Source organism: Corvus hawaiiensis, chromosome Z (assembly GCF_020740725.1).
Source record: "Corvus hawaiiensis isolate bCorHaw1 chromosome Z, bCorHaw1.pri.cur, whole genome shotgun sequence".
Lineage (NCBI taxonomy): Eukaryota > Metazoa > Chordata > Aves > Passeriformes > Corvidae > Corvus > Corvus hawaiiensis.
The window spans coordinates 5,220,895-5,281,020 of NC_063255.1; the positions used below are offsets into that span (position 1 = coordinate 5,220,895).

The window sequence follows — 60,126 nt, forward strand, 5'->3', positions numbered from 1 at the left end:
TGTGCTGGTTCCTAAGGTTTGTTTGTGGTTTTTCTTGCCCAATATTTTAGAACAAAAAAGGGTTTGAACCAAGAAATAAAAGAAAAGGTTTTAACTTCTAAATGCTGAAGGGAAAAGGAGATGATTTAATTTTGTTTTGTGATTTTCCCCTCCTAGGTAAGACATACAGTATTGCTCAATGGTTTATCATATTTTGACATATCCCTTTTGGCCAAACCCAATGATCTTATTAAAATGCTCTTTCAAAAGCCCAGAGATTTCTTCACCTGTCATAATCCTAACAATTCCAAAAGAAGCATGAAGCAAATCCTAAAGGACAAAATCCTCCTCCTAATCCCCATCCTAATCAATTGCTCAGTGGTATGGAGCTTCTGCAGGATCTCTGTTACAAGCACATTGTTTTCCACATCCCACCATCTATCTGTCAGCCTCTCATAATGTTTCCACACTTTTAACAAGCTTTCTATGCAGGTTCTGCCTCTTGTTATCACAAACTTCAGGTCTGAGCTTTGAGCTTCTTGCTGTCCTCCAACTCGGAGATTCTGTTCTCCAACTCAGAGATGTGCATCTCTGCATTGACATTGACGATGTATTCATTTCACAGCATCAGCTCACAGACCCTTCATCTTGTGTATTTCTGTCCATCATCAAATGAATTTGCTTCTTTTCTTCAATTTGTCTTCATATCCTCTCCCTACTCCTTGTTTTTGCCAAATCTTTTGACTCAAGCAATCATCCATGCTAACCATCTCAAAAGGCCGTAATTTCTAGCCTTTTGTGGACTAAAGTGATAGACCAACTAAAATGGAGCACCTGTTTACACACTAGAAGGTCCCCATGACCTTTCTTTGTGCCCCATACTTCTCCAGATGGGAGTCATTGGGGACTGTTACCATCATCCTAAACATCTTCTAAGAGAGGAGTACTGCATTTTTTGGGGTAGAAGTGTTCCCTAAAGCAGTGAGCCAAAGCTGACCAGTTGTGCTTTGTTTATAAAAAAAGGAATTTTTACATTTTCCTGGTGTTGCCTTGAGCAACACTCAGTTGCCACGGATCCCAAAGCAGCATCAAGAAGCCATGTTGCAGTTTTCCCCCTCCATGCTGACAGAAAGTGCTAGTGAGATTGAGATCTAGGGGCATCTGGAGAACCCCTCAACACCACAGCAGTGGACCACAGAACAGTTTAGCCTGGAAGGGACCTTGAAGTGCAACTAGTTCCAACGACTATGGGCACCTTTCACTAGATCAGGTTGCTCAGAAGCCCTCTCCAACCTGGCCTTGAACACTGCCAGGGATGAGACATCCACAACTTCTCTGGGCAACCCGTGCCAGTGTCTCAGCACCCTCATCATGGAGAACTGATTCCTAAAATCCAATCTAAACCTACCCCCTTTCAGTTTAAAGCCATCCCCCCTTGTCATATCTATACTCCCCATCTTTCCTACAGACCCCTTCAGGCACTAAAAGGTACTATAAGGTCTCCCTGAAGACTTCTCTTCAGGCTGAACAGCCCCACTTCCCTCTGCTTTAGCTCACAGGGCAGGTGCTCCAACCCTCGGATCGCCCTTGTGGCCTCCTCTGGCCTCGCTCACGAACGTTCGTAACTCTTAGCCCTGAGCCCCGGTCGCGAGAGAAGACGTGCGGGGCCCTGCCGGGGGCGGAGCGGGGCGGAGCGGGGCGGTGCGGAGCGGGGCGGAGCGGGGCGGTGCGGGGCGGTGCGGTGCGGGGCGGGGCAGTGCGGAGCGGTGCGGAGCGGGGCAGTGCGGAGCGGGGCGGGGCGGGGCGGTGCGGGGCGGTGCGGGGCGGAGCGGGGCGGAGCGGGGCGGGGCGGAGCGGTGCGGGGCGGAGCGGTGCGGAGCGGGGCGGTGCGGGGCGGTGCGGGGCGGAGCGGGGCGGAGCGGGGCGGTGCGGGGCGGTGCGGGGAGGGGCGGAGCGGGGCGGGGCGGGGCGGTGCGGGGCGGGGCGGGGCGGTGCGGTGCGGGGCGGGGCGGGGCGGGGCGGGGCGGGGCGGGGCGGTGCGGGGCGGAGCGGGGCGGTGCGGGGCGGGGCGGGGCGGGGCGGTGCGGGGCGGGGCGGTGCGGGGCGGTGCGGAGCGGGGCGGGGCGGAGCGGGGCGGGGCGGGGCGGGGCGGGGCGGGGCGGTGCGGGGCGGGGCGGTGCGGGGCGGGGCGGGGCGGTGCGGGGCGGGGCGGTGCGGGGCGGGGCGGGGCGGTGCGGTGCGGTGCGGTGCGGGGCGGAGCGGGGCGGGGCGGGGCGGGGCGGTGCGGGGCGGGGCGGAGCGGGGCGGAGCGGTGCGGGGCGGGGCGGGGCGGGGCGGGGCGGGGCGGGGCGGTGCGGTGCGGGGCGGGGCGGGGCGGGGCGGAGCGGTGCGGTGCGGGGCGGGGCGGGGCGGGGCGGGGCGGGGCGGGGCGGGGCGGTGCGGGGCGGGGCGGGGCGGGGCGGGGCGGGGCGGTGCGGGGCGGGGCGGGGCGGAGCGGAGCGGGGCGGGGCGGGGCGGGGCGGCCCGCCCCCTCCGCGCCCTCCCGCGGGCCGCGCGGTGCCGCCGCGCAGTTGCCGCCCAGCAGTGCGGGGACAGGTGCGGCTGCGTTGCTGCCGCGCGAGTGGAGCCGGCGGGAGCGGGAAACCGGAGCGCGGGCACCGCGGTGATCTGGGGAAGAGGAGCCTTCGGCGTCCTTCCGCAGGGTCTGTCCCGCGCTGGGGCGTGCAGGGCTGGGCGGGATGGGATGGGGCTCGGGCTACCTCCTGCTCACCTTCCTTTCAGACTCCCTGGCTGCCCCCGCGTACCCCTTTGTCTGTTCCGCAAACCCCCGGCTGTGCCGCGCTTTCTTCCTCCCCACCTTCGTCCTCTGGCTGCACCTGCAACCCTGGTCCTTCTCCCTATCTGCACCCTTCTGTGCCATACTTCCAGACTCTCAGGCAGTGTCCTGTGGTGCTTCCTCCTCCAATCCCACTGAGTGTACTTCACCCTGCAGTACCCGACCTCCAAGCTTTCCGTCTGTGCCCTACACCGCACTTTGAATGTTCCCCTGAACCCTTTGACTGTGTCTGGAGCTAAGCAGTACTTGTTCCTCCAAACCCTCTGGGCTGTGCCCCACACCTCTCGGTGCCTGTCTCTCAAAGCCCTCTGGCTATGCATCACATGAACTGAGCTCACCTTCTTGTCGTGAAGAACAAGGTACATCGTGGCATGTGCATGGCCCCACTGCATCAGGGACCTTACTATTTAAAAACGCTTTTTTTCCTCACACACCTTTCGCTCCTGAAGAGTGGTCCCAGGCATCAAGAAACTGAGGTTTCTTTCTCTTCAAGGGTGAAGGTTGGAGACAGTCAGGGAAGAGGTGTGGCCCATGTGCTTAAGATGGTAATATTAAAATGTAGGGCTGGAGGGGTGATGTCTAGCCAGGGGTTATCTGGCAAGTTGGAAGGGTGGCTGGCTGGCTTGCTGCCTTCCTCCTCTTTGGAGACAGGTCACCTTTGCTGCCATGTGCGGCAGGTCCGTCCTTGAGGACTGGCCACATCGGCAGTGAGGCCATGAGCAGGTCAGTGAAAGCTTGGGGAGTTGAGGAGGCCACATTGGAGCAGTCTTCTAGACTTGTCCTTTGCAACTGTAGGTACATTGTTAAAGAATTGTAAGTTTGTGGATACTTAATTTGTAAATATGTTTTGAGTTGAAACTTTGGCTTGGGTCTTGGAGTGTTGTAACCAAGACAGAATAGTGTGATGCTTGAAAAGTCATAGTGAGGCTATAAACTAGGTCTTACTGATTTTTTTTTTTTTTTGGCTGGCATAGGAAATCAAGGTATGTTAATTAAAACTGTTCAGACAAACCAGAAAACTTAGAGTCATGTGTGGATACTCTCTTCCTTACTTCATTGTAATTCAGTTCTTCCCAGACTCATGTGTAGGTCTGTACTGAACATTGCCATGTGGGAGAAGTTTGAACAAGTTTTTCTGGTTGTTGGGAGCAGCCTGGGAACAGCATGCTGTCTGATTTATGCTGCTGCTCAACACTTGGGGTGCTGCCCGGGAAGCATTCAGGCTGCCTTGGAGCTGCCTCACGTAGAGGTAGAATCATGGTGTATTGACATGGCATTAGGCAGTGTGGATGTACCCTGAAAATACTTCCATGAAGAATGGGAGCACTTGTACTCACATGTTTGCCTGAAGAAAATGTACAAAGACCTAGGATTTGAAAACCTAGAGAGAGATAGGCTTAAATTGAGGCATTGGAACAGGTTGCCCAGAGAAGCTATGGATGCCCGATCACTGGATGAAGGTCTGAGCAACCTGGTCTAGTGAAGGATGTCCCTGCCCATGACAGGGGGTTGGAACTTGAGGATCTTTAAGGTCCTTTCCAAACCAGGCCATTCTATGACTCTATGAAATTCTTCCTAGGCAGCACTGCTGTTGAAAATGAGGGGAATAATGCAACTTTATGGTATTTCAATATAACGTGTGATCTTTCTATTAAGTATTTATTGGTAGAGCAAGACAGGTTCTGGTACAGGAAGCAATATTCATGGAATGTGCTGGGAAAGATGCCATAGCATTAGTCAAGTAATATATGCCAAATAGGATTTAACTAGTTATGAAGCTCCCCTAATACTGTGAAATACCTATCAACTAGTTGCATACCAGTCAGGGACATTCTGTATCCTGACATGACGGCTTTTGCCTCACTGTGCCCTTCCCAGCTTTGTTTCTCTCTGCTGCAGTGAACAGAGAGTCTTTTTTTCCCCCTACTGTGGACTTCTGCTCTTCCTCTGGTTTAATGCTTGTCTTATCTCTCCCTCTGGCCTTCCCCTATCTGGTTGCCTAACACACAGATTTATGGAAGTGTGGGCAGATGCAGAGCAAGGCAGAGGCACAAGCAGTGGGATGGGCATGGGAGGTATGTGTGGGGTGAGGGAAGTGGGAGGACATCACCTCTGTGCCATGTTCAAGGGCAGGGGGTGGAAGGGAGCCAGGATCCCCTTCTGGATCTTCATTAGCTGCTTATGAAATCATGTTTGTCATATTCTGGATCTAACTTGGCAGATGTGGCATCCCTCCCTGCCTGATGACTCTGCCTCAGCATGGCTGTCAGAGGCTGGTGCCCCATAATTTTCCTGGTGAAGGCTGGTGTGAGCTCCCTCGTCTGCCCCAGCTGAAATAAGATGGTTTAGCTGTCAATTATGGGTTAAGACCAACTGCTTTGTTTTGTCTGAAGTGGATCAAGGATGACTTGTAAAATACAGATAGTAGAACTGTAGTATACAGGCAAATATGGATAGATGGGATGTTGTCATCTTCAGTGGCACAGCATACTTCATACAAGTAATGTTACAGCCCAACATTCGTATTCACTTCAGGGTAATGGATGTCTGAAACTTTAAGATGCTTCTCAAAGCCTGGGTAGCTGAAAAGGAAGAAATACTTGTTCCCCTCACTATTCCTCTGTCCCTCTTCACTGTTCTGCTTGTCTTTCCTGAAGTTTCAGCATGTGGCACACACAGAGGGAATGTTTTTATCAGTTTCTCGTTGCTGTATTAAATTAAAGAAATGGCAGACTTGATTATGTTTTTCTCTACTGCAATTTATAGATTGTTAACTTTGAACAGCAGTTTTGGTAGGCCTGAGTACTTAAAAGGAGGTTGGTCTGTGCTTGAAGCTGAGTGGTTACTCTGCGTTGTTGCACAGCGCTAGGGAGCAAGTCCCATGTGCTTGCCCAGGGACCTCACCCAGAACAAAGGCTCAGTGCTGCATGTAAAGGGAAAATGTGGCGTAAATGGTGAAAACTAAACCTTCTACTCCTCAAAAATATGACATTATTAAAACAAAAGAAAAGAATTAACAAAACAACTAGCTAATTTTGTAAAGCTGATTGTACTTTTTTCTTAAACAGTTCCTTTTAAAGGGTACCTCTAAAACTAGAGGGTCATGCAGTAGTTTTAGTGCCTGTTGTCACATTTCCAATTTGCCAAAAGCTTTGCAAAATTGCCAGTGATGTAACCGTTAAGATTTTTTTTCTATGTGTATGATAGTTGAAATCCAAAAAGTAAAAAATTAAATACGTAAGTTTACACTGATAAGAGACACCAGAATAACTCAGGTGTCTCTTATCTTTACTTGTCTTTGGTTTCAGTGTTTAATGCTGACCATTGACACGGAAATACTGCATAGTTTGGTTTGGGGGGGCACGGGACTGGTTTTTTGTTGGTCTATTTTTACAGAATTCACAAAGTAAAATGCTTTCAATGTGTCTGTCAATATTTGTCTTTTTTTCTTTTTTCTTCTGCATGTACTTTGTTATTTTTGTTCTGTCTGCTTACGATGGCTACACACAGCAATTTATCACTGAAGATGTTGACTAGAAAACACCTGTAAGTAGTATGTGAATGGAGTAATGTGAGATGAATACACAGCTTAGACAAGCAGAGATTTAAGTGTCTTTAAGGGTTATCTTGGTTCGTGATGAGAGTCTGAGGAATTGAATTTCAGTAGCATTTCATTTCAAAATCCTGAGGTAGCACACAAATCTCTTAAAAATTACTTGTAAAGCCTATCCAGCCCAAAGCAAACTCTGGCTTCCACCTGCAGAGAGGCACAGATGTCACAAGGAGGACAAATATAGGTGTCAGTAAACTCTATGAATCATCTTATTTGCTAGGAGCAATGATATTCACATTGGCCCTTTTAACTGTGCTAGGGTAAAACAGCAAACATCAGCCCTTATCTCCACTCCACTTGTGATACCTACTTAGGCTGATGTAGTTTCATCAACATTTCTATTATTCCACATTCTTTCCTTTGCATGTGCTTTCTGTGTTACTTTTCTTTTGTGCTGAAGTATTTCTTGGTGAAAGCTGGTGCTAAGAAGCACTGAGGAACTGGATTTAAAAATGCCCTTTCTTTTCCTGTGAGGCTTGCTCTCCAGCCCTCGGTCTGTTTCCCAATCTATTTTATTATGCAGCCAGAAAAATGGTAGCTCCAGCAGAAGTCAAGGGTGACATAGGAGCAGGTATGAGTAATGGGGAGAGAGGTTGATTAAAATTACACTGCTACTATTAAAAGTGCTCTTATAATTGCAAACTTACCCTGTAAACAGCCAGACTTGCTCTGCTTGAGCAGGCTGTGCTCTAGAGTAGCTGCTTGTAGCAGCTTTATGAATTCATACATGCTGCCTGCCTGTGTTTAATTGTACTGTGAATTCTTTGTAGTTTGGATTATGTTTTATATTGATATGGACCTTGCACATTGGGCTCTGTGCCTGGAGCCTCTATTCAAAGACTTTTTTTTTTTAAAGCAATGCCTCACTGAATGCATATGAATATGAGCATAACTTTGTCTAATGCACTGCAAAACCCTGTGCAAAGAAATAGGATGTACTGTGCAAAAAGCTGCTAAGTTTCAACAGGCATCTCATGGGCTGGAATTCAAGAGAATGCTCCTATCCCAGTGACAGCATTCAGGGTTTATGGCTATGCCTGAGATAAAAATATAGCTTACTCTATTCCTTTTATTCTTTGTTTTCTAACAAAAGAAGGGGACGACTCTTGCTGGAGTCTGACTCACAAAGATCAGTTTGTTGATTTGGAAATAATTTGCATTGTATCATCAGTCCTGAAATGACTTAAAGCAAAGTCACAAAAACTTGATTCAGTGGTCCTCTGTGTGCTTTTAGAGTATGGGAATTGTTCATATTGGTAGTGTGTTCTTTCTTTCAGGAAAGTTAGTTGAGATGGCAAGTAGATATTTTTTTGTTGTTTTTGCCTGATTTGTTAGGAAGTGAAGTGCAAAATTTTTTTGTATTGTTTTTCATGAAAAGATACTGGCTGAAGCCCTAAGATTATCAGGGTTGTTAGTCAGATGTGCTCATTTATTCTGTTAAGTAAATAGTGCAGTATTTGTTTACCATGTGGCATTATGAATAGATGGGGATGGGCACATGGAAATGTATGCAGTCAGTTCAGAGAAGAAGTAGCAGGCAAAGTTTCCTTTTGTATAGGTGAAAATTATTTAGATTCAGGTATATTGCAAGAGAATAGTATATTTTACAGTTTTTGCATGAGCATCCAGAACAATGCCTTTTGTGTTTGTTTAGGGGTACAGTTGGAAAAATCTGGATTAAATGCATTCTTTTTCACTTTTGTAGTCAGAGTTCTAGCTTGTTTGTTCAGTGCTGAAGAAAAAAATTTGCTTTTTAGTCTTTAACTGTATAGAAAGGGTTGAACAACCTCAATGAAATTATTTTAATTCACTTTGGAATTCCCCAGTCCCCCTTTGTCTCTTGTGAATGAGAATTGTAGAATATACAGTCTACCAAAGCCAAGAGGATAATGAAGTAAACTCAAGTGTTTACTGTCAACTTTGAAACTAAACCTTTCGTAAAACTACTTGTAAGCTGCAGTTCTCAAAAGCCTTTTTACAATCACTTGCATTGTTTCTGCTGTATTGACAGCATTGTTTCTATAGCACCTGTTGTTCTGTAACAAGACAGGTTGTTAAGGAGTTTGCGTAAGTTTGTTTTTACATGAAAAAGGAATAAAACTAGACAAGGCTGTAAATAGCCTCATGCCATAGCTGTGATGTTCAGGAAGTTCACTCAGTTTAACTTCTAACTAGGAACATGGTGGATTTTAGAAAGAGAGGAGGGAATGTAGAATACAGGTGCTGTTAGAGTACTCTGCTTCTCTTCAACTAGTCCTTTAATGACTGCTTGAAATCTTATGGGGTGAATTATTGTCCATCTGAATTTCAGATTATCCTGAAACTGCTTTTCATAAACTGAAGTGATCCACTTGATCAATTACGGAAGCTTATCAGAAAGTTGAGGAGAAAATGTTCCTGAATATGGACTGGACCATGCTGAGTTCTGGTTTTCTCTGGAGTTTTTCCCAGTTTTGAAATGAGGTTGCTACTTTATTTTAAAACTAAGCATCTCATATACCCCGTTTGAACTACATTTAAAAGTATGGAACGGAAAATTGCCTCTGGAGGTGTGGAAATTGTGCAATCTGGTATTCTTGCTTTTATCCTGTAGAGACTTTACGTGTATTGTTGCAAAGTGTGATATTTCATCAGTTGCTTTCATCCAGGTGCTGAAGCATCAGACAAAACTTGATTGAATCTAGAAAGACACTTGTGATAAGTGAGGGAGTCACTTTTACAGACTGTGAAATTATATGACCTTGGCTCATTCTCTGAGATGACTGCAGTGGGAAGAGATCCAGTCTTCCTTTCCAGTCAGTGGGATAGCATCATGCTTTTAGGATATGGTCAGCTGGATGAACTTGCACCTGAATAATGTATATATAAGACAAAGAATGGGGTGAAAGCAAAGTCTTTGGTTTAAATGTAAGCCATAGAGTCATCCTGAAGTGAGGCAGAAGAAAAACCACTGTGCTTGGAAACGTTTCCATGATGAGGGCCGGGGTGTTGCTTTAGGTTCAGAAAGGGGCATGTGGCCTGATAGTTTTGCATATTAACTGGAATATTGAACCAGCACACAACACTTTGGTTTTTCTTACAGTTTTGCTGTGTTAACTGGTAGAAGACATGCCCCTTTTTCTCTGGGGACTGAGAACTCCATACAAAGAGTGAACCAAACACACCTCTTCTGCAAGACATTGAAACCTCTATGTCAAAAATGCTAAGATTTTTTTGATAACTTAAATGCATAGCTATACATAATTCTAATTTTCTTTTTTATTGGAGACAGTCCAGTTTTCTTCTTTTTTTACTGTTGTGGCATGCTGAGTAGACTATTAGACACTTGTCTGTTTCTAGTATACTGGTGTTTTACAGGAACATTAGTATTAGGCTGAGTACTCTGCTGCTTGCCAAGCTTCTTCATTGGAAGTATTATTGTCTCCTGTGTTATTCTGATGTTGCACATCCATTGCCTAATGCACTTTGTTGATGGGATCTCTCTTTTTTTTTTTTTTTTTTTTGAGCTATTTATATTTGGCAATCTTTCAGGATCAAAAAGAGGGAAAAGAAAAAGTGCAGTCGACTTGGCCAGACATAGCTGGTTCATCCCTACATGCTGTTTTAAACTGCAGAGATGTCTTGTGGTCCTGGGTGGTCTCCCAAATGCTTGGAAAGATGGTACCAACTACATTCTACTGTGATAGGGGAAAATATTGATAGAAGATGAAAAATCCTTACAACATACCTGTGACTAAACCTGTGCGTGGATGTGTTGTTTGATTCTGCTTCTCTGTGAAGTTACCATTTGGTGTTCTAAGCTGATTTAAAAAAACTCTGCTGTCACAAACTCATGGCCTGCATAATGCTGCTTTTTATGCTGTTCTTGAACTTCCAGAAAGTGCAACATAATGAAGACTTTTAGAAATCCCTATTAGCAAAGGAAGTAAGGTCTAGATAGCTAGATCTGGAGGAGAAGTATGCCTTCACAGCTGTGTATTGTTATTAATGTATCTTTGCCCATAATATCAACCCCTATTTTGCATTTTGTTCTGCAAACTCCTGCCAACTGATTTCTTGGAATTTGAATGAAAAACTGATACATTTTTAAAGTTGGATTTTTATAACAAGATCTGGTTTAAAAAATCTTGTGAGCCGCTTTTGCTGATCAAGACAGTTAATGTTTTTAGGTGATAGATAGTTTTGTTTTCATTCAAGCTGTTGAGGTTAGGCTGTCTTCTGACTACTGTCCATGCAACATTGTGTTGCCCACGCAACCTTTTTCTTTAGTCTCCAAAGGCCTTTGACTGCTCCGGGTCACCATGTCTGGATGTTTCCTCGCCCTAATTCTTGTAGGCAACCATGAATATTCCTATTCCATACTGTTTGTTGAGTTCTGACCTCCAAGTCTGTTGCAAGAACCCTTTGAAAGTCCGACACGTCCACAGTCCTTAGAAGGGTATCTGCATAGCAAGTGGAAAAGAGTATTTTTAGAACTGCCGCTAGCACTGTGTGAAAGCAAAGGTGCTCCCATTCTTGTGTGCTCCCATTCTTGTGTGCTCCCCATGTGCCCAAGCTGTCAGACTGGATCTGCCTCTAGCAGGTGAGTGATCTCAAAAGGAAGAGGTGCTGGGGAAAGTTATCACACAAGTTGTGTAAACAGCATGCAAGATGGCTTGAGTGGTACCCAAAAGCTTACTCAAATTTCGAGCAGACTCAAATGGGGGCTTATAATGTACTAATTTCCATGCATTTGTCTCTGGATTCAACATATAAGCACAATGCAAGTGGCTTTGACTTCAGGATGAGCCTGCGGGGTCATTTCCTCCAGCTGTCCCTAAACTTCAGATGCCTCTTTGCTGTCCATTTCCATTCTCCACCCCTTTGTGATTCCTCCACTGAGCACAGAGTACAATAGAAACATCTGCCTTTTCTACCTCACCTCCATTTCAGAAACTGTATTTCACTTCCACAGTAACTTCGGTCAAGTGTAAACTAATTACTTCTTTTTTTTAAAAAAATTTTTTTCTTTTTTTTTTTAAGTGGAGATCTTTGGGATACAGAAATAAAAAATGGAGTGCCAGGAGAAATTGGTTTTACTGCTCTATTTAGTTGTTCTGGCTGAGAGGCCTGAGTCTCCAGACAATGGTATAATGTGCCTTCATGAGTTGTCTGATGCTAACACTCATGAGTGTGTTTCATAGTGGTTAACCAGACCTTCCATCATGCTGAAGAATGTTAATTTAAACAACAACAACCTAAGTCCTGTATACCTCCCTGAATATCCCTCAGTGATTTGAAACTTCCAGCTGCAGCTGTATAAATTACCAGCTCTGGACTGGAAAGATTTAGGATGTGGCAGTATAGTTGCTTCCTGGAGTGCTCCAGAAAGTACACGTGCCAAGACTGGACTTGGGAGCAGCAGCTTTTGTAATGATACTGTCAGCATGCCTTCTTGGGTAGGAGGAGTGTTCTGAGACTTTAGTTTAAAAAGCACTTAGCACGTCCTTTAAAGTGGCTTTTGTCACCCTAAAGTTCTGTCGTTGCATGTCACTGTGCAGCTGCTGCCCGTGTCACACTTCCCAAAGTTCCCGTTGCGCTGTGTGGGTCACTGCCGAAGGTGCAAGCACAGCTGGTTCCTGCTCTCTGGGAAGAGCCTCCCAGGGAGGGTGCAGTTGCTGATGTTTACAGTGCTCAGCAGCATGTCCACTATGCCGCATGGTAGCCTAAAAAGAGAGGGGGGAGGGAAGGAAGGGTGTCAGTTCTAGGTCAGCTGCCTTTAAAATTTATGCCTGCCTACTGCAATGCAAGCAAAATAGGAGCAGAAGGAATGCATTCTTTTGCTGCCTAGGATATCGGCCCAGGACCCAGAGGGTGGGTAGGTTGAGCAAGTGCAAGGCAGCAGGAAACAATGGTAAAGCAAATTAGCTCACGTCAGCATGGGAGAGTGGTGTGGGAGCAGTTCAACTATTGTCAATTGCTGCATTAAGGGTGAACAAAATAGGATGTTGCAACTCTGCACGGGTGTTATCAGTGTTACTAATATTCTGAACCTAGCAAGGTTAGAGCTGGTGCAATAAAAATTCCATAAAATGGCATTGATTTTGCAATGTTGTTTTGCCATGGCAACTACAGTGACAAGAGCTGAGTGTGTGCTATACACAAGATGTAACCGTGGAAAAACACCTCTTCCTTTGATAATTATGAATATTTTTCACTTTACTTGCTTACCTCTTCTTTCTTAAGGTGAACACCTTTCTAAGGTGTTCTTAAGGTAATTATTTACACTTTTTTCCCACCTCCTCTTCCTATAAAACTCCTTTCTGATGTATTTTCATGTTACAAAGACAGCCCCATCTACCTGTCTTTGTCTACTGCAGGTGAAAATTATGGTCTAATTTATCTTTTTTTTTTGAGTGATGAATAGCAACGGGTACATTGCCATTGATTACTTGGTTACGACGTCTTCAGAAATAAAAAGTCTTGTCTGGTTTTTTTCCATTGTTATTGGCTAGATTAGCAAGATGCTACCTATGTAACAAGTCCTGTTCCCCTTTATTTTAAGGAGTCTCCTCTGGAAGTTGAAGTCTAGCTCTGCATTTCTGTTTCTGTTTAGCTTCCATGGAGTGACCCCCACCATGACTATTTAATGACAATTTATGTTGTTTTTCTACTAAGAGATGGGTAAACACAAACCAAGTCCTTGGTAGCAAACTGCTTTTATTGTGATTAATTCAATGTATGAGATTGTCATATTCAGTTAACTCACATGCATTAACTCTTAACTGCAAATTAGGATAGACGATATGGTGGAGCCAACTCAGTGACTCAGCTTGCTGCTAAAGGCAGGGGACAGTCTCAGACATTAGACATCTTTGATCCCTTTCATTCAAAGTATTTAGTTGGCACTTGCACTCCCTGTCTCTTTTTAGAGCTTACCTATAAACTGAGTATTAAAAATAATGTCCTTCCTAAAAAACCCAGTCTGTGTTATCTTTGCAGTGCAGGTAAATAGCAGTCCTTACCCCTCTAGTTCAGTACAGAGCTCTATATTCTGCTTTGCTTGGTTACTAATGATGTGTATACACTTCACAAACACTACAGCTGTAAATAATTCTTACATATCCTTATCAGAACTGTCTCTACCATAGCTGTTTTTAGAGGAAAAACAAACAGAATGGGTAAAAGCTCTGTGTGTTTTGAAGACGTTGGCTTATAGATGAATGAGCAGGGAGCACAAGGGGGTATAAGTTAGCACGATTGTGCAGCATGGCTGAAAATACAACATTGTGTTACTACTTTCTAGCCCCTAGTTCTTGTTTTGTTTAAAGTGACCCAAAGCTTAGTTGATCTGGTCTTTAAGGAAAATCTGAAATGCTGAAAAAAGTTTTCTAGTTGCATAATAAGGTAAGGAGGAAAAAGGAGTCTAAATCCTTTGGGGAAGGAGGGTATTAACCTGAGTTGGATATGGCCCAATTACTGAATCAATGCTTTACCAAAGGCCTTTGATAAGGGATGATACACCATTATCTAATGGAAGTGAGATTGCATTAACAACCTGATGTTGACTTCTAAGTGAAAGTTGTCATGCTATATGTGTCACAGGTGTCACTGTGTAAGCAGGTCTAGGTGACATTGTGAGTTGGTGTCACTCAGCTGGAATCAAAGGAGCCAAGTGTAAGTTGTGCACTGGGGCACTAAGGAGAAGAGCTTCTGTTCTCAGCTGTGTGATGAGCCACTCACTGCAGCAGAGGAGCAGGTAGGTGAGACTTGTTGGCTGAAGGATGGGTGACATTTAAATGCTCAATAAAGATCTTTTGTTAAAGGCAGGGGAGCACTGAAAACAAGTTAAAAATCTTAGAAACTTTTCCCCTTCTAATGTTTTTGATTTTCTCTAAAACATTGGAAGTATGGGGAGAGAAAATTGGTGAAGATACGCTGATGTCCATAGTGCTCACTTCCTAAGTGAAACTGAGAACTTTTTCAGGGACGTGCCCAGAGTCTCATACTTGATTTAAACTTGCTTCAGACTTGTAAAGAAGCTTCCTTCCAGGCTATGATTGCAGGGACTATTTAGACTTGGTAAGTCTTTCTGTGTGATTGGGAGATTAGTCCCTAGGATCATTTCACATGCATCCCTACAACCTCAGGTGATATATTTAAGATATTTAAGATACTGGTGATGACAGGTCTTTTCCTGCCTTACTGTAGTACAGTGTAATTTTTGTGGCTTCACATCTAATCTTGTTGAGTGTCCCTTGTGGTTTGTGATGGACAGAGTGATGACTTGTTGAGGCGGAGCATGTGAAGTTCTTGACTAGGGATCTAGTACAGGATTGTCTGTGAGTAGGCGGGACTGGATGATGATGTGGCCTCCCTACATGACTTCATTATCAGCTTAAAGGGATCTATGACAGGGCTGTTATTCCCACTTTTCTTATTTCCTGTGGCATGCCAGTTTGTGAGTCTTAATGTTTTCTTTGCACAGGCCAGTTCAGCATTTCAAGTCGCAGTTGACAGAGAAATAATAATTTTTTTCTTTCTCAAAGCGTAAGCTTTCATTTGGGTTGGTGAGGTGCTGTGGCTTATTCTGCAGCTGCCTGGAGCAGACCCATTGGCAGTGATGCTGTGGGACTGGACTGCACACGGGGCCTTCCTCAGTCAGACACTGAGGATTGATCCAGTGTATGTGATCAGTGTATGTGATGTAATTCTGGCTGGGAGCTGGGTACAAAACAGGGCTGTACTCCTGAAATAGTTCCCATAAGGGGGATTTTCCATGCCTGCTGTTGGTGTTCAGCTTTGCTGTGAAGTCTTCAGTACCTGTTCTTTCAGTAATTTATAGAGAGGTGTGGAAGGAAATACAAACTGGTCTTTATTTTACCCAGCAGCAGAGTGGGAAATCCATTAGACAGAAAACCATTGTGAAATGTGGTTGAAATTAAAGCTGTTTTCACTCATTCTGCTACCTAAAGCACTTCAGTCACATATGTGAATAACAGATTTGGTGCTAGTTTAAAAAGCAAAGGATTAAGTAAAGAGGTGCTATATAAAAAATTCAGTAAGGGCGACTGCACAAGATAAGCATTAGATCTCTTATTGAATAGTTCCAGTGAAGAATTTTATAAGTACATGTTCTAATAAAGTTTCTAAGCCTCAGTCATCTGTTTTTAGGATGCCCACTGTCATCTAGCAGAGGCAGTGTTTATAAGCAAAATGGAAAAAGCCATCTAATTCTAAGGAGCATGTAGCAAACTTGCATGTGAGATGAATCTCTCAAAAACTGGGCTGGATGGTTGAGAGAAGGCATAAAGAATGGAAAAGGTGACATGTGGAAGGTATCTTTCAGCTTTTTACCGGCTAGGCTAGTGGTTTATTGCCTTAGAAAGCCTCGAGCAACCCAGAGAGGTAGCACGGGCAATCTGGCACTTTAGTAGCTCTAAAGTCGGTACCCGTATCAGCTGCAAAGCAAATACCATCAGCAGAAGCAAAGAGGGAGAAATATAGCTCCCTGCTTGCTCAATTTCCTCCAGTTAGAAGCTTTCAAAACAAACAGACGACAAGATGTTCGCAGAAAACATAGCAGAGCCAGGAGAGGGCGGGGCCTCCCTCGATCGTCTCTTGTATCCGGAGAAGGGGAAAGGGGAGGACTGGGGGCGGACTCGGGGTGACCGGACAGTGAGACACTGCTGAAGAGTCTGAGTTACATTTGGTTTTGCCCGTGCTTAGAACAAAGGAGGTCAGAGCACATGGCAGAGGCAAGTGTCTTTGGGAGGGGGAAGGGAAGCTCAGAACAGGCAGCAACAGTGACAGAAACTTCTCTCAGCAAAATCCATAACAACAGGTGACACCCAGCTAAAGTTTAAAACTTTGTTGCAGAATATGGGTGAGTAATCCGTGTAATATAATAGGCAGTTTGTAGCTGCTTGCCATGTGACATAATGGAGTACTGTAGTTAAAAGAACTGCAATTATGTAACACACAGCCTTGGGAAATAGGAAGGGCAGAGCCAGTATTTCCCAGGTAAAGCTTAAGATAAAATCAGTGAGATGTCCTAATTTAATTACCTTCTGAACTTCAAGAGCAGAATTAACAACCGTATACAAAGTGATTCTGAAACATGAAAGTTTCATAATTGTGCCTGAATCTGTAAGCCAGTATTACTGCCATTTCTTAAGCTGTAATTTTGAAATCAGACCTGCATGGGTCAATGCTTTCTGTAGGCTCTCCCACTCTTCCAGTGGGGTCTGCAGGGTGGACGATCCTCTAATCACAATTGTCTTACCAGGCCAGGCGTGATACTCCAGAACCTTTGATTTTGGGACCCATCCTGGGTAGAAATTAGACCACTGAAATCTGCACTGGGTTGTCATAATCTCCAGACATTTTCCGAAGCATCCCTGTAAAAGTATCTTGTCTGTCTTTTTAATAATTAGCTTTGTTCTCTAATGTAAATTTTTCATGTTAAGTGTTTTCACATTGAATTGAACATTGTTTTTTGGAGTGACAGAGCTTATATTAGATTGTTTCATTCTTGGGGGTTTTTTGGGTTTTTTGTGAAGGTCTTTTGTGTGTTTATTTTGTTTAGTAGCCATTAACATAAAACAATATAAAATTACTATTTAAAAGCAAATCTTGATATCTGTTTTATTATTTAAAACTATGTAGGGGGAATAAATGAGCATAAAGAATGACAAATATCTTTCATGTGGGTTAAACAAAGGAATGTGAGAAACTTCTTGTTCTCATTTAAAAATCAGGCATGTTTGAGGCATACCAGTAATTCTCATTACAAAAATCACTAATAGTTTTGTGAGCTAAGTGAACTTGAGCACTTCCAATAGCTTGTTTCCTTGCCACTTGTCGTCATCAGACATTCTCATATGGTTTGCTGTAGTATTTGTGGCATTTTTGGTTGGTGTAAACAATCTTATCTGCGCTTGCCTCTCCAGTAAAGGTAATGGTCCAACTTGGAATTGGTTCTGCCAAGCTGTATGCCTTAACTCAGCTGCAAGTTAGTGGGCTCTTCCAGCTGTCTGCTCAGCTGCAGGGAGCCAGAGCACAGATTACTTTGCTCTTTTCCTCCTTTGCCTCACTTAAAGCTCCTTTTTTTATAGTGGTGGAGACACATTTGTTTAAAGATGTCTTCAGAAATTATGCTGCTACACTGACTTGAACTTAGGTGCACAGTATTTCCATTGACAAAAAGAAAAGTAGCACTTATTTCTTTTGAAGAGCTGAATATCTTGCATGTTTTTGAGGTGATTTTGACAGTTGTTTTCCAAATGCATGTGTTTTGAGAGGACTGCCTCTGTTATTTAGAACTTTTCAAGCTGGGCAGACTACTTACATGACTGCATTTTTGAGTTTATTTAAATTGTTTGCGATATGTCATTCAAAATAACCCAATTTTGAAAACGAGTCTGCTAGTGTTACCTAATTTTGAGAGAGTTTGCTACAAACTGGACAATTTATTGTGCATTTTAATGGCATTTTAAAATTTTGATAAGAGCAGAAAGGGGACGATTGGAAATAAAAGTGCTGGTGTACTGGTTCTGTAAGTACATTAGCAGGTAGGTAAACTGAATGTATGTTTTCCTGACTGAACTATGGCTCAACAAATGCTTAATGGGCTGATGAGCTTATAGTATGAAGAACTAAAACTGTGTATTTAACAAATGGCCTTCTGGCCGCAAGTCTTTGACCCTTCAGGTGAACTCTTTCCAATCACACATTTAGAAGATAATTTCTGTAGCCTACAAAACTGCCAAACCTTTTGGAAGATTGCATTATTGTCAAAGCATTGTCAGGTTACTTCTTAACAACACAGTTGTACTGTAAAAAACAGTCTTTCAAAAATAGTTTGTTTTTCTTGATGAAGCACAAGCTAGTTGTTTATCTTGTGTGGAAGTATGTGATTTCCTTTTTTTTTTTTTTTTTTCACTCTTCTATTAAAAAAACCCCAGGCCTCGATCATACTGTGTTCCAGCGTGTATGAATATGTGTGTGAACTAAGTGTAACAAGGTAAGACAAAACAATTTCCATGCTGCCATTAGCCCTCCTTTTTGTAGGTGGTTAACAAAAAAATTATCCTGAAAACCTAACACTAATGTAAAGTATTGTTCACAGAAATGGATTTATGCAGGAAATCTGGGTAGCTAGTTAAGAAAATAGGTAGAATTGTAAAGCACATGAAAAGTGAAATAGTAATGTCATATATAGATGTTGGTTTTAAATAAACCTTTTAACTGTAGGAAAGTTCTGAACAGCGCTTTATCTTGCAGACATTATTTCTTAAAGTAATTGGGTTTAACTTACTGTATTTTGCTTCATACTAATTGATCAGTCACTATTGAATGGTGAGGCTGGGGCTACTTTCTGTGTAAATCCTCTCAAGGATAGTTACTGAACTCCAGAAACTTTCAGAAGACATTTGGTAACTGTGGTGGAGTTGTATCTTGCTTGATTATGAACAGAAAAGAAATCTTGAAGGCTGAGAGCCTCTGCTATCTAAACTTTTGAGGACTATTTTAAAGGAAGGGGAGCTTTGAGTGCTGGGGTCAGGAGAGGTGGGACATATCCCTTGCCATCAGTATGGCAGGATCCAGATTTCACTGTCATCTGCCTTTCTACTAAAGGCAGAAGAAATCTGTTGGAAATAGTCTGATTCCAGATAAAAATCTTGCTTTTGGCCTCAGTGCCTAGCAGGTATAGGCATTACTATTTAAACACTGACAGCATGTTTGTCTGATTTCTGATGCAAAAATTAAAGTGAAGTTGAGAAGTCAAGTGGGTATATGTAAAGAATTGTCTATTTGTGAGTTTGCAGTTGTTGAATAACAACTGTAAGAGGGTGTAACAATCAACACCCCCAAGCCCATTGTAGTGGGTTGACCCAGTCTTGGTGCCAGGTGGCCACCAAAGCCTCTCTCTCATTCCCCTTCACAGCTGGACAGGGGAGAGAAAATACAACAAAGGGTTCATGGTTTTAGATAATAATTGGGGAAGATCACTCACCAGATACCATCATGGGTGGAACAGACTCGAATTAGAGGTATTAACTGAATTTATTGCTAACTAAATTAGAGCACGATAGTGTGAAGTAAAATGAGACCTTAAAACACCTTCCTCCCACCCCTCCCTCCTTCCCAGCTCTGCCTCCTCCACTCCCAGTGGTGCAGGGAGACACAGAATGGGGGTTATGGTCAGTTCATCACATGTCATTCCTGCTGCTGCTCAGGGAGAAGTGTCCTTCCCTGCTCCAGTGTGGTGTCTCCCCCATGGGAGACAGTTTTCCATGAACTTCTCCAATGTGAATCCATCCTATACAACAGTTCTCTATGAACTGCTGCAATGTGGGTCATTCTTCCACAGGGGCAGTCCTTCAGCCACAGCCTGCTATTCTGTGGGCTTCTCTCTCCACGGGTTGACAGCCTCCTCCTCTCAGGCCTCCACCTGCTCCAGCACGGGTCTCTTCCACGGGCTGCAGGTGGATCTCTGCATCCCCAGGGACCTCCATGGGCTGCAGGGCTGCAGCTGCCTCACCATGGTCTGCACCACAGGCTGCAGGGAACCTCAGCTCTGGCACCTGGAGCACCTCCTGTTCCTCCTTTTCCCCTGACCTGGGTGTCTGCAGGGCTCTTCCTCTCACATATTCTCCTTCTGCTTTTCTCTGGTGGCAATTACGACTGCACAAAATTTGGGTGTTTTTTCTTCTTCTTCTTATATCTGTTATCACAGAGCTGTTATCACCATTTCTAATTGGCCTAGCCTTGGCCAGCTGCTACCAAGGGGTAGCTACTGGGGCTACCAAGGATTGGCTCTGCTGGACACTGAGGAAGCTTCTCACAGCCTCTCACAGAAGCCACCCTGTAGCCCCCCAACTACCAAAGCTTGGCTATGCAAACCAAATACACAGATATTAAATGGCAATTAATTTAGTGACAGAATCTACACTGAATTTTCTGGATTTTTAAGAGCTTGTTTTGAAGCAGATTTCTTGTTTAACTTTAGTCTTGGTCAGCATGTTGAGTTAGCCAGTCTGAGTTCCAGTAATGCGAGGGTGGGAAAACTGAGTGGCAGTGAAATCAGTAAACTACTTTTCTTACCAAGTAACCAGTTAAATGTAATGCGATTATTTTTATTCAGTGTTTAGTGAATGAATATAGTGAATATATTTGTTGAAAAACTGAGCCATACACTGCACAAAGGTTTCTGTAGGCTTTAGCAGAATTTTATTATAACCACTGCATGAAGTACTTTCAGTTTGCCATGCTTTTTCTCTTGACAAACTGCTCTCATGTGTCTGGAACTGAAAGAATACTGGATTAAAAGGATAATTTATTGTAATCAGTCTAACAATTTAATACAATGGTTATTTATAAAGTAAACATTTTTCAGTGGTTCCTCCCCAGCACCAGTTATGGCTGAATTGCTTGGCTGTCACAGTTGAGCACTCTGAAGTACCTGGTGTTCAGGACAGGGTTGGATTTATGTGTGTTTGATATCATCCATAGTTGGCTTATGGAGCAAGGTGATAATAACATTTATAACTTGCCTCTAACCATAAAATCCTTTCTCTCATGTGATCACTAGTGTCAAAAGCAAGAGGGCTCCTCATGTTTCCATTGGTAAAGAAAGAGGATGCCCCCTACTTCTTGTTTTGTCACCACCTTTATCACCATAGCGTGCTGAAGCAAACATTGTAACATGAATACAGGATGTGTGAAAATGGTCAGCATGAAGGCAGTGACACTGAATTGGGAAATGCTGATGCTGGAGGATGATATTTCTAGAAAATGTGAACTTAAAAGAGACTTGCAGAGGGAATATTTTCCAAATGTGAAATTGATGGTGGTTTCAGATATTCAGAGACACAGGACAGAAGTTCAACTAGGAAAACAAGTGGGTAGCAAAATGAGAATGGAGACGAGGTAGATCAGATGAACTCTAACAGAGGCAGGCTTGTCTGTGTTGCATCTTGAAATGAAGGGTGAGTGTTGTGGCTAAAAACTCCTGTGAAATAGCAGTGAATAGGATGTACTTGTAGAAGTGGAAATAAGGGTGAAATTGTTTTTCTGGACTGTTCAGGTGAAGATAAATGAGAAGATGATAGTGGGGGGATATGAGGAGAGAGACGCATTACCATCATGAGGGAAGAGCTAGCTCTCTAAGCCTGCTGCTGACTTAGCCTGGAGGAGATGCAGGAGGGCTGCTAGAGAAAGGGAGCTGGTTATCAAGGTGTGCTGCAGTCTGAAATAATAAATAAATACTACTAATAAAGGTGAATACAGTGTGAAGATTGCACGGGGGTATTGGGAGAATTCATATGGTAAAGTGAGACAATGAGTGGGTATGGGAGAGACACTGTCAAATGTGCTGGGATTTTTATAAGGTATTTTTTAGAGGGAATGAGGCAAGGGAAGAGCTGATGAGTGCTTGATTGTGGAGCAAAAATCAGTATTCATATAAGCATACTTCTTTGAAAAGTTTTACATAAGTAGGAGGTACTGCATGCAAAGTGGATGTGCTGGATAATTTTTGTGGGTTAATGATATTACCATTGGTACTATGACATTCCATGATCCTGGTGTGGAAACAGTTGATTCATCGGAGTGGGATTTACATACTAACATTGCTAATTATTGTATTTAAAAGGAGTATGCTGAGATATTGGTACCTTTTCTTCTTCCCACATACCTTAGAAATACTTCTTTGTTAGAATTTTTTTTTTTCCCAATAATACATGTTGCAAAGCTGAACTTCTTCACATATAATTGGTTTGGACTTTAAGTGGAGATGGTGATAAAAATTAATTTAAGCATCTCTTGTTTATTCATATTTACCCCTTAACTGTAATGATTAACCACAGCACAGTTTATTGAGATAATACTTTATGGCATGGAAGTACCTGGTTTGTACATAGAGATTGCAAAATCATATTGTTGTGCATAACAGCCCAGCTATAAATTAGACCCAAGGACAGTGGGATGTGGCCAGCTAATACTCCCTGATCTGTATTTCACATATGGTGTTCTGTTAGCCTTTTCTCTTTTTTTACCACTCTGTTTCCTGAAAATCTTTGCCAAAAAATGTTACAATAGTCTTTATTTTATTGACAAAAATCCATATTTCTGTTTTGGTTTGTTTTCTACAGGCAGAATCATAAAATCTTTATCAAGTGAAAATGGCCTTTAGCAATCTGACATCAAAGGCTGTACTACTGTATGATGAATGGATTAAAGATGCCGGTGAGTCATTTAAATCTAAAATGTACTAACTCCCAATAATTTTGAATAGCAATGTGTAGCTATGCTAGGTGTGCTGTTTATCAACTTTAAAGTAGCTTTGTCGTCTTACGAATATTTTTAAGACTTGTCAGGTTACTTATTAACATGGCAGTCTAGTTTCTGCATTTTAAAAGAGGAAATTAACAAAACTCAGGCAGTTTATGGACCTAAACTCGGAGTAAATAAAGTGCAGACAGTGATTCTCCTGTGAGTGTCTCTGGCTTGCCGGAATATATCCTTTGAGTTTTTCCTATGGTGCTGAATGTATAGTTTTAACTCTTTTTCATTACCGAACAATTGCATTTTATCAGTTAATTAATGCAGGCACATGGTGTCACTGTATTTTCCTTTTGCGAAATGAAAAAAAAAAAAACAAAACCTCAAACTGTTAAGTTTCAGTATTTTGAAATTAGTCCTCACAGTAGTTAACTCTGTCACAGTGGTATTTTGAAAAGGGATGTTAGTCTCTTGTTGCAATTAGTAAGGGATACTAATCACACTTTGCTTTTATGTTGCCACTCTGTTATTCTGTGTGCTTACCAAAAGCTGATAGAGAAGACCTCGATTTTGGGGTTAAGACCCATCAATTGCAGTGTTTCTCACTGTGGTAGACAGATAGTGACAAGGATTAGCTAATTCCTGGAAAAAAATTGAAAAGTGGTTAAGGTTTGATAGATAAGATTACTGATTTATCTTTTCCAGCATAGCTGAGCACCACTTTTCTTGTTCTGTCGAAGCACAGCACGCAACTGAGAAGGGAGTTCAATCAGTATGACTCATGGGGGTGAAGTGGATTGGGGTGGAGCAAGCATTTCTGCTGCAGTGTCCATGACGGCAGAACTTGAGTTCTTTGTCTCCATGCCCAACAGTGCTTGCATTTGGCATTTTGTATCATAGTGTTAGTGGTGGAACATGATTTTCTCAGGATCAGGCAGGGAAGAACATCAGGAAAGGTTTGGTGGGAGCAGGGCAAGGCTGGATGCAGAAAAAACAGTCAGTTGTAAAGAGCTGGTGGTTCTCTTGCAGTACAAAGGAGCAGATTCCTCATGCTGTGGGTCACACAGTCCTCCTTGGTCTGTGGGCAGCAGCACTGGCACATTACAAGCTGTGAGCAGCATTATAATGTGGTCTCCTCCTCAATCTGTTTTTACCCTTCCAGTGGCTGTTAACCACATCAGAGGGTCTCATGGGTGAAAGGTTGCTTGAATGCTGTGGGTTGAAAAGTCGCTGACTCAAAACATTTGGCTATGAATTAAACACTGACAAAAATAACAGTACTATAACTTTACCCTTAAAATACAGCAGCAAACCATGAAGGCAATAGTTTACTGAGTCAGTAGTTAAGTTTGGGATCATTCTGAACCAAATCTTCCAAAAGTCAGTATAAAAAAATATTAAAGAAAATAAAAATTACATGAGGTTTGTATCAGTTCACCTACTTATGGAGAAATATGGCAGTCTTTGGTGAGCCGGGACTCTGTGATGAACCACAGAAGGATGCAGTGGAATCATGGTGATGCTCAGATGAAACACCTGCTAGTCTCATCTGCAGGGAAAAGGAGAGGGGTGTGCTTAGAAGGAGGTGCCTCTGCAATATGGCTCTCTGGGATAACTGTGGAGTAACTTACAACACTTGCTTGTCGTATTACAACTTTTTTGTTGTATGAAAGTGTGTGCTTTGTCATGCTGTAAAGGCAGAAGATCATGTCACTCATGATTCTGTGTCTCCTTTTCATTATATGTGAAAAACTGACGCAGAAAGAAGTTAAACCTTGTTATCTATGGGTTAAGCCTTGTTATATAGTCAGTATGGATTTGAGGTGAATGGACTCTGAAACATGATTGGTGACAGAAAAACCTAGCCCATCAAGAATTAAATACTTTTCTGTAGCTGTTTTAGTAAGTACTGGAGACATCTGATTTCTTTTTTTTCTCCCCCCTATTCCCTCTAGATCCAAGGCTGGAAGGCTGGCCACTCATGTCTTCACCTTTTCCAACAACTTTTATCATTGGAACCTATGTTTATTTTGTCACTTCCTTGGGACCCAAACTCATGGAAAATAAAAAACCTTTTGAACTCAGGCAGATCATGACGTTTTACAATTTTAGTGTGGTAGCCCTCTCTTTATATATGACATATGAAGTAAGTACTGTGTGTGTAAAGTATTTATGTATTTCATGTCTTTAACAACTAACTTTTAATAAATTTATTAATGTAACTCCCACACTGCAATTCTCAAAAAAATATTATTGTCATGGCAGTAATTATATTCTTCCAAGCTGTATGCTAAATTAGTTATTCTTTGAAAAACGGAATAACTCTTACCTAGAAAGAGAGAATGTGAAACATTTTGTGTCATTATATATAATTTAAAAAGTTTGAAGTTTTCATAATTTGAATTCTTTATACTGCAGCAGGTAAAGCAGACAATATGCTTTTCTTAGTATTTTGTAATTGTTTCTGTCCTACTAGGTGATAGTGTGACCACCTGCCCTTAAGGGGAAGGAACAACAACTGATGTTTCAAATGCTGTATAGAGTATGTCTGCTGTGAAATAATCCTCAGTTAGATCTGCCTTTTAAATGACAGAAATCAATGGCAGATGTTAACAAAATCTAGTTCAAGGCATTTTTGTCCTTTAAACATACAAACAAAAACCCTCTAAACAAAAAACCTCCAACATCTGCCCCCTGCTTTCCCCCTGAAGCCCAAATTATGAATATCTTTAACACAGATTTACCCCACAGCCCCAAAATAGCAAATTCTCTTTATTCTGAAAGCAACGTTGAGATTTTACTGCTGTTGGGCTTTACTTGTTTGTTGGGGTTTGGTCAGCTTTGGTGGGGTTTCTTGAAGTGTAGCTATTTGTTGATGGTATTGTGTGGATGACAGCCTTACACATTTGCTTGGTGAAGCATCCATATTCTAGTACTGACCCTCTGTGTGACTCTCAGGCAATGTGGCTATTTCAGGTTTGGCAAACTAGTAATAAAAAGCTGTCAGATTATTGTGCCAAATTGACAGGGCATGTTCCTGTTAGCTTGATTTGCATTAATCCTATCATGAATTACAGTGAGCTACCTGACATTTCTTCTAACCTCTCTAAAGGCACTACAGGAGCAGCTACTTTGTGTCATGACTGTTGTTCAGAAATTGGTGGGCAAGATGAATGCTTTTGCTATTTAGTCAATTTTTTAAAAAATTGCCAAACTTCCTTTTGGAATTTGGTTCCAGGTTTGGTTTTGGTTATAGACCTCAGAAACAAACAAACAAACAAGCCCCACCAAAAAAACCACGAAGAAACAATCAAAGAAAAAAATTAAACTTCTGTTAGTGTCTGACACTACCACAGTATTCAATAAGTCTGCTGTCAAGACTTCCATGTTACAATTTCATGAAAGAGTGGTGCATGGACAGAGTGTAAATGATTGAATTTCTGCTATTATCTGGTGGTAAGCAAGAAGATGATTCTTTCCCTTTTTGGAACCAAGTCACTTGGTGGGTATTTTAGTACTGTACAGTCTTGCTGGTGTTCCAAAAAAACCATGTTTTTTTTAAGCAATCTGTTCTTTTAGGAAGTTAAAAGGACTAAAGCCCTGCTTCTGTTAGGAGAGGTGAAGCTCTTACCATGCATGAGTGGACGGTGATGATGAGAAGCACTTTGTAAACAGATACAAAATACAGATGTCATAGTGGCTGGCAGTAGAATAAGCCAAGTATAATACTAATACTGTTGCTCCTGTCCAAACTTTAATATATTCCAAGAGAAAAGATTAAATTATATTTGGTACATATAATCCTTTGGTCATATGTGTGCTCTCAGTTGTAGCTTCTCATCACTCGTATGCGTGGAAAACTTATCGAACCATGCAGTTTAAGTAAGCAGAATTTTAGAAATTATGGTATTAAATATATATTGTGCATATTGATTTGTACCTTGTCTTTAATGATAATTAGCAATGGCTTTCTGTTGTGCTGGTTTTGTTAGGGTATTAAGATGGTGTGTTGTATTCTTTTTAGTATTAAGATAGCTGTGATAGCAATTTTCAAAAGAATTATATTTGGTTTTGTGGTCTGATTTACACAATAAGTTGTTTTTAACACTGGTTTTAAGATGCATTTTTTTCTTCTCTTCAGTTACTAATGCTGAAATAATGGGTGTAGGAAGAAAACTCTTGTCTATGGGTGGGGTGCTGGAATTACAAATTCATTAATCTGCAACAGCAAAGGATTTTGTGGTAGCTATCCCGCACAGAGGTAGATGATTGACAACGTTGCTGATTTAAGGTGTTTTTAATATTGTTTTTCCCCTCCTGCTTAGTGATTGCAAAAGTAATCCAAAATTAATGAATTTTTCAAAAGATGTAAAGTTAATCTTTGCCCTTTCCTTTTTCTTTCCTCCAGTTTCTTATGTCAGGCTGGGCCACAGGATACTCATTCCGGTGTGATATCGTTGACTACTCGAGGTCACCGACAGCTCTAAGAGTAAGTTGACAAAGACGAATTGTTATCATAGAACCATAGAATGGTTTGGGTTGGAAGTGACCTTGGAGATCACCTAGTTCCAACATCCCTGATATAAGCAAGGACACCTTCCACTAGACCAGGTCGTTTAAAGTAGTGTGTTATACATTTACTTTATTTTTAGGAATGCATTTTGAACAGCCTGCTTTTTGAATGCACTGTTGTAGAGTGGAGTGCACTACATGGAAATGCCCTCTTGCATAATGTAGAGCATGTGAGTTAACTGGAGGGATGGGTTGATTCATTGGTTGGGATAAAGAAAGAGGCAAGGAATTCATTGGCTTGTTCTTGTTGGTTTAAAAATTCCTTCAAGTTTAAAAATTGTTTTGTGTTTTTAAAGAAAAAACAAACTGTACATTTAAATATTTCTGTCAACCTTGGAACATCACTTGCCCCAGTAATTTTCGTTATATAGATACTTATTTGTCCTGCTCAGTTTTGTTTATGACTTTTATGATTTGACAATTTGATTTTTACTCTTGCAGATGGTGCGAACTTGTTGGCTTTACTTCTTTTCCAAGTTCATTGAATTATTAGACACTGTAAGTATTTGTAGCCTAATAAAAGAAGTGGTTCTGTTTCCTTTTCACAGTAGAAGAACTGGTGCTGTTCAGGGCTGAGGATATAAGTTGCTTTTTATTTAGTCCTTCAAGCTTCAATTATTAGAATGCCATCAGGATGTTTACCCCTATTATCTCTTTGTATCTTATTGTCTTGTTACACTGTTCTTCCTTCATTATCAGGAAAAATGTTAATGAGGGAAGACATCTTTAAATATTTAGGAAGTCTGGATAACTTGTCTGTTTAACAGCTGAGTACACTAATCTGTTATGCTATGGCAATGCTTGTCTCAACACTGCAGATAAAAACCAGTTGATTATTCTGAATATTTTTTTCACATCATCTTCAGATTTTATCTTCCCCATTCGTATCAGCAGCAGCTCTGAATGCAAGACAAAATTGCCATAACGACTTGCTCTAAATTCATGAGATTGCCTTAAGTGTCATGACTATAGAGATGTCTGATGTCAGGCTGGCAGTCTAACCTGTTTCAAAGAAAGTCTGAGCAGCAATGCATTGAAGCAGAATGCAGACCTCGCTCACCAGCAGCCGCCATGTACCTTTCTCTCTTCCCAAGACTGGCACAAAATAGGATTGACTGAGATATTTTCAAACCAGCTTCTGGGTGTTGGAATCAGCAGTTCTATTTGCCCTATTGTTTGGGGCACAACAGTGTTGGTTCAGGAGCTGACTCATGAGCACTGAGGATGCTCTACATCCTCTGAGCAAAGCCGGCCATCTGACTTTCATCTGCAAATGTTCATGATTCAACACTGGAAGATCTTACTTACTAAACCAAATTGAATGGTAATGGAAGTGTCAGGAATGCTAAAACTGGAAAATCCTGACGAGTTTATTCCTCTATTTGCCTTTATTCCCTACAGGTTACAGTGCTCCTTTTTAATTAGTCCTGAGCCTGATTTTTTTTTTTTAATTTGTTTTGTTTGAATACAGACAATTAGGTACCTGTTTCTCATCAGCTTTTTTGTTTTATTGCAGAAGTAACTTCTTAGCTGTATTTAAATCAGCTGATTCCAAATGTTTTCTCTGGCACACCAGACTTCTTTTCTTCTGTGTTTGTTTGCTTGCCATCTGATACTACCCTTTCCATGACCTGACTTCTCCTTACAGTTTTCTTGCTGTCTTCCCTTAACACTTCCCTTGATGCCTGTCCTTTAAAATGTGGCCTGTCAATATCAATTAAGAATACCTACCTATATTCTGTACAATTTTGATGTTTTCCAATGGTATCTAAGTCAGAGTTCATAATAAAGTGCTATTTCTCTAACATAGTATTTTCTACTGTTAGTCCCTCAGTTAATTTTCTTAAAGGGCCTTTCCTTAATAGTTCAGGGGACTTAAAATCCGGTGCTTGTAGAGACTTCTCAATCCAAGCAAGTCCATCTTACAGTGTTACACCTACTACTGCACATGTAGGTGATAGCTTAACCTTTGATATTTGGTTTCAGAACTTGCCTTGGCTTTTGAGATTTCACAGGTGGATTTTACATACTGGTTTTAAGTTTTTTTGAAAACTAGTTTGCATAGCCAGACACTCACTCAGTTTTCCTTCTTCTTCCAACACTGTAACTGCGAAGAACTTTTATATGTATAGTAGTGAGCAACCAGCACTGATGCATACAGTTTTCTTTAAGTATGTTGGGCTTGATTATCTTCTGTAACATTCTGTTCATTAAAAATCTGTTTCAGATATTTTTTGTGCTGCGTAAGAAAAACAACCAAGTTACATTCCTGCACGTCTTTCATCATTCCATCATGCCATGGACCTGGTGGTTTGGAGTCAAATTTGCTGCAGGTAGTGGATAGAGAGTGGAGTTTAAGTTGAATGCATCTTCTGGTAGTGAAAGTTTACCCATGGTAGACAAAAAAAGAAGAAGAAACAGAATTAAAAACCTTGGAAACATCAGTGGTTTTAAATTTAGATTTCTGCAGTATTGTATGGAACAACTGAGATCACCATAATTATTTAAATGGGTGGGGATTACTCATTTTTCCTATTTGACAGCAATTTTGTGCAGTGTTGATTTCTTACGGGGGAAAGAGGTGCAGAGAAGAGAGTTGTGTACAAGCAAAAAACATTATTAGATGAAAAAGAGAAGTGATGGCAAAATCATAACTGCTAGGGGAGATAGATGAAGCAAATAACTCTGTTGAAACTACTTCAAAACCATTTATCCCCCTGAAATGTTAGAACTGAGTTGGAGGGGAGGACTGCATTCATTTTTTTTTTCCTGTTTGAGAATTATTCAGCCTTTGTTGCAGTTATTTTTACTGGCTTTAGGTAGCATGTGTGGGATTTATTTACATCTAATACTTCACAAAACTACACAAATATTTTTCTGGACCTTCTTTATTAAAGAAACATATTTGAATTGTTTTGAATTTAAATTATTTGACCACTATCAGCTTACCTTCACTTTCTCCTTTCCTGCTTGGTGTGTCTATGCATGCATTGTCCTATACTATATTATCAGTGTGCACCGCTAAAAAAGACAACTTACCATGAGAATAGTCTGAAAAGCACAGAGTAGAGAAATGCACAGTCATTTATTAATCCATTTTTGGGACAACTTAGGCTTTTTTAGGAGTTTCTACTGAAAAATAGCGGGGTTTTGTACATGTTTATTTACTTTTCCTGGAAACATGTTTTGTGGGGTTTTTTTGCTTGTTTGGTTTTGGTTTTGGTTTTTTTTGGTCCCAGAAAATTGGTGATGAATTGATGAAGCAGTTGTTCCATTGCTTTTCAATCTGATCTGTTAATGTCTGGTTTATGAATACAAAAATAAGACTTGGAAGCACTCCAGAAAATTTGTAGCTCTTTTGAACCTTTCCAGTGTGCAGCTTTTCCTTGTGTATAAATGGATATACTTCTGTTGTATTTGTTGAGCTTCTGTTACTAGGAAAGTGGCGGATTGATTATGTATTTCTCAAATCTTGCTGAGCAACTGGTATTAATAATAAAACTGAATGGTTGTCTTGGCATACACCCCAGTGTGCTTATAGGTCTGCAAAAGGAAACCTGCAGCAAACAGCAGTCCCTTCTCTTCAACCTTGAAAATTTTCCACTTATAGGTGATTAACTTTCTGCTTTTTATCTGGATGTTGGATCAGTATACCAGCTACAGGCTTCTGATTTGGCATCAGATTCAAATTTCCCGTGTGATAATTTGACAAATACTTTCAGCAAAGTGTGCAACGATTGTTTTGTGCTCTGCTAGTAATAGTCCCTCATGTTTATGCAGAGCTGTGTTTATTCCAAAAACTCTATTGCTTATCTTTACACTTATCTTTCCAAATACTGTTGTTTGATAAGTTTAAATTTTTTTCCAAGAATTTTGGTCCTGCTGATGTTTACCTTGTATTCAGTTTCATCAGTCCTTTTCCTTCTAAATAGCAGCATCTGTCAAGTTTTCAACCTGTCTGTAAAAAAAACAACAGGTTTGGATGGAGATGCTGGTTTTTCCCTGCTCTGATACAAATAGAGAATTATAAAATGGTGCTTAGTACAGTGTCGCTTTTTGGAGCATATTTTTGTACTGTTGAGTAGGTTCTTTTTTCCTCTGCTTTACTATTTATTTTTTCTTCTGAATATTCACTGTGCAAGCCAAAAAAAGTATGTATATTTGAACTGTAAGAACATTCAAATTATTTTTAAAAATACAAATAGCTAAGTTTCAAAGAAAGTTTGCAATCACAGCGGGAGGAGTTATGCCCTCTCAAGCTGGAAGATTAGTGTGAATTACTAAAAACACAAAATATGTTTTATTTTTAATTGGAATGATTCTAAATGGGAAAATGGCACTCCTTTCTCTCACTAAATGTCTCCTTTTATGTCATCTTGTTTTCTTTTTGATGATCATTGTTTCCATATTCATGTTTCTTTTAAAAATACTTTGCTATCTGCTGCATCTTGGATCCCTTTTACCTCTTAATTTCTCGCATTCATTAAAATAAAACTCCTCTGAGCAGGATCATGTAGCTCCATGGTTAATCTCATAGAAAAGGAGGTGTTTCCTTACTTTTCTCTGAAATGCTCATGTGTTACCAGTTTCAGTCATAAATTTATGCCAAAGTGGGTCCTATTTAAGTTCGCCTTTCACTGTAAGTATGTTTTGAGACTGACAATGAATTTGTGAGACCTTTGCTTAATTCATGATTACAAAAACTTACTGTTTGAAACTGTATTTCATTCCTTGGGAATCTGGAAATCTCTGTTGAGAAGAGAGTTATTACTTATTCCCTACAACTTTTTGAAGTTCATCATTATGTCCAGAAATGAGGCAAAACCCAGAATGCTTTCTACTAAATTTTCTGTGTCTCCATCAAATATGTGTTTTAATAAAAAATAATAAAAAAAATGAACCTGAAGAACAAAAAAGTTCATGAAAATGTTTTTACAGGTAATTAGATCAGCTGAGTTTTACTGCTGTTTTGGAAATGCTTAGATAAACCTTTTCTGAGACAGGAAACTGCTATGATCTGTCAGAACTGGTATCAACCCAATTCAGGTAAAATACCTTGAGGGTTAGTCAAAGAAAGGTTTTGTGGTATGTGTTTTTCTTACCCTGGCTCCAAACAATCTGCTAGGACCTGAGTGGCTTTTAAAATACCTGCTGTAATACTACTACTGTGTGTCATTTTTCTGCAGGTGGTTTAGGAACATTTCATGCTTTGCTGAACTGTATTGTGCATGTTGTTATGTACACTTATTACGGAATCTGTTCTTTGGGACCAGCCTATCATAAATATTTGTGGTGGAAAAAATACATGACAACTATACAACTTGTGAGTAACTGCTTTTCACATATGCGCCTCTCAAAAATCTGATTGTAGCTAACATAGATTTAATGTCCTTTTAGTTATGCTCATTTTAAGATTTATTCATGATTTAATTGAGGTTAACAAAAGATGTGAGGTCTCCACAGTGATACACTTAAATGTCCTGACTTCAGCATTCACTATAATCACAGATTTAGACACATAAGCTTTTCAGTTATGCAGTACTTAGGAAAATATATTTGCAAAACTCATTGCTTGTATAAAAATTATTAAAATATAAATTTACACTACAAAAATATAATTAACATACAGAATACACATGTAATTAGTAACTACATGTAACATGTAGTAAGGAAAATTATTTCTCCAGAATTTGATGTCTGTTATTTCACAGAAAATGTTTCTGTTTAGAAAATTTACCTCTCTCCAACCCAGAGCATTAAAAACCACTCTTGCAGTATATTAAATGTTTTATCAGCTTTAGGTCACTTTCAAAAGGTTACTCCTCTGGGTGGTTTTTCATGCCCATCTCTTTTAATAGATGGATTTTCAAAATTCACCTTCTGGCTAAACAATTGGCTTATCATGAGCAAGGATGCTGATGGAGGAGGGAAAGGAGCACCCTGTCTGCTTGCACCAGGGCTGGTGTTAGCAGAATAGTTCATGTAACACGTGCAACTCTGAACAATGTAGCTTGAATATTTATAACTCAGTCTTTTTGACATGGAGGCACTACCAGTGGACTATTAACTTGGAGTTCATGTGGAGTGTCTTTTTGTCACATGCTAGTGTGCAGGGAAGGTGGGAATTCTTGTTCCCCAACCCTGTAATGGTTGCTTGCCTTTTTTTTTTCATGGCTAATTTTTCTAAAGGAGCTTCCCATCTGTCACTGGACAAACACTGTCTGCTTCCTTCCTTTTTATCTGAACTGGCCTGGGTAGAATCCCATTCTTCTACTACGAGTTTATTAGTTTGTCCCAGAGCTTCTCTTCCTTTATTATGTAAACCTGTTCTTCAGTGGAATAATATTTTGGGGAGATGGGCTATAAAGGTGCATCTGTGTCATATTAAGAAGTTAAATGTGTCCCTGTTGCTCCCTGCTTTCCTTCCACTCCCCCACTATCTGTTTTTCAGCATATGAGCTATGCTGAATTATTTCAAACTTCTGTAGTAAGTTTGTAATTTATTTTAAAAGTACTTATTTTCTTCACCTTTTTCCTCCAGGTCCAGTTTATTATGATTACAGTCCATATAGGACAAATCTACATCATGGATGATTGTCCGTACCAGTATCCAATTTTCATGTTTATTATTTGGCTTTATGGCTCTATGTTTTTAGTCTTGTTTCTCCACTTCTGGTACCACGCTTACACGAAGGGACAAAGACTGCCAAAAATGGCAAGAAATGGCATCAGCAAAGATCAGTGAAACAAATTCTTGTCTCTAAAACCAAAAAAGTGTATATGTCAAAGGGGAAACTTGCACTACTTGACAATCAAGATGTTTAGGTGCGCACACTACATGGTGTATATTTTGTATGTTTTCTTCCAAATCAGAATTTGTATTTTTACCATAAGTTATTTGGGATTCAGAACATGGGAGTGGGGAAGGACTGTGCATCTCTGGTTACAGAATAAAAAAAAAAAAAGCACAAAAATAAAGATAATTGGAAAAACTAAAATGTGTATGACAAGTACTGAGTACTTTGAACACTAAGGGGGATACAATTACTTCACTTTAAATGTTGTAAGTTGCTAAGACTGTTAGCTGCATTTTATTTTAAGAATGACTCTTCAGTAAGTACTGTTTATAGAATTTAAGGCATATTAATATAGTTAATACATAAACATTGTTACATCTGTTTATAAACTATATTACTTTAAAGGAAGGATTGTATGTTAATCTGTCAAGACATAGCGCTTCATTTGAAGATCACAGATTTTTGGATATACTGCCTTTTACTAAAAGATCTTAATTCATTTCATGTTCTACTCAGTTGAACATTATCATAAATGTTGGAAAGCTACTAATATGGGGATTATCTGAATTTTTTTGTAGCATAGTGATCAAAACATCTTACTGATTTGTTCGCTGTAGTAGCCAAATATACTTATTCAATGTATGGATCTACTTATTCAATCTATGGATATACTTTATATTGGTAGCCTGTGCTGTTTGTGAAGGGGGCAAGGGGGATTATGGAATCTTTCAATTCAATAGCCAAAATCTTAGTACTCAAATAAAATGTAAAAATTTTTTTTTTTTGTGTTAAGCTTAAATGTAACCTACCATGATTGTACTATGCTCTACTTTCTTCCATTTCCATTATCTATTGAAATACATGCCTAGAAAGAGTTTGTGTCATTTTGGTTTTTTTATTGTTATGGCTTGTTTTTATCAGCTCAAGGTTAAAGTTACTCCAGTTACCTTGTCTGGAACCAAGCAAAAAGATATGTGACATTCTCTGAGCTTCTGAAAGTGGGGCAGGCAGTGGTGACTGGGCATGGCTCCAGTCTGTGTAGAATTAACCACTATGTTGTTTTCCAAGGTTAGGCAGATTGTTAGGGTCACGTTTGCATAGAAATCAAAGGAACTAGCTATTTGTAATTTGCATTTGTACTGCATGAGTTTATTAAGGAACTGGTGCATGCAAGAGAACTGGAAATGAGGAATTAAAAGTGTTTAGATTAATGTTACCATTAAAGGTACTGTTTTCTACAACTACAAAGAAAAGAAACTTGCAATATTTGCTTTTTACTTAATCTGACCTGTGGGATTTTCAAGTACCCAAAGCTTTGGCAGATTTTAGTAGCCTCCCTGTTGCACAATTCCAAGAGAGTAAGCTTTGTTACCTGAACACTTTTATTTTACTGACACTTATGGTGCATTGTAAATGCTAAAGGAATGTAAACTTTAGGTTAGATGTGAGTTGCAAATGTTTTCTTTTGAGATTACATCAAGTTTTCTTTATAAATCAAATAAATAATAATTTATATTTTATCTATTCACTATTTAATCCCTGTAGATGTCAGCACTCATGGCAGCTTGAAAGTAGATCTCAGAAAGTATTAGGATGACTTGAGATCTAAATTGCAACCCCTGAACTTAAGATGCTTGATCCTAGCTAGAATCATCAGTGCTGAGTTCACGGCTCCCTGGCAGTGCATGTGGAGAGGTGCTTTATCACAAGATCCTAAACAGCTGTGATGTTGATCAGGGACCACACCTTTTTTCAGTGGGAAATGCAGTCCATCACTGACTCAAATCCTCAAGTCCAGCCAGCCTCTGGCCCATATGTAAGCCCTTAGCTTCCAGTGTTAGGGGGGCTTTCCTTAAGGACAAAGACCCTATTGATGTTTTTTCAAATAGCAGGAAAGGATTTGCCAGTTTTATATTTAAAATGTTGTCTCTTTTTTTATGTATGTATATATATGTGTGTGTATATATATATATGTAGATATATAATTATTTGTTACATAAGTACTGATGAAGGAAGTGGGACAATTTGGTTCTTGTAGGCCTTCTTGAGCCTGCACATTCAAAAATGTGTTTGGGAAATGCCGTAATAGCTAGTCTGTAGTGAAAACTGGGTAATAGTACCCTCTGGTTCTTGTGCAAGGAAGCAGGCACTAATCTGTGCAGATAATTTCTGTGCTGGCAAGGGAAGTCCTAGTTCTGATCTCTGATTTTGCAATCATACCTCCTTCCCAGTCCCATAAATATGGATGGAGAAATGCATCCTGCAGCTGAGTGTGAAGGGACAGGTACTTGTTTGTTGGTTGTTGAGCTTGATCTGCAACTGATTTTTCAAATTCACTTGGGCTTAAGTGGGAGCTGAAACTATGCACAGTCAAAACTAAGGAGTGCTGCATGTGGGCAGGTGCTGAACAGAAAGGAGCCTGGAAAACTTCCAATTCCAGCAGTTGTACACTAGCCAACAGCTTCCAGAGTCAGTTGTTTGAGATTAAGAACTAATAAACAGGAGCAGAAACTAGAGATGCTAATCATTCTGTGGGCTGTCAGCAAGTGCCGTGTCAGATTCCCGCTGCATAATTTCTTGCACAGTGGTTTAGTTTTCTGTGAGTTATGAAGCATTTGGAGAAAGAGAAGGCAGCGTTTCCCTGGGTTGTATAGATGCAGCCTAAGAGGATGCATATAGTTTAAGTGTGCCAATGACATCAGCTCAAAACAAATCCTGTCCTCCTACACACAATGTGAGAATCACACAATGTTTATCTGAACCTAAAAACTCTGCATCTCACATACTTATGTGTATACTTTTGAGTTAGGCTAGAAAGAAGAGTGCAACACTCAGCTAAGTCATCCATGCTATGGTGAATGTTGTCTGACAAATGAGGTTGACATTTTGTTTTCCTTATACCTGGTGGAGAAGAAACACTGATGTTACCAGCCGCTCCTCTCCTATGAGAGGCCTAAAAATTGACAGAGATAGTTCATCTGTAATGGGTATCAAAGGAGTTTCAGTTACATCCCTGCCAGTGCAGGATAGTTAACCTTGTATCAAAATCTCCTACCTTAAAATGGAGGTTTCCTATTTACTTTCCAAATCACCTTTTCTTTAAAATGCTCATAAAAAGCTAATATACAACAACTCAATGAGTTCTATGGCACCAGCATCAACCCCTGTCTTCTGTAGGGATAAGATCAAATGTAATTGCAAGTAATTATCATCCCACACGCTGCCTGAATTCAGAATAAAATTCTTGAACAAAAAATTTGCTTGGAAACAATTTTAAAAGATTGAAAACTGAGGGTTTGGAGGGTTTTTTTAGTCTGTTTTTTTGTTCTATTTGTTTAATTAATGCCAAGGCTGTGTTCTCTTTATTGGGGCAGCAGTTCACTGGCCAATGTTTTCCTGACATGGTTTAACCTGTTGTCACACACAGAATCACCGAATGGGTCAGGCTGGAAGGGACTACAGTGGGTCATTTGGTCCAGCCTCCCTTCTCAAGCAGGCATCCCAGTGCACGTGGCACAGAATTGAGTCCGCATGGTTCTGGAGTATATCCATGAGGGAGACTACACAACCTCTCTGGGCAATCTGTTCCAGTGCACAGTACCCACACAGTAAAGAAGTTCTTCCCCATGTTGAGGGGGAACTCCTGTGCATCAGTTTTCTGCCCGTTGTCTCTTGTCCTACTGCTCCGCACCACGGAGTAGAGCCTGGCTGCTAGCACGGTCTCGTCGCTATTTGCCCGCACGGACACTGCGGCCCGCAGGCTGCGGCGGATCCGCCCGCCCACGCAGCGCCACCAGCGCCGCCCTCACGCCCGGCCCCCGGTGCGCGCCCCACAGCGGCTGCCCTCGGCCCAAGCCCCGCCCCGCTCCGGGCCCCGCCCTCGCCCCACCAATCAAGGGCGGTGTGGGCCGGTCACGTGCCACGTCCGCCACCCAATGGGTGAAGGCGGCGGCGCCCAGCGTGGATTCAAACGCAGCGCGGAGCCGGCGGGGCCGTGCCCGATGGAGCCGCGGCTGGTGGGGCCCGGGCCGTACCGCGCTACCCGCCTGGTGAGTGCCACCGTCCCCGGCACCGCCGCCCGCCCTCGCCTCCGTCGCCGGCGGCCACTCGGTGTCGGGCCTCTTGGGTACCGGCCGGTGCTCCCAAGCCGCCTCTCTGCGGGGCAGGGGCGCCCGGGGCTGGCGCCGCGAAGAGCCCGGCCGGGCGGAGCGGCAGGTTCAGCCTTTTGTCCCGGTAAAACCTAAGGGAGGCTAAAGACGTATCCGTAGATCCGCAGGTAGTATGGGGCTCTAAATATTTCAGCCTCCTAAACTTGGTGTTTGTTTTCGGGTCTCGACAGTTTAAATCCTGGGCTGAGGTTTCGATGTTCTTGTAAGGCAGACGGTCAAAAAGAGTGTAGTTCTGCTTGCAGAGTTGGCTGCGTTCTGATCGCGCTGCGGAAGGAAAACATGGGAGAAGAGCTCCCGTAATGATTTGCTTTGTTCTCCTTCCCTAGTGGAACGAGATAATCGAGCTCTTCCGTGCTGGGATGCCCTTACGGAAGCATCGCTGTCGTTTCAAGAGCTACGAGCGCTGCTTCAAAGCCTCGGAGGCAGTGGACTGTTTGCATGAGCTACTTGGCTCTAACCAAAACTTTGGCCCAGAAGTGACTCGTGATCAAACGGTTAAGCTGCTTAAAAAATTCCTGAAAAATCATGTTATCGAAGATATTAAAGGAAGGTGGGGCAAAGAGGACTTTGAAGACGATGGCCATTTATATCGGTAAGCCTGTATAGGGTGATAGAAAAATTTTGGTTTTTTGGAAACAGGGTGTAAAAACTCTTGCTCACGTCTTACAAGTATTTTTGTAGAATGTCTCTGAAAAGGTGTTGACATGTTTTTCCCCCTTTCTTTTAAAGACTTTAATTTTCTTAGTAACGGGTAACTGTCATGATTTAATGTTTGACTTCAGTTTTCTTGTCTGTTTTGAAATATTTTTGGAGGTCACTTCTATTCAGTTACATTCTTTGAATATCAACAAAAGCTTTTGCAGCTTTCACAAGGCGTCGAGTTCTGATTGCTGATGGCAGACATCAGGTTTGTTGGTACTGGAAGCATGCATATCAAGACATATAGGTGGAAGTGAGAATGCCATTGATCATCCGGCTCCAGTTGTCCTCCTTCTCTCCCAACCCCCTGACTGTTTTGGTTGCTGTCTCCACCTCTTCTGAGAGAAGAGAGAGGCCCTCTGAATCTAAGACATTTATAATGTAATTTTTTTTATGCTTCTTGGTTTGTAGATGGACAAGAGACAAAGCTTATTTGCTTATCCTCAAGGATGGTTGCTTAATTATCCCTGTTTAGCATCTCAACTGATGGCTTGCTAACTGGGGAGAAGAAATTTCTTTGTAATAAATGCTTAGCATTACTGGACTGGATTCTTTGACCTCTTGTGACCTCAGTTAAGATTTGGGTGTCCAGAGTCTGCAGGTTCTGAATTTGTACTGTCTTCTAGTGTCCTGTTTGGTGCAAAAGTATTATAAAGATGACCATTACTTTAAGTATGGAATTGTAACTTTTTTCATGGTGAGCCTTCTTTTGAGGAAATGGGAGTTCTCTTCATGCAAATCATTACAGAAAATAGGTTAGCAATAAGTTTATGCTTCTACTTATTATAGCTATTATTATATATGTAAATTTTACATATTAATTTTTAGGTGATGATTTCTTAATATTCTTTTTGGGAAAATAGATATTACTGAATTCCCACTTGCTATGTATGAAGTCAATTTTTCATTTTGCTTTATTGCTCTTTTGCTCTTTTTTTCTGGGCATTAACTCTTGTCAGAAGATTTAATATGGGTTTTGATAACTGCTGGTGTTATGCTATATTTCTTTGGTCTGGTTTGGCCATGTTTGTGTGGCTGTGGGGTTTTTCGTTTATTTTGCATTTGCACGAGTATATATTCAAATTATTTTGATCTTTCATTTCTTTGTATTTGCAGTCATGACTTTACTGAGCTGCAGGCTGTGGAAGAAAGGCTGGGTGAAATATTTATGTTCTTTTTATTTTCCAGGTGGTCTATGTAATGATCTGCTATTGGACAAGAGAACTCTTTTGTTATATATTTTGTTGTGATGTTCTTTCTCCCCCTTCCAATGAAAAGATAACTAAGTTACTAGTTGAAACTTTTCTATTAAAACTGCATACTTTTCATGCATCTTGAACTGGAGCCAGCTTTTTCCTCACTGGGCTTGGTGCATAAATAAGCTATGTATGTTACTCACGGCTTTAAGTATCAAAACATGCTTCTCTCCTATTTAAGTAGCTAAACATTTGTTTTTCAGCCTATTTTATTCATGTATCCAATGTCCTGGCAGCTCCCTCTGGTGGACTTTCCTAATACTATGTGTAAAATACAGTGTTTTTTCTCCTCATCGTGCTGATGGAGGTAGTGGTACGAGTCAGTTCTACTGACGGTACTTACTCTGGAAATACTGACATGGTTCATACCTTCTGTATAAATTTGTATTAATAGACTGTGGTTCACAGTTGTGTCATTCATTAACTTCACATGTAAGTATAGCTGTCTGCTCTTGTTTGTCCACAGAGTATGCAAAAGAAATGTTGCCAAAAGTTAATTTGCGTGAGAGTATTTGGCAAGTATTAAATGTGAAGATGAGATCTAATGTGGCTTCTAAATATAGCAAAGACTTAACTGTGTGTCCTGACTTACTGGCTCAGTTGAGTCTACAGTAATGAATGAGAAGTTACAGTTTTGGAAGCTGTTGGGCTTTACACTTTTTTTTTTAATCTAAGCCATTCTATTAAAAGCAAAAGGGTTAGTACTCTTGCAGTGATAGCAATCTTTTGGAAATTCAGCAGTAATACTTGTTATATCATGGACATCAATGTTAGTTGACCTTGTTCAGTATCCTTTGTTCTGGACACACAGAGGTATCTCTATTTCCTCTTTTTATAAACTCCCCAAACTAGTGTTGCTGGCTATAAACAATTCTGATCTTGAGGTATCAGCCTTGGAGTGCTCCTCAGTTCTTTGCTTTGAGTAATGTTAATCTATCTCCATCTAGATGTTCCTGTAGTACTACCTGAGAAAGGGGAATGTACCTCCTTTTTCTGCTTGTGAGAACTTTTTCTTTTACTGGTTGGTTGCAAATCAGGGCAGCAAATGACAGAAAGCTAAAACTTGTGAAGACCTGGAAAAGAAACAGGAAACTGCTGAGAATAGTGTAAGGCAAAGGAAAAAGTCTGCAGATATGTGGGTATGTTTTATTTTAATATTAAACTCGTAAGAAATAATATCTGAAAAATGGTGGAGAACACTCAACAGCTGAACATCTGCCATCTAATCTGGCTTACTTTTAGAAAAACAGAGTAAATCTTGCAGGATTAGTGTGAGGTGCTTGCTGCTAGTTCTGAGAGTTTGTCTGATGGAAGTGATCTCTGTGTTGCAGATGTGCTGTTGAATAGCACTGTGGAATGTGCTCTGTATGTGTGGTCAAAACAATCAATGTGTTTAACCCATGCAGTGTAACAGTAGTGGACTAACCAAACTGCAATATAAATTTAAATTAAAAACTTATTAAGTATTTGAAGTGCCTTTAGAGGACGGGGTGACATTTTGGAGAAACTTGATTTCTCAAGCGTAACTTTCTGGTAGGATATGTATGCATGCTATCCAGCAGTGTACAAGCTCTTGTTGCAAAGTCACAGACATATCTGTCTTTTACTGTCTGATTTAAAAGAGTGAGTGAGGCTTAAGCAGTTCTTTGACACATCAGGAATCTCAGCATCTAAAACCTGGGAGTGAAAGTAGACAAGATTGGATCTGGGCCAGTCTGAAGAGGTGTTGCCATCTGACTGATTTGTCTTTCTGATATGCTGTCATTAATTCCTTTGTACATGCTCTGACCTAAGCTTAGCAGTAATTTGATTCTGGTCAAGCTGGATAGTTTGTTTTCCTTCTTTTCCACAAGGGCTGGTTTAGGGCTTATTTCTGCTAATTTCTTCAAGGCACTTCTTGAAATGCCTTAAGAAGCCAAATAGTTACCTGCAAAACCAGCTGGAAAAAGACTTCAGAAAAGAACTGCAGAATATGATCTTCACACAGAAAGCATGTAAACACAGAAGAGCCTGGTAATGTGGACAAAACTTTGTGTGGACACTTGCATGCACTCTTAACTAAATCCGAGTGTTAGTCATGCAACTTAACTATGTAGCTTTGCTTTAGGAAATGCATGCTAACAATGCACTTGATATGGGGGAAAACATACCCACAGCTTTTTCAGCAGAATCAACATCTTCTAGTGAAGACCTCTGTCATTGTGTGTAGACAGCAGGTGCTCTATGAGATGCATTGGGATACCAGACATTCACTATGTCATGGGAAGTACAAAGGAACTGGACTCTTCTGGAGCAGCAAGGAGGCCAAACAAGACACTTCATGATGTTTTACATACCATGTAACACCAGTCTACGGGGAAATAAGTTGGGCTGTGAATGTCCAAAGCATTTGTCGTATTTTTGCACGTGAAGGCTGACGACAGTTTTGCATTGGTAAATAGGGATTAGGTTGGCATTCAGAGATTTTAAAAATGTTCTTTAATTGTAGATTTCCTCCTTCCTCACCACTGAAGTCATATCCAAAGAAACCTTCATGTGGAAAGGAAGTAATTAAATTTCCAGACTGGAATGAACCGAAAGCTGGCACTTCTCAAGAATATATCCCAGTGAAATCCATCACAATGGTAAGGGACCCAGTTTTTATTCCCCCAGACAAAAACGTATTTGGAAAGCAAAACTGAACTAATGACCTCTATGGTGTGTCACAAAATACTTGGTTATAAAATTAAATGCTAAATACTTTTATTTTAAACTTCTGTGAAGTAAAGTTGTTCTTACAATTTGCTGGAGAAGTAGGCTTTGAGTGTTCTTTCTGCTACACATTGTAATTTCCTGAGCAATCTGGGTTCAGCATGGGTATATTTTCCCATAGTTCATTCCAGTTTGCTCAAATTCCAACAGGGCATTTATTATATTACAAGACAAAATAGTCACACTGTAACTTTATTTGGACACTTCATGCATGAGAGTATATACAGTATTACAGCCTTCCTAGCTGCTATAAGGCTGTTAGTGACTCATATTCCTTTTTCAAAAGGAATATGTTTTGCCTAAGGAGAAGTGGTCCTGATTTTTCAGTTATCTTTTGTAAGCTTGGAAAATCATCCTGCTTCATTCTTATCTGGGTTGATTCAGCCTTCATAAAGTTGTTGAAAAAACTTGCTGTTATTAGTAAACCAAAATGGTATCAACTCTGGTCACCTAGACAGAGAAAAAGACTAGGCTTCTGGAGTTAGGTATATTCTAAGCCCTTCCTTCAGTGTATCTTATATGTGTGTGTTCTCATAATTTGTGAAACTCGGGATTTCTGTGATGATTTTTGCCTTTTTATTACTGCCCTTCAGAGCAGGACACTGGCCTTGGATTTCTTGATGAACCATAGTCTATTTGGAAAAGTAGCTCCTACCAGTTTGCTGGACATCTAAGTGTTCTGAATGAATGGTTATTCCATATTAACAATCCAACTATGTGCAAATTGTGTGCACTCCTCATGTACAACATGCTTCTGAAGGGGAGGAACATGGTCCTTAGAACTTCAGTAGTAGGTAGAAGAGTAAGATAGAAGAAAAGAGATGATGCCAAAGACAAGAAAAGAGAATAAAGGATTTTAGATACTGAGCAAGTAGCTGTTGAAGGTGTAATATGTTACAGCCTCCAACTGTGCTTTAAATTTCTATCCAGGCATCCTGGCCTGATAAGAATTAGCAAAAGTCTGCCTCTGCATCTGACTCAGATGCAACAGCATAGAGTTTGTCATAGCTCAAAATCTCTTCTGTTGGCAGTTTGGATTAATACAGTGGACTGTAAGTGGAAGAAACTGAGGCAAAGGTATTAGCTTCTTTCTGATACCTCTTTTATAGTTAGGTCTTGCTTCCACTGGAATGCTGAAGTAGGTGGATAGCTGAAAATGGTGGTACCTTTAATTGCTTCATCATCAGTCTGAGCACTTACTGGCTATGTGTCAACTGACGAGCATGGGTCTGTGTCAGGAAATACTGACGTAGAAGACCACGCTCTTAATTTCAGAGGGTGCTATTTGCTTCCAACTAATGCTAGTCTAGTCTGTCATGGAATGACAGACAATTAGTGCTTGGAGAAATTTAAGTGCATTCCTGGAGTACATTTTGTGGTTTGGTTGTGATCACAAGGAATACTTTTAATGTCCTTTAGCACTGCTCTGTAGTGTAAATCAAAGAACTGGAATGATTAGGAGTTTTGCCTTGAGAATGCTGCTGATATAAGCTGCAGCGTATGTCCACCCATTGATACCTTGATGACCATCTTCAAGCATCAAACTTGGATGTGAAGGTTGCATAAATGATAGTGGTCTTCTGCATTCTCAGCTTTACTTTACACTGTTATAATGGTGGACTAGATCTGATGGGTGCCCTCAGATGTAGCTACTTGCTTTTACTTTTTTATGTAGAGAACTTGTTATTGAACTTAATGTTTAGTAATTTTCAGTATATGTTGAACAAGGATGAATTGTTTCCAATTTTTTGGTATCTCATCTTAAAATTGTCCAATAACTTTTCCATAAACAGATGTTTAATCTCAAAATGGTAGATGAACTGATTTTAATGATGGATTGAATTTGAATTTAGGATTAAAGGCCACTGACTCCTGAACTTTAATGGCTATTCTGACACTCATAATATTTATTTCAGCTTTGGACAAGTTATGGAACTGAGAAAAGATGTGTGTACAAGACTGAGAAAAGTGATTAATTTCTCTGGAACACAAACACTTTCATCCCGAAGACTTTACTGGAATTTAGGAACACTTGCAATGCTATACTATAAGTGTTTTATACTGTTTAACACTTGAAAAGTCACCAGTTAATGAGGAGAGTTTTTTCTGATTTCAGAACTCTGAGATGTGGTACAAGCGACACAGTATAGCTATCGGGGAAGTACCAGCATGCAAACTAGTGTTCCACAGAGAGCTAACACAAACAAATATAGAAGAGATATGGAAATCCATGACTTTGTCACGGTGAGTATACTTGTGAGTCATTTGCTGCTGTAGTAAAACTGTCTACTAGATAATAGTCTTGTCTGTCTTTCTGGTAATACTTGTAATTTCACCCACTCACTTTTCATCCCTGCCTTCAAAGCCTTGGTGTCTAGACTAACTCTACCACTTGTTATTTGGCTAACAAATTCAGCAGGTAAAGTCTGCAAAAAAAACTTTACTGTGCTTAGTACCTTTTGACTTTTGCTTGCTGTTTTATACAAGTCTTTGTTGTGTGGGCTTTGTCTTGTTTAATCACTTTTTTTCACTGTCTCTTTTTCTTGTTGCTATGAAATAGAAGCACTTATGTAGAAGTGCTGTGAAACCTTTCAATGGCGAGTATGATACTTTGTATGAGATAAATGGTTGTGTGCATGTATGAGATAAATGTTGAGATTCAGACATTCTTTACTATATTCAAAAGGAATATCCTATGCAAAGTTAAAGTCATTGCTCTGGACTATTTCTGCAGAGGAAAAAAATAATATACATTAGCTGATACTACAAGCATAGCTGAGGTGTTACTAATGATCACCTTACTGTAAACCTAGCACATTATCTGCATGTAATGAATGCACTCAGTGCTGAGGCAAGCAGCTTTGGTGACAGCATGATGGGCAGCAGAGTGCTTTAGTGCATGTGTACTCCTGGGTTTCCTGAACCAAGGAAACCTGAGGGGAGTGGAGAGAGCCTCTGGTGGTAGCCTGGAGCTCACATGGTAGCAGCTGAAAGGACCTGGGCAGTGGGACCAGGGTCAATGGTGGCCAAGCCTCTCCTTCACATAAAGGCCCCTATAGAGCTCTATCAACCAAAACACCAGGGTGGGCAAACAGAGTTGGCACAGCAGATTGTATGGAAGGGTGCTGAAACCCAGCCAGCTTGATCAGGGAGCAATGGTATTCATCTGGCAGAAAGCCATGGCCTCTCTAAGTTTGATAATGGACACTGAGACTCCCAGAACTCTGTGTTGGAAGAGTATGACTGTGGGAATGGGGAAATGCACAGCTGTCCCTGAATTTGTTTGAAACTTTCTGTTCCTGCTGGATGCGCTTAAATCTATGAAGCCCAGTGGGATTCATCCCAGGGTACCAAAAGAGCTGGATGATATTATTGCAGGATCTCTCTCAATTTTTTTCATTTATCTTGGGAGTCTGGAGAGGCCTCAGTTATCTCAGTTTTAAGAAAGCAAAGAACAAAGACCCTGGTAATTACAGGCCTGTCAGTCTCACTTCAGTGCTGGTAAAATTATGGAAAAGGTTGTTCTGGGAGTTAATAAAAAACATTTGAGAGACACACAGTTATTGGTCATAGCCAGCATAGTTTCAGAAGGGGAAAGTACTGCTTAACCAAGTCAATTTTCTTTATGGCAAGGTCACCCATCTAGTTGACCAAGGGAAGCCAGTTGATGTGGTTGTTTTGGATTTAGCAAAGCTTTTGATACTGTCTCTCACAGTATCCTTCTAGGTGAACTGTCCAGCATACAGCTAGATGAGTCCATAATACTGTTGAGCAACTGGCTCATGGGTCAGGCACAAAGGATTGTAGTAAACGTGGTTGTCTCTGGTGAGCAGTCATCAGTGTGGTTCTGCAGAGCTCCATTCTAGGACCAATGCCCTTTCATGTTTTTATAAATGATCTGGATGCAGGAATTGAATGTACACTAAGTTTGCTGATGATACTAGGTTAGAAGGAGCTTTGGACTCCTACAAGGGTAGACACGGTCTGCAGTGAGATCTGGATAGAGCAAAGAGCTGTACAGTCACCAAAAGCTTTGAGGAAGCTGAGCCTCATTGAAGCCTACCATTTCCAGAGAGGCAGCGAGGGGAGATGTAGAAGATCTCTGGTGACCAGCAACAGGACACAAGGAGGTGGAATCAAGTGGTGTCTGGGGAAGTTTAGACTCCACATTAGGAAAAGGTTCTTCACTCAGAGGGTGACTGGGCACTGGAACAGCCTCCCTGGGGAAGTGGTCACAGCACCAAGCCTGACAGAGTTCAAGAAGCATGTTGGCAGTGCTTTTAGTTATATGGTATAGTTTTAGGTGTTAAAACTACTAAACCTTTTCTAGGTACTAAAAAGAAACTTTTTGAGGGCTATGAAAATCATGAAGGGTTTAGAGGGGAAGACATAAGGAGTGGTTGAGGTTTCCTGATTTCTTTAATCTGGAGAAGAGGAGGCTGAAGGGGACATTGCAGTGCGATCTGTGATGGGAAGTGGAGGAAAAGGAAAATAGAATGGTCTTTTCTCTGTGGTGACCAGTGACGGGACTGAGGGAACAGACTGAAGTTGTGTCAGGGGAGGTTTGGGTTGGATATTAGGAAAAGATTCCTCATCCAGAGGGAGGTTGGGCACTGGAACAGGCTCCTCAGGGAAGTGGCCACAGCACCTAAGCCTGACAGAATTCAGGAAGTATTTGGACAATGCTCTCAGGCACATGGTATAATTTTTGGGGTTGAGCTGTGCAGGGCCAGGATTTGATCTTTGTTGGTCCCTTCCAGTTTATGATATTCTATGAATCTAGGCAGAGAGCAGCAGTTGTACTCAATGATCCTTATGGCTGCCATCCAACTGCAGATATTCTGTATGAAATGGAGGTCTCTTTTTTTTTTCCAAATTGTGTCCTAATACTTCATGTTTGCCTTTTCCAGATTAAATGATGTATGAATTATGTGTTTATGTATTTTTGCAGATTACAGAAGGTCTTGGGTTTGGATTCTCTGGATGAAGTGTTAGATGCAAAACTTGTGAATTCAAAACATATAGTTCAAAATGTTTACAATGTCAATAAGCAAGGCATTGTCACTTTAGAAGACAAATCAAGTGAGTATTTAAGAAATTTTCATTTAATTTTTCTTATATTGTGATCTACTGGGATTTAAGTATTAGTTCTAGTCTACACTAACCTGTTGCGTCTTTATACTTTTGTGACCACATCTATAAAAACCAGAGTTTTTACAAAGTAAAATGCTATTGTTCTCCTCTGACATCTCAATAGTAACAGGCAGGGTTTATTCCATATTTATTGTCTTAAACATATTCTGGCTTTAGTAGGGTTGAAAAATGAATATGAAACAGCAGGAACTTTTTACCATTTCATAAATACAGGGTTATTATTCACTTCAAGGTAACTTTCTCAGCCCTACTCTTTTGGCTGCCTGAACTGGAGTGTTTAAATGAAGAAAAAATGTATTAAAAATTGTGAGAGAACAAAAATGTACATTGAGAGAGTTTTGAGTTTTCAGTCAATGTGTTTTGAAGATAGTACCATATTTAAAATTGTTTTGCACATCAGGGAGAAAATAAAGCGTCTTTCCTGCTCTATCACAGTGTTATTGCTTCCATGTTTTTCATGAGATTTGTAGAGAAATTAAATATGATACTGAAACCTGGTTTGGTTGTGAATGAAACTGCCTTCAGAGCATGTCTGTGTTCATTTTAAAGGCAGTTGGATCATCTCAAAATATTAACTTTCTCCTTGCAGAAATGACAAAACTGAATATATTAGTACTTTTCATCATCTTTGGTACAAAGTAAGCACTTCACTGTATAGCACTGGTGAAGGGTGTATCTTGAACTAGGTCAGTCTGATTTTTTTTTTTTTTTTTTTTTTTTAGAGTAGGTTAAAGATTTGTGATGTGACCTGTTTTGCTGATAGAGCTGCAAGGGCAGAATGCATAACTGCTTGATAGTACTGGAGGTACTATCTGTATATCTATACTGAAGTATAGATGTAATTCAAGCTAGATACTACATTCAGGTATAGACTGCCTCTGGAATCAGTTGATTTACTACACAGGAGGAACACACTAAAGTGTTTTTAGCTTTGCTTTTGTCTAACGGTTGAATATTTTTCTTTTTTTTTCCTCCTTTTAATTTCTGTTTCTACCCTGTGCAGAAGAACTACCTCACTGGATATTATCTGCAATGAAATGTCTAGCAAATTGTAAGTAAATTCAGAAGGGGAAGAAAGATCCCACAAACAACTCACCCCAGAAAAAATAATTTGAACTGATTGTGTCTTCACCACTTTATTAAATCCTGTTTATATTCACCTTCAGTGTTTTTATGATGATTTTCTAAAACAAAGTTGGAAAAGACCTGTCAGCATGTATTCTCCTTCCTGTGCAGCTTATTTAAATGCAATATATGAAGGTTTAACTATTCTATTAATGTTTTGCCTCTACTATGTATCTTCACTAGACCTATTGGGAATAGATCAGTCCAGTAGTAGATTAATAAAATTTCACTTATTTTGAAGAATGAATCCTTTTTGTTAAAATTTTTTTTTCCTCTAATGATCCATTTTAATGGGCTGGATTAGAAAATACTGATCTGCTTGGTGGCTGAAAATCAATGTTCTCTTTCTCTTTTTTTGGTCCTTTTTGTTTTGTTTTGTTTGTTCTTTGTAGGGCCCAGCTGCTCAGATCTGAAGCAGCCTACATACTCAGGGTTTGAAAGAGATGTCTTCAAAACTATAGTGGACTACTTTGGCCAGATGAAAGAGCCTCTTCTCCCATTTCATTTTTTTGATATTTTTGTTAGTGTGTTAGGTGAGTAGTTTGGGATGGGATGAAAAAATATTCATTAATTTCCTGGAGTTTTTTTACCTTACTTAAATACTATCACATCTGAACTCCTTAGGACCTGTCCTTTCCATTCTACAAAGAAAATAGTTTAATATTTAAACTTATTTCATATCACACAGTGGTTTTATTTTTGTATCTTTTTGATCACATTAGTTCAAAAGTCTTCCATTGCTCGTCTTTATAATATTAAAGGCCTCTCTTCATTACTCAGCATCTAACAGATGGATTTTTAACAGATTTTTCTTTTTTTACAAATGCTTAAATGTCTTAAAAACTCTCATAAACTTTTAGAAATTGCTTGACTGAAGTCTAGATTAGAAAGGATTAGGGAATAAGCACTGTTTTTAACCCTGGGAGTACGACATTTAAAGGGAATTGAAATGCTTTGTTGCTTAAATTTAGAAATGACATTAACTAACGTAGTGCTTTAAAGAAGCAATGGTTTAGTTATTAACTATAACTTTTCAGAGGTTCCCACTATATTAAAATCAACAATTCTGGTCCTATAGGTGGCTTACTGAAAGACAGTAAATAGGAAAATATTTGATTACATTTTACGTAATTTCAAAAAGAACGATTAAGTTGAAAAGTAAGCATACTTTTGTAGCATCCTAGTTTTTTGACCTTCTTTCTGTGTGAACAACACTGTTTTCAGTAAACTATTGAGATGAGAAAGGAATCCAAAATAACACTTCTGTTTCCGGAATTTAATATTTTTGTCCTTTGTGTGTTGTCAATCTTGCTTCATAACCAATATGTTCCTTTTCTGACTTTTTCTTAGACAACTCTTGTTGATATCTTTAAAACTTATTCCTCTGCTTTCATACTCTATTTCTGTTTGCTTTTCCAGTGTTTTTCACGTCTTTCAGGTTTTACTAATTTTATTTCACAGTATTTCCTAAATGTAAAATCAGAAGAAAGATTTAATGCCAGCGTGTACAAAATCACATGAAAATCAATGAAAATTGTGCAATGTTTCAAGAAGTCAAGCATTAGTTTTGTGGTGTCTTTAAAAAAAATGCAATGTTGATATGGAATCAGTCCTTACTCTTCTAAACAGATGCATTAAATATGCTTGCCAAATCTTCCTTTGAAGTTAGAAAAAGCTTTACTATGAAAATTAACTTCAGTGCTTTATCCCTCTCCTTGGAATACTGTCTCTTTTGACTGCCTTACTTACTACCCCACACTTCTTTTTCGATAAGAAAGAGTTTATACTTTTTACACTGTGGTGTTGACCAAAATGGTGGATGAGGGGATAGCAGTGGATACTGTTTATGTTGCAAGTAGTACAACACTGTCTTCCATTGCATCCTTATAGGAAACCTGAGGAAGTACAGGTTGGGTAAGTGGGTAGTGAGGTAAACTCAGAAATCAGTGCAATTGCTGGGCTCAGAGGTTTGTGATTTGTGGCACAAAGTCTGGCTGGATGTCAGTCAGTGGGGGGCAGCCCAGGGCTGGTAGTGTGGCCAGTAATGATTAACACTTCATTAATGACCAGGATGGTGGCACATTCTGTCCTAAACAAGGGCATAGTGTCCTAAACAAGCATGCTGATAATTCAAAATAGGGAAGGTGCAGAGTGACCTTGACTGGCTGCAGAAATAGGTAAAATTGGAATCTTATAAATTCAGAAAAGGGGAAATATCAAGTCCTCTCCTGGGGAGGAATAACCTCATGCACCTGTAAATGCTGTTGGTGACTGATTTGAAAGCAACTTTGCTGAGAAGGGCTTGGAAGCCCTGGTGGGCACTAATGTGACCATGAGCCATGAGTGTGTCCTTGAGGCAAAGAATAACAGCAGCATCTATAACTGCATAAAGCGCATTGCTGGTAGGTCAAGAGATGTTTCCTCACCACTAGTCAGCGAGTCCAGTGAAACAAATCAAAATTACTAAAGTCTTGGAACATGTGTCATATGGGAAGAGACTGGAGAGGAGAAGGCTCAGGGGGAATCAAAGTAGTATGTATAAATGATTGATATGGGTGGAGTAAAGAAGAAGGAGCCAGACTTCTGTTGTTGGTACCCAATGGCAGGGCAAGAGGCAATGAGCAGGAACAGAAGTACAGGAAACCTCATTTTGTAAAGGGGAATAGCATTCTAATTGGAAGGTGATCAAACAGTGGAAGTAGTTGACCAGAGAGGCTGTGGAAGCTCTGTCTTTGGAGCTATTCAAAACTTGACAGGACATAGTCCTGGGCGTCTTCCTGTAGATGAACCTGCTTTGAGCTTGTGAAGAGGTCTATATAATCTCCAGAGATCTCTTCCAACTTCTATAGTCCTCTGGGAAAAAAAAAGAGTCTCTGTTTTCTTCCTTCTTCCTTTTCTAACAGAAATTACTGCTAGATTTCAGTCATGCAGATATTTTGTTTCCTGACTTTTGTTCTGATACTAGTGCTGTTTAGAAAAAATCATAATAGATGCTTCCTTAGCTGAGCCTTATAAGCCTAAAATAAGATGATATTTTGATGATGAGACCTTCCTATAGGTGCCTAAGCTACTATCACATTCTGCTGTGCCTGTCCAGTCTTCAAATATCTCTGTCTGCTGGAGTGTTTTCTCAAGAGTCTGTAAGCAGAGTTAGGCATAGATTTAATGTCTGTAGGTGTGAGTGACATGTTAGTATTGTCATAGCCACCACTGATGCATAAGCACACTTTCTTTCCTTCTGATTGTTGCTACAGACTTAACATTTTATTTAATATGTTTGCTATATCTGTGCATACCATTCAGTTGTGTTTGGTGCTGAGATAATAAAAGAGCAAAGGATGAAACAAAATGTTGTAATTTTTCGTGTACTCTAATATCTAGAGTTGTTGGTTATGGCTATCAATATCTTCCAGTGCATCAGAAGAAAATCTTCTAAAACTTAAACAAGCCACCCAGACCTAGTAGTCCAGTTCTAGGGATATCTTTCTAGTCTCTTTGGGGAGTAGAGTTCTAAGGCAATCTTGAGTGAGTAAGAAGGGAATTTTGGGACTTAGATTTAGAAATATTATGTTATTATGTTAAATGTTATGGAAATATATAATTGAGAAATGTTGCCCAACCTTCTGATCTCCTATAAACCAGGACTGCTGCAAAAACCCAGCAAGGCTGTAGAAGCTCTTCAGATATCTTGTCTCCTGCTGCCACCAGAAAATAGGAAAAGACTACAGCTGTTGGTGAGAATGATGGCAAGAATTAGCCTGAACCAGGATTTGCCACCTCTTTCTGAATCAGTGAGGACCAGAACTTTGGTATGTGTAAGTGTAAGGTAAAAGGTCCAGACAGGCTTTTGGAGTAGCACAGGTTAACAATTCTTACTGGAGAGTATGAACAAAATGCAGTTTGCTTATTTAAGGAACTGGTTTGTCTATCCCAGCTATGTGGAAATCTAATCTGAATTTGAATAAAGTGGGATTTCATGGTAATTTGTGAGCACACAAAGAACTTGCCAGAATTTAGAGGTTTCCTTATCTTTCAAAGTTAAATCACCACTGATTTCACTATTGAGTAGGAAAAAACCATAAACAAGCAACCCCCCCCAAACAGCAAAATCAACAACAACAAAAAGTAGATGAGGTCTCTGGTGTTCTTTATCACTGCAGACAGTGTGAATGAAAAAGACTGCCTGTTTCAATCATAGCTAGAAATACAGAGCTGCATGTTCTGATTTACCTGTTTTCAGCCATTCAAAAAAATTAAAATCCCAACCATTTACTTAAGTAGTTATTTTTTCTCATCACACACAGAGGTCTCTTAAAATAAGCTCTAGTTTTTGCTAATGCTTTTTCTGTAGGACCATATGTAGATATATCACTGATGCTTGCAACACCACCTTATTACAAAGTTATTAGGCATAACTTAACAATTCCAACTAGCTAAGAACATGGGTTTTTTTTTTTTTTTTTGGTTAATTTTAAAGTCTTTGAAAATTAAGTGCAATGGGAAACTAAGCTGCAGAGCCATTCTGTAAAAAATCATATAGTAGCATGCACAAATCTAAATTTGCTCCACAGCAATTAAGTTTTTAGTTAACTCTGAATAGCATTTGATTAAAATAATTAAATTTTTTACTTCACAGTTTATAATTTAATTAACTGTAAATGGTCTTTTGTTAAAATAATTGTTGTAATTGAAATGTTGTTTTTAGAAGTGAATACTTACAGTCCGAATATTTTGTACTAAGTCTTAATTCAGCAATGTAGTCTATGGTATGTGACAGAAACCTTTATTGCCTTCTGTGCTTTTAATGTTACAAGTGACTGGTGCACAGACAGAAACTCTTGTAACTGAGTGCTTGAGCACAAGACTACGTGAAGTGAACTGGACCTGAAACTTGATTTGATGATTTCAGAATAGTGAATTAAGTTTTCCCTCTGGTGCTTAATTTCTACTATATTTCCATGTTATTTTAAAAAATCTCTAAATACATATATGCCCTCTTTAAATAGCCTTGTGAAGTGGCTTTTTGACAAAGTCTTGAGAATAAAATGGAGTTCATCCATTCTATATCTAAAGTCAGGATTAGATTATCTGTATAACGCAGGAGCAATCTTCAGTGCACTCACATAATGTCACTGTACATAATGTATTTTTTAAAAATATTGATATGTTCGAAGTACAATAAGTATTGTGATGTTAAAGTATTTGTTCTAAAAGATCACTTTTTGAATGCAGCCTGATTCTCTACTCATCACTCCCAAACAGAAAGATTACATGATAATGATGTTGTTTTTTTTTTTTTTTTCCTCAGATAGTTCAGGCATTTTCCCGTTGTATTCTCTGCTCAAAGGATGAAATAGACTTGGATGAACTTCTTGCTGCTAAACTAGTATCTTTTCTCATGGACAATTATCAGGAGATCTTAAGTGTTCCTTCTGCTTTAAAGTCTTCCATAGAGGATCATGTTGTACATCTTCAGAGAGTCCAAGTAAGTATGAAGTGAAAAAGCCTCTTATATTTGTATGTTTCTAGATTGAATTTATCCTTTTTTCTCTGAAGATCAACAATTCAAAGTCAAGAAAGACTTTGTTCTGTTTTTAGCTTTTGAAGAGTGAATTAATTTTGACTACTGATATTCAACCATAACTCTATGTTGAAATGAAACTAAACAGATCTTGAATTTATTTAGAGACAAGAACTCTAAAATATGTTTTCCTGTTTGTCAGCACTATCTTCCCATGGAATGGGCAAACTACGTTTAAGGTAGTGAAGAAAACTGAATGATTATAAAGTGTTTCCATTAATGTTCTGATATGGATGCTAAAAAAGCTAGCAGAGAAATTTTCCTGCTTGGCTCTTGTGAAAGTCTTCATTCTCATACAAACTAGCTGAGAAATGGTTTGCTATTGAGTAAACCAAGACTTTATCTCACAGGTGCAGACTAGTTATGCACAGCTTTGTTATGGTACACTGAAGAAAATATTTTGAAATAGGTGTCACACTGTTCAGCCAATCACTCTGGGAGGTGGATCGTCAAGCACCCAATTATGTTATGCCACTCTTGCGAATCAAGTTATATAAATGAGGTGGTAATTAATTAAATAATTCCATTCTATTTATCCTGGACTTGAATTCTGTGTCATTCTTCGCTCCGTCCCTGCGGACAACAGCGACATTCTGAGGTTTTTTTTTTTCTTTAGAACCATCCTTACCTGCTCAGTTTTTTCATATTTCTGTTCCCTGATACCAAATTTTGGTTTTGTTCAAAGCTGATTTTTAGTTCTTTTGTCTTTATTTTCTACTGGAAAAATAACTTTAAACTTATTTCAAGAGCTGAACAGGCTTCCTTTGTGTCATGTTTTTTCACTTACTGTAACTCACTCAATTAGTGCTGGAGATGATAGAAAGTACAGTTTAGGGTCTCTAGTCAATATTTCGTCTACTTAATGTCTTAGGGTGGTCAATTGATTAAGCCAGTTTATGCAAGTTTTTTGCAGAAAACATATCTGCTCTTTTTTTTTACCTATTTCTTCAGATAAAATACGCAGGGGCTGATAGTGATGCAACACTTCCTCCTCCATCATTTTGTCACCAAATCAGTACAGATGAATTTGAATACCAAAGGGCAACTGGCTCTCAAGAACCACTGGCAGCTTTGTTGGAAGAAATAGTAATGAATAAAGAAATATCTGTGAAAGATAAAAAGAAGAAGCTCAAGCAAGTAAATAAAAATTTCTCCACAGTTTCTAATTTCAACTTCAAAAGATTTATCAAGTCTTAGACATGTATTCTAGAGAAATACTGGAGTTTAAAATAGTGGCTACAATTGGGGATTTCAAGATTTATAATTTAGAGTAAGGGTGAATCAACCCAAATCAGAAATATTGCCTTATCTTGTATATACAGGCATAGAAAGTCCATCAGAGAAACTTCCCTGCTCCACAAGTGAAAACTACACTTTAATAGTTATTGTACACTTTTGAACAAATTCTTAATTTGAATTAATGTACTTTTCTAGTTTCAGAAATCTTACCCTGAAGTCTACAGAGTACGATTTCCTACCCCTGAAACTGAAGCAATGCTATTTCCTGAAAAAACTAAACAGAAACCACCAATACTGATGTGGGCCTTAAAAAAGCCTTTTCAACCATTTCACAGAACCAGAAGCTTTCGGATGTAAATGGTTTGAAATATATCAACAAACGAACTGTGACTGCATCTTGTCAATGATCTCATGCAAAAGGAGCCTGAGCACCATGTGGTTACTCAAAAAAACTACTGGGGATACTGCTAAGATCATAGAAAATGTTGAAAGAAGAGGAGAGTATTGAGGTGGTAGAAATGTGAACCATTATCAGTATTTTTGTAAAGCATTATTTTTTTAAATGTCTGTTACTTTAAAACAAGCACCAAAAAATGGTAACAAAAAAACTCTAAACAAACAAACCCACCATACACTCAAGGGGATTATTCTGTATGTGGGTGATAAGGTACACTTGCTATGGTTTGGTTTGACTATCATTTTAAGGTCTAAATGTATTTGTATGTAATGTATTCTTTGCAACTAGTCAACAGCTTTTTTTTTTCCCTCCCCGAAAATGAGTGTCTTGCATAAACTAGGCTGTATTTGTGCACATACAGTGTGAGGAATTAACATGCTTGACTAAGTATGAAACACTGGCTTTTGCTTTGCTTTTTGTGAGAGGCTGCAATATTAAAGGTTAATGATGCAACCAATCGGCTGTTTGCAAAAGATGCAGGTGCTTTGCTGAGGCCAGGTTTGCACCCCTCAACCACAGGAGAAGGGGAGAGTTTTTGGGTGTGTGGTTATGAAACCTCTGATCTGCATAACAAACAGCCCAGGTGCAGAGGGGATGAGCATCCATCACCAGAGGATGACAGTGACAAACCCACCGTTGTGTAGCAACAAGCTGGGGTTTGGAACAGATAAGGGAAAACAGATAAGAAGCAGATCCTGCAATATGGGATACTGCTTTTTATCATGCCAATTTCCTCCCTTACACAACTGTCTCAGGTGTAAAACTCTCCCCTATCCTGAGATACAGGGACATTCACAACACGGCCTGAGGGTATTCATCCATTCTGTTAAAGCAGAACTGGCTCAATTATGCTGGCATGACAAACAGGGGTCATGTCTTTGCCCCCAGACTCATTTTTTGGGCCTTCTGCCAGAGGACTGCACATGATCCGCAGTGTTATGAGGAGAACTACCTGGGCATTCCCACCTGAAAATATTGAACCCATTGAACTTTGGATTTCAGGGACTTCCCTTACCCCTGAGGGATCAAAACTGTAACCATCACTTCGACCATGGGACATCTAAATTGCAATGATCAGATCTCATATGGTGGTGCTATCTTTCCTCTTCACTATCTGCTCTTATCCTTTCTTTTCATCATATATTTTCACAAGTGTAATAATTATACTTTTATATTGCTATATTTCTATAGATAATAACCAAATCTGCTATGTTCTTCCTTTCCATTTTAATCAAATTATTCCAAAATCAACCTGTTGTCTGTCTGTCTGTCTATCTATCTATCTTTCTGTTTATAAAAACCCCACCATTCATTCAGTGTTGTTTCATGCTAGTCTGCAGTGAGGGATCTATTAACAAGAACTTCAGTTAACCTGCCTCAGGGGCAGGTTGTAACATTGCTGACCCTGACACAGCAGATTTATTTTTGAAAACTAATTCTCAATTTTCTGATACATATGGTGCATTATAGCTTGAGTGAACTTCTGTTGAAATTCCATTAACTTTATGTAGTCCTGACCCATTCTGATAGGCAACCCAGCCTTTTTCCCCTATGCTCTTACTGCATATTGCTGTACAAAGGTGGGTGCTTGACAATAGAATATACTTTATCAGAAAAATTTAGTCTTGAGCTTCCTCTAAAAATGGAATTCAGTTGTTGAAGTGACATTGTAGCGTACATTCTTTTATTGATTAGTTTTGCATCGTGAAATCTAGTGTACTTATAACCTGACTGTACATATTACATAGTTGATTCTGAGAGCACTTTCTTAGCTATTAAAGCATTGCCATTTTCCTGTATGTACCTGGAGTTGTGATTTCATGCTATCCATTAGAGATTTGAAGAAACAGCATTTCATATTATATTGAATGTCAGAGTAGTCTATGCCAGAGAGAAGACAGCTGACATCTCAACAAATTTCTGAGATTTTAGTAGAAAATGTAGTGCAATATTGACAGCATTTTTCCCTTGCTAGCTTCTTAACCAGTCAATAAGTTTCACGATGTATGTTACAAGGTAGTTGTTTTAATAGATTAGGTTATTTCTTGGGCAGTGTGACATTGAGCAGTACATGTTTCCATGATTGTTCTCACAAGAACAATCACAAAAGATACTTGGACTTCATATCAATAATCTTTTTCTTAAGTAAATTTGATACAGAAAGGTGCACTTTTCAAATATTAAGGAAATATTAAAATTACTTTTAAAAATGGTCTTGAGGCCATTTCTAACCTTTTGTGCTAGGTCTTCAAGGGTGAGAAAATATTTCGGATGTGCCATAGTATTTTGTGTATGTTTGCATGCTGTCAAACTTTGACTATAACTAGACTACTTACATATATTTTGCTACTTCACTAATCCATGAAGTATAATAATGAGTAAGGCTGGTGGGAAGCAAGTCTTGCATAAAAGTGGAAGCCCATCCCAAGTGATCTGCCATCACTTCCTAAATTGCAGAGAAGTTGAAGGCAATCTATCTACCTTTTGAAATAATCTTACTGTCTGCCAATAAGGCTTCTACCATCCTGTTGAATTTTTGCCTATTGTTACTTTTAAAAAATAGGTAGCCTTCCTGAGTCTATTTTAAACAACAATTAGAGTTTACTAATTAGTTTTCAGGATGACAGGTTGAAGATATGCCATATGTTTCTATGAATCAATCGTTCTTCTTTTTCAAAGATTTAGTTCTGTGACTGTGGTAAAAACAAGACAAAAAAGTCCATTTGCTCTTAGTTCCCAAAGCTGTGAAAAATACAAAATATCTTTGAAAACCTTGGAGGGACTGTAGGGAGGGAATTTTATTTGAGACCATAATCTCACAGACTGAATTTTAACCATGCTCCTGTCTTGGGAGATACTTAGAAAAGCTTATCTCAATAATAGGAGGTATGTGAGTATGGCTCCTTCTTAGAGCTGAACCAAGCGCAAATATGCAAGATTAATATGGTAGGAACACAAAAATAAGGGTAGCTAGGTAAATTTGCCTATTCTTTTTGGGGTGGAGGTTAGAAAATTAAGCTTGAGAGCTAGTTCAGAGAAGACTGTAAACTTGATAAAGTATCTCAGAAAAAATAGGTTTTCTAATCCTAAACTGCAGGCAATAGAAACTTCAGGCTTGATATTAACTTTCTCAGGAATTTAACATTTACTTCTGTGTTAAACCCCTGCGGTGTCTTGATATTGCCAAGACTGAACATCTTGGCCTCCCCTGGATTTATTTCTGTTGAACCATGAGGCCCACAAGCCAAACTTTGTTTTGTGTATCCTAGTGACTCTTATGAGGAGCCTCACTAAATGGAGGACTAGCTGACATTCTTTTAAAGCACATCAGGTGGAAGACTCAATAAAGGCAGAAGATGTTGCTGCTTTTTTGGTCTGCTTAAACCTCTGTTTGTCATCTAAGTGGAGCGTCTGGTGTAATCTTGCATGTAAGTAGGATCTAATTCTTTTTAAATTTCAATAATATTTAACTTCATAGTACTGAAACTTCCAGTGTAATGCCATTAGTTGTCATGGTAGTATTAGATTTTGTGCAAGATGTTTGAGCAGAAACATATTATGTGGGAGGGGTTTCTCTGTGTGTGTTTTGTTTTGGGATTGGGTTTTTTTGGTTTGTTTTTTGGGGTTTTTTT

At 39.9% G+C, this 60,126-nt stretch overlaps 2 protein-coding genes across 3 annotated transcripts; both read left to right on the forward strand.

Moving 5' to 3' along the window:
• The first annotated feature begins 2,528 nt into the window (after positions 1-2,528).
• On the forward strand, positions 2,529-34,937 carry ELOVL7 (ELOVL fatty acid elongase 7). 2 transcript variants are annotated; one of them, XM_048292250.1, is made up of 9 exons: positions 2,529-2,681; positions 18,374-18,432; positions 22,565-22,658; positions 24,650-24,840; positions 27,103-27,183; positions 27,708-27,764; positions 29,494-29,599; positions 32,453-32,589; positions 33,808-34,937. In XM_048292250.1, exons 3-9 carry the CDS (start codon positions 22,595-22,597, stop codon positions 34,009-34,011), a joined length of 840 nt encoding a protein of 279 aa, XP_048148207.1. In that variant the 5' UTR covers positions 2,529-2,681; positions 18,374-18,432; positions 22,565-22,594; the 3' UTR covers positions 34,012-34,937. The 2 variants fall into 2 exon arrangements, with proteins under 2 accessions (XP_048148207.1, XP_048148206.1); XM_048292249.1 differs by lacking the exon at positions 18,374-18,432.
• A 3,092-nt stretch (positions 34,938-38,029) lies between these two features.
• DEPDC1B (DEP domain containing 1B) lies at positions 38,030-58,293 on the forward strand. Its single transcript, XM_048292882.1, has 11 exons — positions 38,030-38,112; positions 38,559-38,824; positions 42,676-42,811; positions 45,055-45,182; positions 47,890-48,020; positions 49,096-49,143; positions 49,610-49,750; positions 52,860-53,026; positions 54,526-54,702; positions 55,750-55,935; positions 56,233-58,293. Exons 1-11 carry the CDS (start codon positions 38,065-38,067, stop codon positions 56,392-56,394), a joined length of 1,590 nt encoding a protein of 529 aa, XP_048148839.1. The 5' UTR covers positions 38,030-38,064; the 3' UTR covers positions 56,395-58,293.
• Positions 58,294-60,126: the final 1,833 nt, after the last annotated feature.

What these genes read in the sequence shown, in the direction of transcription:
- DEPDC1B (XM_048292882.1), top strand. Translation starts at nt 38,065, where the DNA reads ATGGAGCCGCGGCTGGTGGGGCCCGGGCCGTACCGCGCTACCCGCCTG. An exon ending in TACATCTTCAGAGAGTCCAA is followed by an intron (nt 54,703 to 55,749) that starts GTAAGTATGAAG and finishes CTATTTCTTCAG; the next exon opens with ATAAAATACGCAGGGGCTGA. An exon ending in AAAAGAAGAAGCTCAAGCAA is followed by an intron (nt 55,936 to 56,232) that starts GTAAATAAAAAT and finishes GTACTTTTCTAG; the next exon opens with TTTCAGAAATCTTACCCTGA.
- ELOVL7 (XM_048292250.1), top strand. Translation starts at nt 22,595, where the DNA reads ATGGCCTTTAGCAATCTGACATCAAAGGCTGTACTACTGTATGATGAA. An exon ending in CTTTATATATGACATATGAA is followed by an intron (nt 24,841 to 27,102) that starts GTAAGTACTGTG and finishes TCTTTCCTCCAG; the next exon opens with TTTCTTATGTCAGGCTGGGC. An exon ending in GGTCACCGACAGCTCTAAGA is followed by an intron (nt 27,184 to 27,707) that starts GTAAGTTGACAA and finishes TTACTCTTGCAG; the next exon opens with ATGGTGCGAACTTGTTGGCT.